At 39.9% G+C, this 69,470-nt stretch overlaps 1 pseudogene; it reads right to left on the reverse strand.

Annotated features, from left to right (window-relative positions):
* Positions 1–24,805: 24,805 nt before the first annotated feature.
* LOC103743569 lies at positions 24,806–52,727 on the reverse strand (annotated as a pseudogene).
* Positions 52,728–69,470: the final 16,743 nt, after the last annotated feature.

Raw genomic sequence — 69,470 nt, forward strand, 5'->3', positions numbered from 1 at the left:
GGAGGTATATAGGGAAAGCGCATATAAGGGAGAGTATCTAAATATGATTAAGACATAGTTTGAAATGCACAAAAATTTAATTAAAAACTAAAATAAATTTTTAAAAATTTTATTGAAAAATATAACAGATGCTGTCAAGAATATGGAGAAACAGGAAACCTTATACATTATTGATGACAACGTAAGTTAGTATAGCCATTATAGGAAACAATAGGGAGGTTCCTCAGAAAAATTAAAATAAAATTGCTAAATGATCCAACAATCCTGCTACCAGGTATATAGGAAAGAAAATAATATCACCAAGTCAAAGGGACATCTGTTTATTACAGTGCTTTTTACCACAGCCAAGACAGGGGATCATCCCAGGTGTAGATGAACAAATGAATGGATTAAATAATGCTATGTATGATGGAATATTAATCAATGTCATACTTAGATTTTTATCAACTGGGAAGAAGTGATCTCAATTATAAAGTTTTCTCCATAAGACTGATCTTTGAGCAAGTCTGCAGGGCATTTCCTTAAATGCTGATTGAGGTAGGCAGGCCCAGAACACTGTGGGCAGCACCATCCCTGGGTAGATGGGCCTGGGCTGTAAAAGAAACAGAGGAAGCCAGACAGTAAGCAGCATTCCCCATGGTCTCTGCTTCAGTTCCTGTTTCCAGGCTCCTGCCTAGACATACATTCCACCCCCAAGTTTCTTTTGGTCAATGTTTTATCACAGCAACAGAAAGGCAAACTAGAAGATTCAGTCATAAAGAAACTGAAATCCTATAGGCTGTATTAACATGTATGAATTCTATGTTAAATGAAACTATCTCAGCACAAAACGAGAAATATGTTATCTCACTTATGGAATCTAACAATGTTCCCACAGAAGTAAAGAGCAGAATAACATTTATGGGGAAGATGGTGGAGGATAGAGCAAGATGGGTAAAAAGGCACAGTCAGATAAAAAGACCATGTTCTAATGATCTACAGTACTATAAGTTCCCAGCAATGTATTGTACACTTCAAAATACATAGCTCTCTACAAGAGAGTGTGGCATCATGGAGCCATAGGCCAGCCTGAATGTCACAATGATACCCTGTCTCAAAACAAGCAACAAGAGGCCTTTTGAATGTCTTGAGCACAAAAAAGATAAATGTCTAAGAAGATGGATATGAAAATTATTACATCGCACAATGCATTAAATCATTACTTCTGTAGCACTTGGAGGCAGAGGCAAGAGAATCGCAAGTTCAAGGCCAGCCTGGGTGACATGGAAAAACTTTGTGTTGAGGCAGAGGCAAGAGAATCACAAGTTCAAGGCCAGCCTGGGTGACATGGAAAAACTTTGTGTTAAAAGAAAATCATACATGGTACTGGCACAAAAATAGACACATAGATCAATGGAACACAATAGAAGACCCAAACGTGAGTTCATATCATTTAAGCCACCTGAGGTTCAACAAACCTGCTAAGAACACACAATAGAGGAAAGATAGCATCTTCAACAAATGGTTCTGGCAAAACTGGATCTCCACCTGCAGAAAAATGAAACTTGACCTTTATCTTTCATCCTACACATACACAAAAATCAACTCAAATGGATCAAATAGCTCAATATAAAACCTGAAACTCAGGAACTTCTAGAAGAAAACATAGGCAGCACTCTACAAGATATAGTTGTAGGAAAGGACTTCATAAATCAGACACTAGCTGCTCAGGTGCTAAGGTCAACAATTTAATCAGTGGGACCTCATTAAATTACAAAGTTTCTGTGCTGAAAAAAAAAAAACAACTAAGGAAAAGAAGAGGAAACCCACTGAGTGGAAGAAAATCTTCACCAGCAACCAGGTATACATATCAGAATAAGAGGTAGAGAGAGGGCAATGTATCCCTCAACTCTCTCTGCCAAGGAGTGGTATCACTGGATCATACAGTAGGTTCATTTTTACTTTTTTGAGGCTTCCATGTACATCAGAGTACGATGCACACATAAGGCCACAACTGCCCAAGTTTTGGAGAATAAGAGACTGTAGAGTGTAGGATGGGACTCCTATATGGAACCTCACCCATGGCTCAGGGACCATTGCAGAAGAGGAGGTGGAAAGATTGTAAGAGCCAAGGCTGGTTCATGAACACAGGGAGGTGAAGGCTTCCATACCACTGGAGGCTTGCTCATGTGAGCATGCGGCCGTGGTGGCCTCCTGCTCGAGACCCATGTCAGCTTAATTAAACAAGGGCCCAAAGGGGAGGTGAGAAATAGGCGGCGGGCCAGCACTAGATTGAGAACAATTTAAGACTGATTGCTGCTGGATGAGGGAAAGTTATGACTTACATATGACCATTGGATGGGCTGACTAGACTCTAGTGGACGCATTTACACTGAAGGACATTTGGCTACAAACACCTAAATGAATAAGACTCAGCATATATGGCAGAGTGCATAGGGTTTGGTGGGGGTGGTGAATAGGGAAGGGCATGGATGGGGGAGGGGGTCTGGATTTGAGTGGGAAATGTATGAAATTTTAAAAAAAAGAAAATCATGTTGCACCCAAGAAATATGCACAGTTATTAATTTAAAAAGAGAAAGGAATATGTTATGTCCTTTGGGGATAATTTGCCTTTTTAATTGGGAGAAATTAAACAGATAGACTCTCAGTGATAGAATGCCATCAGTTTGGGAAATGTGTATGGTGCTGTTATTTTTTCTGAAAGCTCCAGTTATCTTGACATTCATGGTTATAATGGAAATGCTTCGGCCTGGAAATTGGCTCCATCTAGGTTTCCCTATTGGAATGCAAAAAATGTATTTGTTTCAATTGGCAATCTACCTCTTGAGGGGTTTCCCTGGGACAGCTGGGCTCTGAGCAAACCTAATCACCCATCTCCATCTTCAAGGCAGATGAAGGAGTTCCACAGGCTGAGAAAGACTGAGCACCAGCACTTCATGCATTTATTCTCCTTCCCACTCACATCTATTAATAGCTGGGCAGAAATGTGAGATGGAGAAGTTTTGACGTGCATAGGAAATAGACTGCAGCAAGCAAGCACTTTCAGTGTAATGTGGTACCAACTAAGTGGGCTGTGCTGAGAAAAGGAGAAAAATAAATCTTGTCTATTTTGCACAAATTAGTTTAACTGCTGCCTTGAATCAGCAAATAAGCTACTAAATAATGTAGAAATTAGGAGTTATGAGAGTTTTGCTCTAAGTTTAGCCTATGGACTTCTTTCTTCTCTCCAGAAAGTTAAGAGTTCTTTGGGGGAATGATAGATACCGTTTAAATGAAAGAATTTTAGTAGATTAAAACATCTCCAGAATTAGGAGAGTTATCCTAGTTATTGTCAGCAGTTGTTTTATGATTAAACAAACAAAAGTATGAGCCTATCAATCACATTTTGTTCTCTTTCTACAAAGGCTGTTTGGACGTGGTCACTTTACTTGCCCATCTCACATGAAGTATTCTTCCACTGGAGATGCTGAATCAGGAGACAGGGCAAGCAGAAAGCACAGAGGACATTTCACTCTCTAGAACTCTGAGCAGGGGGAAATTGCCCGCTTGGGAGTCTCTTGTATGGGAAGGCAGCAAGAGAATGAGACAGATGAGCTATTTGAAGATGGTGCTGGAAGAAATGTGAGAGGCTTCAAGGACTTCTGTATTCAAAAGAGAAAACAGATGGTTTTAAATATTTTGTCGCTTACGTTGCTGGGAGATGTCACCATTTATTTGAATTCCTTTGTGGTTGATATTTACATTTCAAGGTTTTCAAGGACTGGAGCAGATGGACAGTGGCTTTAGTAAAGTTAGAGTTGTAGATGGCCTTAACTGCTCACCCCTCCTCCCTCTCTCTCTTGTCTCTCTCCTCTCTCTTTTCTCTCCTCTCTCTCTCCTCTCTCCCTCTCTCCTCTCCTCCCCTCCTCCTCCTCCTTCTTCTTCTTCTTCTCTCTCTCTCTCTCTCTCTCTCTCTCTCTCTCTCTCTCTCCTCTCTCTCTCTCTCTCTCTCTCTCTCTCTCTCTCTCTCTCTCCTCTCTCTCTCTCTCATTCTCTCTCTGCTGGTATTGCTAAAGAGACATAATACTTGCTCAGGAGCACAAAGACCAGGAACTTCATTTTCTCAGCTAGGGGCAAGGGTTCCTTTCACTAAATGTGAGTCTTCCAGACTGCACAATAATCTATATCTGGTATCTGCATCTAGGTGTCCCATCAATGGGCTTGTTGTGATCTTGTCATGGAGATAAGTATCTATGCAGCCAGGTGGGACATTGATATTTGGATTCTCTTTCAACGTTTTTTTATTCTGAAGCAATAACTGTTCACAAGCCACTTGCTATGGATCAAACACATTTCTTGATTTTGATGAAAGAGAAGTTTAAAAAAGAAGAAACAGTCACATATATACACAGACTCCAGACTTTTCTATATACATTTATTTTTCTAAGGAAATTCTTCCCATTAAGTAGGCAAAAAAATGTAAATAGGAGGTTACAGACTTGATGTTTAAATTACTTGAAAATTAAAAGCATAACTCAGAATCCTGTTGGAATTACAGGGAATACAAATGTCTTCCTTTATCCATCCCAAATTGTCAAGCTCAGAAAGAATTGAGAGCATTTATCCTCATCTTAACAGAGGCTGGCATGAGGTCCAAAGTTACAGCTAGGGAGCTACAGGGCCAGTGACAGGCTTACAGGTCCATTAGGCCAGGGTTGGGTCCCAGTCACGTCCTTACAGTTAGTATCATCTATCCTTCACCCCCTTGTCATTAAAGCATGCACTGGAGGAACTCAGCCTCCTAAGGCTAAATTCTCTTTACAAAAGAAATGAGACAATATATAATGGATGGGGTAGATCCACTGACAAGCGACAAACCCAGCAAGTTCCATGATAGGAAAACGTGATAGCCAGGCAATAGGAGATGGAGAACCAGAGTAGAGGATCTGGTTTCTCCACGTGTGTGCATGTGTAGCTTGGTGTCCATCTCTGTCTCTGCATTTAGGTGTGAGTCTGCATATGTAGAAAACTATTTCCTGTTAACCACAGCTAGCTCTCTGACTACAAATGACTTCTTTAACAGTGGATACCCAAGAGACAGCAAGACTCCACCAGTGCTCCTCCCCGATTCCAGGAGCTGCTTCCAACTCTGAGAAACTCTCCTGATGGGACAGATTATGAACTAAGTGGAGCAGACAAACAACACAAAATACCAGTGTGCAGCCAAAGAGGGCTCTGCTTGGCAGGGCCTCAGCCAATGAAGAGATGCATGATAACTTCAGTCTTTCCAGTGCCTGGATCAGTACCTGAGCTTTCAAACCAAGTTCACTCTAGTTGTGTTTGGAGGTCATGAAATTTGCAGGTAAATGGATGGATTTAGAAACTGTTATACTAAGTGAAGTAACAGACTCAGAAAAACAAACGACATATGTTTTCCCTCATATGTGGCTCCTAGCACCAAATCCTTTCAAATTCCAGGTCCTTTTAATAAGATGATGCTGTACAGCAGTCCCTTCTGCATGAAATAACTACCATCATCATGACTTCGGCTGAGCCTGATCACTAAACATAATCACAATTGGGCTTGTCGACAAGTGTGCTTATTCATTAAAGGAGTGCCAAGCAGGGTCACCGGACCCTCACCTGAGTATCCAGCCACTCTTCCCAGCCAACTAGTCCAGCCTTGGAAGACAAAAGAAAAATGAGGAGGAACCCAATAGAGGGATGCTTTTGGAAGCCCTTGTCAAGAAACACCAATGGACTCATAAGAACATTTAAAACTTGCCTGTTCTGACTTTTTTCTAGTTCCCTGTCTAGAATTTGTAATGCTAATTACTCTTTCCTTCACTTCTCCTTCACACCTGCTATTCATGAGTCAAGGACTTTCTTTTCCCCTTAGAGACAAGAGTTATGCAATTTGGGAGTCTTTTGGATAGACCCACTGAAGGGGTACCCCAATTGCCTCACTCTGTGCCCATGTTTAGCATGGAAGAAGCCAGAGCAGCAGTGTGCATCCCTATTCCCTATTGGCAATTTGGGTAACCTCTTCAGAGGATGGTGTGATAAGAATAGGAGGTAGGAATTGGCTAGGCAGTTAAGATAAAAAGACCCCAAAGAAATGTAGCCGGTTTCTTGGCTAAAAGTCAAAATATCCTTGGGCCTGTTAACAAACACTCAGATCCAAAGGCCAAAAGATTTTAGGGTTACCTCTTCAGAAGGGAGAATGTTGGAGGGGAGGGAGTGGACATGGATTTGATCAAAATACCTTATATGCATGTATGAAATTCTCAATAAATTTTCATAAAAGTTAAAAAAAAAAGAGGGCCTTGGGTCCTCTGGAACTGGAGTTAAGGATGGTTGTTAGCCACCATGTGGGTGCTGAGAACTGAACTTGGGTCCTCAAGACCAGCCAGTGCTCTTAACAGCTGAGCATCTCTCCAGCTCCAGTATTCTAATATTTTAATGATATAAATTCCAGTTTCTTAAAAATATGTTATAGAACATAAAAGTAAAAAAAAATCCCAAATTCATTTGAAAACCTATTAGAACTATAAATATTTTGTTCTCTTAAAAAAAAAACTTTAATTAGCCTTCCAAACTTCTGCAATCAAATGAACATTATTAAAGACATACAGTTTTGTTTATGTCACTATTTTACAATCAACAAGAGAGTTACATTTTAGAGAACACTGTACTTGGTAGCAGTCCCAGAAGAAGTCATCTAATTCTTAAGTTTATCCCCAGGATTCTTAATTAGAATATGGACAGAGATTTGGTCTATCAGGAAAAAGTTTTTCCACATGAGCTGTAGACTGTTTAATGCTGACATTCTTTTTTCTTCTTCTTCTTTTTGTCATTTTTGAGACTGTCTTTCATGAGCATTGTCTTTGCATTTTTTCATCTCCTGAGTCCCCCACCAACTTCTCCCAGGTCCCTCCACTTCCTCTTAATATCTTGTTTTCTTCTTTATTATTGTTACATATGCATTCAACATATATATATAATATATACATGCATCATATATATAATATATACACGCATCATATATAGTATATACATGTATCATATATGTATATATGATAAATGTATAGAATTTAGTGGTTGTGTGTACCTGCATTTATGGATGCCCACTTGAGCACTTGAGATTAGATAACCTCTCAGGGATCTAGTCCCTGGAGAAAACTGATTTTCCTTCCTCCAGCATCTTGAAAATTGATTGCCTGCAACCGTTCATCTTGAGGTGGAACCCTGCGAAATTTTCCCCATCCATCTTGGAATGTCAACTAGTTTTGTCATTATGCAAATCTTGTTAAATTATCAGATTATAGTACTGTGGAGATTTCATTGGTGCCATTTCCCTATAATATCAGAGTCTGTGAGGTTTTGAGATAAGCATTATACATGTGCTGTACTCTGGACATTGCATTAGCACCTTCCCCTAGCTCTGCCTCAAGTTCATTCTTATGTCTTTTTAAAATTCTTTTCCATGGCAACAATATTTAAAGAGAATGCACAGCAGCATCTGTGATACACTTTGGAGTCAGATTTCCATCAGCTTCTATGTCTACAACTGACTGCTGACACATTTTTTTAAACCGTGTGTGCTTCAGTTTTCTTAGATTGAAAATGAGAATCACAGTGTGAACTGTCTCAAAAGGACAAAATGGCTGTAAGCAGGTTATCATATTTTAATCACTATCTGAAAATTGTCTAATATAATATCAACATATAATCAGTAACCAGTTAAATAAGAGGGAAAAGTGGACCTGGAGGTGGAGCATCAAAGAGGAAAGAAAAGGTGAAACCACTCATGCCACATCTCCCTTCCAGGTGACGAGCAGAGCACTGGAGTCACTTATTACAGACCCACCTGACCTCAGATCTGTGAAGCAAAGGATCATGGCATGCACATCTCTGTGGCATCCTGGCTGGCCCAAGGAGCTACTTAGGGAAAGTTGGAATAAATAAATCTGTGCTGAGGAAAGGAGCAAAGAGTTTTGAATTACAACTGGACTTTGAGTCTCTGTTGATTTACATGGTTATCTAAACAAGTACAAACTAATAACACATGAAGTATCTAGAAGGTATCTGTAAGTGTAGGAAGGGAACCTAGAACCAGACCTGTGTCCAGGTGATCCCCAGGGCACATTTCAAGACCATCATAAGAAACAAACAAACCTGGAATCCTGGAAGGCCTGGGCCATCTCTCCAGCTGCAAAGGACATCTGGTCAACTTCATAAAACACACACATACACACACACACACACACATACACACACTCTGAGAGACCACAGCACAAGTAACTCAGTCCCTGTGCTGCAGTAAGAATTCTTTGGATCATTTTTCTGGCAGCAGGGTATCCTCCTCAAAGGCAAGACTATTATAACTGTTACCCATGTGAGTTCTCAAGATCCATATCCTCCTGTGATTCACCCAGGGACTTCCTCCTGTGTGCAAAATGGTATCTTTGTGACTAGAGAGGTTTTTCCTCCCCTCCTCCTTCTTCAACATGAGTCATCTATTTCTTCTTGACAGTAAGAACTTTTCTTGTTCGTTCTCAAAACAGCTCTCTGTAAAGAAGGTAATGGTAGTGCAGGTACGAAAATAAATGCTGGAAGCAAAAATGAGACAAGTCGCCCTCTTGTAGTACCCTAGCAGCATGGCTGTATCTGGAGGACTGTGTACACAGAACTCCTCTGAAGTTGGATGACCTCAGTTCATACTCTTGCTCTGTATGAGACAGCTGTGATACCTTGAGCATGTCATTTCACCTCTCCCTGCTTTCATGATCTCCTCTGTGAAGTGGAGGTAAGACTAGTAACTAGTAAGAATTGAAAACATGAACACAGATAAAGCACTTTAAAATTTTATTAGAGAGAGAGAGAGAGAGAGAGAGAGCTGACATGGGTGCTGGGAACTGAACTCGGGCCCTCTGGAAGAATAGGAAGCCTCAGCCATCTCTCCAGCTGTACAACAAAGCACTTCGAACAGTGTCTGGTGCACAGTGAGAGTTCCATAGCAGCTGCGGAGGGCACTTACTTCTGAGCCCACTATCAGCTCTCAACATTAGATGTACACATGAAGGAATAAAGACTCAAGTTAAGGGACTCACAGACTTAAACCAAAAATGCATGGCAGCCACAGTTGCCTATCCCACTGTCTGAGTTCCCCCATTCTCCCCCACTTGTATCTTAATATATGTGGCCATTTTGAAAAGGGAACTTCTTCATTTGTTTCATTAAAAAAAAAAAAGCTGGGGCTGAAGAGATGGCTCAGCAGTTATGTGTTTTTGCAGAAGACCCCGGTTCGAATCCCAGCACCCACATGGCAGCTGACAACTGTCTGTAACTCCAGTTCCAGGGGATCCAACAGCCTCTTCTGTCCTCCACTGGCATTGCACGACACGGGTGCACTTACCTACATGCAGGCACATAAAAAAGTAAATAAATAAAAAGAAAAGCCATTCCTTAAAGCAACTCTGAAGTAAATTGAAATGCTTCATGGAAGCTGATTCTTTTAATCAGGATTAAGGGAGATAATAGAAAATGTGATAGTTTAATTCCAGTGTTAAGCTGTCCTTACAAAAAAACAATCTCTCCCTGGCTCTCTGGAGTTGATAGGCACAGAGTTATGTTCAGGGGAGTGTGGAGCAGCCAGTAGGTCGGGATGGTTTGGATCATCTTCATTTCTCCCTTTTAGCTGCAAATGAAGTAAATTTCTGGAAACCATTCACCATGTATTGACATTTATGTATAGAAGCAGGGGGGAAAAAGAATAATTATCACCCACACAGTACAATATACTGGTCTGAGGTTTTTCAAGAGGGAGAGAGTTACCTTCCTAACTTTGCCCATATCCTTCTGATTTTAGATTCTTCCCATTAAGAAGAGATCTGGCAAACGTGCTTCATAATTAATGATGACTTCAACAGCTTTTGACACCTAGTGATGCTCGTGTTTCTTCAGTCCAGAGTAGATGAGGTGACTAGTTGTGTTTTCCTGGTTTCCACTGCCCTGAACACCAAGAAACAAGAAAAGAGGAGCCTGTAGCTGAAGCCCTTAAAGGGCAGCTGTGGTGGGGAAAGGAGCAGAAGTTTTCTTGCCATTTTCCACTAAAATGACCTGATACGTTGACTTTACTTGGGCCACATGAAGATGCAGAGAAGAAAATGAATTGAGGCTTTTTCTAAGCAGGTCTGTTCTCTGCCAGATGAGTCTACCATCAAAGGATACAGTATGACTCTTTCCATCCTGAGCAGTTTGGCAGACACCTTCTGTAATCAGCAATGGTGCCAGCAGTTTGCAGCAGCCTCTGCCACAGCAAATCGGCTGTGATATTCAAAAGAAAAGAAGCCTGGCAAGGTAGAGATTATTCCATGCAACAGTATTCCCCAAAACAAGAGCCTTGATTTTGCTGCCCAATTAATAGTAACAGAGCTGATGAATCCTTTGTTACAAATGCCATCCTCTGCCGTTTGTTAAATTTTGGTTATTTTTTAAGCTCTCATACAAAAAGGCAGCAGAATGACTCCAACTAGCACAAGTAAAGTGAAGATTTGGCAGTTCTACAGTAAATTAACCTGTCCAAGCCAAGAAGAGAAGAAACTGGGTCATACCAGGTAAAGCAATCTATTGTCCTCCAAACTTTCTGGGTTGGTCCACCCTATGGGGGAATTGTTTGTTTTTCTCCTATAATAACCCATGAAGTCATCCAGATTATTTAATCTACATGGTTGGTTTGTCCCAGTGTTTTTTAGAATTAACATGGATTTTTGTTTCAGTCTGAATAATCTTCAAGACCTAGATGAGGGAGCCGGCTGCCAGCTCTTCACTGCTCACCCATGGGAGGAGCATCAGGAAGAGCAGAGACAAGGAAAGGGTTTGTGCAGCTATTGAGACTGTCAGAGGGCCAGCTGGAAAGAGGCTTTGGTTGGAGATCCTTCCTGTATCCCGTCCTTGGGACTCAGAACACTGCACAAGCCCAACAAGCATACATACAAATGCGTGTTCTTTCATCTTCAGTCGCTGCTTTCTCTACGTTGATGTACTCAGAGTTGTAGCTGCAGGGGCACAAACTCTCTACAAAGCTGAGGCATGGAATAATGGGAGTTCATCCAGTCCACGAAGTCAGTCCTCTCTGAGATGGATGGGCTCTGTTCTTTTCACTAGAGCTTTCTAAGTGAGAAAGCTAGGCAGAGCAGATGCCATGCTACTCTATCAAACAACCGAATAATTATGCATTCTTGGACACTAACTAGCTGTGTGGTTTTTATCAAGTTACTCCATTTCTCTGAGTGTCCATTGCCATGTCCATAAAACAAGCACAGGCATCTACCCAATGCTGTTGATATAAGAATTAAATAAGCTAACACATGAAAAGTGCCTAGTACAATGCTTGGCATAAAATTCACCCAATAAAAAATAATGGCATCTGGCATGTGTTAAGAGTTTGCTGTGCTTTATGCCAAACACTCTTGCAGCTTTACAATGTACTCTGGAGCTCTTAAGACAATCCTTTAAAGTATGTGTTGTTGAACCTACTGACCAATGCAAAGAGCCACAGATAGTTACTGAAAGTCAGATGCCTCTGGTATTGCTTCAACACAAATGCCTGTCAATTAATAGACACCTTTTTTGGTGTAATGATTTCTAAGTGTGGACTCTGGAGTCAAACAGCCTTAGATTTAATCTCAGTTCTGTTACATTTACTCAGGTGAAGACACTAAGTGTCAACTTTCTATGTGAGAAAGACAGGTGGATCAAGTGCCATGCTACTCCTTCACATAACTGAATAATTGTTCAGCCTTGGGCACTAACTAGCTATGTGATTTTTATCGGGTTACTTTACCTCATGAAGTATGAGAATTAAATAACTTAACTCAACCAAGGCTCTTCAGTCACTCTCACTGTGGGTTTAACTCTCTTCAATTTTAAACCCATTTTAGGCCCTATGTTGATTTATTCCCAAACTTTTAATATCCTTGTATACTTCTTGTCCTTAATTTTCATAGAGTTTCATTAAAAAAAGATATAAATGTGGAGATGGATTTTGCAAAGAAATTTCCACTAAATGCAAGCTAGCAAAGGCTATGAGTAATCTGGGCTCCTCAACATATCTCACTGGGGACTTAAAGCTGTGTGGTATGGACCTCCTGGGATATTTGTACTGAATGATCCTCATCACGAAGCATTCCAATGCTGTGCAAAACTGACCTGGAAGTCAATCTATTGCTCTCCCTTACCTCACCTCACTAGAAATCAGGGGTGTTTCTAGCTTAAGGCTAGCTCTCTCATTCTCTCTTATTTTATTAATTCTTTGGGAATTTCATACATGCATACTATATATTTTAATCATATTCATTCCCCACTTCTCCCCTTAACTTCTCAAGATCCTCTCCCACCTTCCCCTCCCCTCCCAACTTCACATCCTCTTATTTCTTTCTGTAACCCACCAAGTCCAATTTGCAATGCCCATATATTCATAGGTATGGGAACATCCACTGAAGCATGGCCTGCCTATCAGGGGCCACACCCTTAAGGATAACTGGCTTTCCTAAGAAGCCATCAACTCTCAGTAGCACTTTGGTTAGGGATGGGGGTTCATGAGCCCCGGCTGCTTCTATTGATTGACTTGATCTTGTACAGGTCTTAGTCAGTCAACTACAGCTATTGTGAGTGCATGGGTACAGCTTTTGGCTCTTACAATCTTTCTATCCCCTCTTTGGGGAAGTCCCTGAGCCTTGGAGGAAGAATGTGAACTAAATATCCTATTTGTGTCTGAGCACTCCATAGACCCTCTGCACTTTGATGGTTGAGAGTTTATGCATTAACTGGAGTTCACTGTACAAAGAAACTAAGCCATGCACTAATTTATGGGTTGAGAGATTCTAAGTTTGACACTGTCCACGTAGCAAAACAACAGTACTAGGTTCACTCCTAGTACAGGTGGGGCCTGTGAGCTCCCCAACCATGGGTTCTTGGCCATATTTACAGCACCAGGAATGTTTTGCTTCCTGTGGATCTGGCTTTAAATCCAATCTGAAATTGGTTGATTATCTCTATAACGCGCATGCCAATACTGCAGTTGTGATTGTAGTTCACAGGGCTCACAACTAGGTCAGGCTATTGATGACTGCCCTGCCCCCACCAAGAACCTGCACTGCATAGCACCTTCTGTGAAAGCTGGCCAGGACGACCAAAGTGTGTGCTGTCCTTAGTAATAGGCTCTTACTATGACATTCTAGTGGGTAACCAATAGCAAAGTTAATGCCTATTTAACAAAAATATGCTTTCACAGAGATAAAGAATGTTTCCCCAACCAAACCCAAATATTCTAGGATACACAATCTTTATCCCTTTAAAGAAGCAAACTCGTTCAAAAGAATGTTAGACACTATAGAAAGCTACAATAAGTAGAACTATAGAGCATGCTCTAGCCCTTCATTCCCACTTACCCTTCCATTTTAATTGGCATTAAAAAAAAAAAAAAGCTTCTGTGTTAAGCCTAGAACCCTTCAGCCATCACTGCAGCTGCCACAAATACATTTATTGGATAGAAATTAAGGTGACATTAAATCCCAAAGTCCAATTTCTTAGAGTCAAAAATCCCTTCCTTCACTACCCTAGACTTTTTAAGAGTTCAGATTAACCACTGAAGGAGCCAAGTTCACTTCCTTTGTGAATCCACAAAGGGAGGGTCCAACCTATAACTCCAAAGGTAGAAGCAACAAGATCCACAAATAGAATTGTTCCCATAAATACATCTTAGATATATGGTGTCCTGGGTAAATTTTATAGCTCTTTTCAGCTTGTAGAGATTTCTGGTATCCATTTTGTAGCCACAGATGGCCCTGGCAGACTCACACACTTGAATTTATCTTCCACTATGAACATTGTATTGATTAAGCAGAGCCTGCAATACCAGCTTTGTTGTGTGAAAATATCCTCTAATTGATCCCCTTGGAAAAAGGAGAGAGCTCCGAACTCTCAGGAAGCAAACAACCTTACAAGACCTGGGGAGCTGAAATTTACAAGATTCACAAGTCCCCTTCCTATAGTTATAGAAGCAGTAAACAAGTGTCTAGGGAGCAGACTTCCTGCCCAGTACAGCTGCCTGGAAAAGAAACTCTCCAGCCTGTCAACTGAATGTGTGAGCTCCAGGGTTCCAGCTTTTGTCAATCATCACCCTTGCTGGGCCGGGGTTCTTTTCATGATGCAGCTGCCTTTAAGGTACCCCTGCACCTGTAAGTAACCCCTCTCTCATACTCCTGTAAGCAGCCACAGTAACTCATTGGTTTATAGTTACTTCAGTCTGTTGTGAATAGATGCTTTTTCCATCTCCCCAGGAGAAGTCTCACACGATAGGATAAAACTGAGTTTTCTCAAAGTTTACCATCACAGTTCTCCATTCGGTAAGGTGGTCGCAGAACAGAGAAGCTGAACTGAAGGAATGGGCTCCAGAGAAACTCCACAGGACTTTTACTAGCTTGGGAATTGCCAACCAACTCCATCATGTGGTCAGACTGTCTAGACACCGGGTCATTCAGGCTGCCATTTTTCCTGGCTCATGGCAGGTGCAGAAGAGCTTTTTAAATGGCCTAAGAAGTGCTTGCCCACACCTTCCCCCAAAGGACAAAAACCCTTCAAAGGATTTCTATAAACAATGCTCTTTAATGAACATGGTGCTTCCTACAGTTCTCCACACCCTGCCTGAAAGCCTGAAAGCTATAATGTTGTCACTTGGTCACCGAATGTCCTGCATAAAGAAAGTAAAGTTCCAACATCTTATTCAAGGAAAATTCTGCAGCTGTGCAAATACCATGTGTATGAACATTAATCCATTTGTTAGGTAAAATTTCCTTCTTTAAATAGCAAAATTTTCAAGTGGGATGAATTAGTATCTCAACTATGAAATTCTTCCATGAATTTGGATTCTGGATTTTAATGGAAAACAAAATGACAGTCTGCTTTAAGCTGACTGGCTCCAGCATTTCAGCATCTTTTCATGCTGACCTTCGTTATGAAAGGTCTCAATGATTCTAGCCACTGCTCATTTACTCAAAAGTGCTAAGTTTTTCTGTGTGTGCCAACAGCAGTGCAGAGTGTTAGGGAAACAGAGATAAATGGAGAACCACAGCTGCCTCCAAGGAGCCTGGGGTCAAGGAGAAAAGCAGATTTTTAAAATAATATTTTTTGTATTATTATTTTTTATTTTATGTGCATGAGTGTATTGCCTGCGTGTGTGTGAGTGCACTCGTGTCATGCAATGCTGTGGAGGTCAGAAGAGGGCTTCGGATTCCCTTGGAACTGGAGTTAAGGACAGTTCATAGCAGCCATGTGGGTGCTGGAAATTGAACCCGGGTCCCCTTCAAGAGCAGTCAGTGGTCTTAACCACTGAGTAAGTTAGTGTATATAAACTGTACATGGAACTGGTGTAAAAAGACATTTTCATGTAAGTAAATAAGATACTTCAGTCATCCAGGCATAGTCCCCACCTTCCCATTTCTCACCCCTCCCATTCATCCTCTTTATTCCTGGACAGATTTGTTTCTGCTATCATGCCATATATTCATAAAAAATTATGTATCTGATACCTAAGATCCACAGCTAAGAGAAGATATGTGGTATTTGACTTTCTGAGACTGACTTCAATTGCTTAACATATTTATCTTCTACTGCATCCATTTTCCTACAGACAGCATAGCTTCATTCTTTCTGCCTGAAATTCCATTCTGTGCATATGCTACGCTCTCTTTATCCTTCCTCTGCTGATGAACATTAAGTTGCTCTCATAACTTGACTACTGTAAAATAATACTGCAATAAACACTGATGTGCAAGTATCTCTGTCATATGTCAACTTGGAGTCTTTCAGGTAGGAGTGGTATAGCTAGGTCATATGGTGGGTCTATATTTAGTTTTAGAGAAACTTTCTGTTGTTTTCCACAGTGTCTAGACTAGTTTACATTCCCACCAGGAGGGTATTGAGGGTTCCTCTTTGTCCATATCCTTGCTGACATTTATTTGCTTTCTTAATTTTTTTATTGAGCTTTTGTACATTTCATACAACAGTTCTTAATCAAATTTAGACACCCCTCCCCCATCTATATCCCCCCATGTCATTTATTCTGCGATACATGTTAAGCCCTATCCAGTCAACCATTTGTATACAGATGTCCTTCGGTGCAAGTTCATCCACTGGAGTCTAGTCAACCTGTCTAGAGATCGTAAGTAAGGTCTACTCTTCCTCACCCAGTAGTAAACAGTCTCCAAAAGTTCCCAGACTAGGACCAGCCCGTCACCCAATTCCCTTGCTCCACTCTGGGCCCTTGTCTGACTGAGTTGGCATGAGTCTTTTGACTGGAATAAGATGAAGTCCCCATGTAATATTAATTTGCATTTCTTTGATGGCTAGTGATGTTGATCATTTTTCATGATTTTTAGCCTTTTGTATTTCATCTTTTGAGAAATATCTGTTCATTTATTTGCACATTTATTGACTAATTTCCTGTCATTTACTTTATTTAGTTCTTTGTATATTCTAGAAGATATTAATCTTCTATCAGATATATAGCTGGCAAAGATTGTTCTCCTGTTCTGTAGGCTGCCTCTTCACTGTTTCCTTTCTGGTACAGAAACATTTGAATTTCATGAGACTCTATTTGTCAGTTGTAGGTGTTATTTCCTAAGCAACTGCAATCCTGTCCAGAAAGTGCTTGCCTATGCCTAGATCTTGAAGTGTCCTGCCTACTTTTTCCTATAACCGTTTTAGAGTTTCAGGTCTTATATTAAAATCATTGCTTCACTTGGAGTTTATTTTTATACAGGATGAGAATTAGGGATCTAGCCTCATTCTACATGTGGAAATCCAGTTTTCCCAGCACCATTTATTGAAGAGGTTGCTTTCCTCAGTGCCTATTTTAGCATTTTCACAAAAATCAGATAACTCCAGCTGTGTAGGTCTGCAGCTGGGTCCTTTATGCCATCTCTGCATTTCTGACTAAGGGTCAATATCATGCTGCTTTGGCTTTTATGGCTCTGTAATATAACCTGTAACCAGATAGGGTGATACCTCCAACGTTGTTCTTTTTGATTAGGATTCCTGTGGCTATCCCAGGTCTTTTGTGCTTCTATATGTATTGTAAGATTTTTTTCTCCATTTTTGTGAAGGATGGCATTGAAATTATGATGAGGATTGTTCTGTAGATTGCTTTTGGTAGCAAGCACATTTTCATAATAGTAAATCTTCAAATGATGAGCGTGAGTGGTCTTTCGACCTTCTAATGTCTTCTTCAATTTCTTCCTTAAGTGTGTTTAGGTTTTCATTGTAAGGCCTTTCACTTCTTTCATTGGGTATATTCAAAGGCACTTTTATGGTGCAATTGTGAATGAGAGTTACCTGAGTCAACATGTTTGTTATAGGTATACAGGAAGGCTACTGACTTTTATATGCTAATTTTGTATCCTGCAATTTTTGCTGAAAGTGATTATTAGTACTAAGAGTTTTCTTGTGAAGTCTTTAGACTTTCTTAAGTATATAATCATGTTATTTAGAAGCAGGCATTTTTAACGGTAGTACTTTATGATATATAATAGGGTGATATCCAAAAGCAGATACAGTCAATTTTTGATAGGGAGGCATGTTTCAATGACACTTCGCAGGAAAGGAACACCTAAGCCTATAACTGAGGAAGAAGTAGGAAGGAAAGGGGCCAGGATTCTAGACAGAGGAGTGATTATGTGCAGAGACTTCAAGATATAAAAGAAGATGGAAAAGAGAATAAGGTTGTCTATACAAGTAGCATGTGGAAAGCTGGATGAGCATCAGCTCATGTAAGGTCTGACAGCTCCTTCTGAGGTGTGGAGCATTGGAAGGCTTTCTATCAGAGGAGTGTCCTACACTGGTCTGTCTCTTTGAAAGTCATTTCTGACTTTAGCATAGAGGACAGAAAAAGGTACTGTACTTATTTTCTATGTCATATAAGAAGTGACTTGATAGCTTCCTTATTAGTCTATCCAAAGATGACAAAGGTAGACTGCAATGCCTCCACTTCCCCCGCTTTGAGAGGAGGTGCTAACCATGGTAAGAACCATGGTACTTACTTTCTTTGTAAGTATAGACACATATTGAAACTCTTCATTCAACCCTAATATTCAAGCATGTACCAGCACCTAGGAAAAGTTGACACTGAGTTGAAATGTTTCCACTACCCGTAGCCTGTGGCTTGTGGGACCACATCCCTCTGTGTGCTAGTCTGTTGCCTTCCCGATGAACTTGTCTTGTCCTGGGGTGGGAGGCAACTCACCCAGTGAGTTCTATTCATTTCTTTCATGATCTTTGCTACCTCTAGTCCTTAGCTTTCTCTGGCACGATGGGCTCAAGTTCATTGTTTCCTAAATCTAGGAGAAACATATCAAGCTTTTAAATTTTTTGACAATTTCATAATTTATATAATGTATTTTGATAATATAGACCCCCATTTTGCCTCTGCAAAAGGGGTTCACACCCACTGAACCCTTTCTTTCCAACAGGTTTCCCTCCTACTTTCACACTTTGAGAGAGAGAGAGAGAGAGAGAGAGAGAGAGAAGAAACCACTTAGTTTAATTAGGGTTTCTTGCATTAGCATGAGTGTGGGTTCATTTACTGGATTATGGGCAATTTATCAGTGGCTACACAACTAAAGAAAATAACTTTTCTCTTAATAGCCACTAACTGCCAATGGATCTGGAGGAAGGGGTGGGGCTTCCTAAGCCTCTCCCCAGTTCTTAATGGAATGTTGAAAGACCCAAGAGAATTTCTGTGGTTCTCCTAGAGTCTCCACTTGCTTGGCTAAGGTTAGAGGAGTACAAACCTTCAGGTCTAGGTCTCCTGGGGAGTTGACTTGGAGACAGGCTGTGTTAGGTAAGATGCTTCTGAAGGTGAGCCTGAGAGATCAACACCTGTGGGAGAGGAGCACTAGAAACGGGTAGAGAGTGGGAGAAGTAGAACAGCTATGATGCAGCAACAACTTTGACAAGCCTGCAGGGAGATTATAGCTCTAAGAGTCCATTAGAGTAGCTCAGACATGGCATGGCCAGCCTTTAAAGACCACCTGCAGGGGTCAGGCATTAGATGTGGCCTGCCACTGAGACAATTTCAAAGATATTTCCTCTCTGCCCAGCCTCTCCAACCCTGACTGCTTTTGGAGCCAGGAGGAAGTAGTGAGTAAGGTGGGTATGAGAACTTCTCCAGAGACCTCACAGAAAGGCTTTAATAATAACCTTTATTAATTTATAATGTTTGCTTTCAGATTTGAGACCTGAAACAAATAAAGCTCCGTTTTGCCATCCTGCTGCTTTGGGAAGTTGTTTCACTATTTAGATTGTGGCATCCAACTGGCAAAGGCAGTTTGCATTCCTACAACCCTCCATGTCATGGCAGTTATAAAATGATCCAGGTTTCAAAGGATCTTATCTTCAAGCACACCCTCGTTCTTGCGTTGGAAAATGTACTCATTGTTCTCGAAAGGCTTAGAGAAGAGGGCACATAAGTGGTACCCCAGAACCTCAGTGCTGACTCAGTGAGGGTTTGGCTTTGGTTTTTGCCTTTTAGGTTGTGGCTGCATTTGAATGAGGGTTGTTCCCCAGACCCGGGGCTTCATGAGGGGTGTGGGGGAAAACATTTTCACAGGGAACTTTCTGTGACCATCATCATTGTCCCAGTCTTTGGGGAAGCCCATTACCCTCCTTGTCTTCTTGGATAATTAAAACAAATCAATGTTTCCTCGTTTTTATCTGTTGACTTCCTCAAATGAATTCCTACACAGCACATAGCACTGCCATTGGGGTCACAAGAGGCATCTGTAAAGACTGAGGTTGAGTCTACTTTGTCATTCTGTTGTCACCAAGGCAAAAAAAGAAAAAAGACAGAAGAAATCAAAGAAACAGCTGGGAGCTGTGGATTACTGATCTTCACCGTGCTTTGGATATTAAGTCAGGAAACAACTACTCTGGATCTGTCTGGTTCTGGCTCTGAGGTGACCTTAAACATGTGTTGTCCTCATTCTCTGTGCTTTTCTTTAACTACCAAGAGAAATGAGAACATTAGCAATATTCTTACACAGTCTAAAAGTTCCCGTAATTCTCTATATGAAGCATAATAGCACTGAGCCCAGAAGTTGACAGGCAAGCTGACGAGTGAGAGCTAGTCACAAATATTGGGAAGGAAAGACTAGAAAGGTAGATAAGAAACTAGAGAAGTAGGTCATGGAAAGTGACAAAAATGGGGGTCCTAAAAAGGAGAAGTAAATGAGCAGTGTCCAGCATGCCCTAGAGCTCAAATCATGTACGGACCAGAGAGAAATGAAGCTCGGGTTAGTGCTCAGTGAGTACACGGAAGAATGGTCGGATGCGAGGATAGAGAGGAGGGCGCAAGGGAAAATCCCGATCTCTTATTGTTAGTTTTCCTGGAAGGAGATGGGGAAAGCAGAGGAGAAGGAAGGCCTCAGAGAATATTAACTTGCGCAGAACTGGGAAAATGGGCAGCAGGCCCCAACCTTAGCACAAGAACTACTAGCAGCTGATTACTGCTGGGTGAGAGAGTTTATCTTCCTTAGGGGAGAGACTAAGGAGGCTGACTAGACTCCAGTAGATGAACCTATACTGAGGGACATATAGATACCGCAACTTGACTCAGTAAGCCCTAACATATATGACAGAATGCATGAAATCTGGTGGGGGGAGTTATCAGGGGTGCATATGGGGGAGGGGTATAAAGATGACTATATTTTGTATAAAGTACAGAAAAATTCGATAAAAATATACATTTTTTAAAAACTTCATAGTATTTGACACTGTGTTACTTTTGCAATTTTTAAAAGTCCAAAATAAAAGAATGAGTGAAAGGTAGAGGCAGCAGTTATAAACTATGCTTCTAAGAGGGTGTCTGATAAATATAAATGTTTGTATAGATTTTTGTGGCTAAACAGAAGAAGCTAAGAAAAAACATCACACACACGAGCAGGTACTTCTTAACATTTGACTCAGACTTTGCCATTTTGCCCCTTCACTTGTTTCCAAAAGGCTCCTCACTGCCAACAGGGAAGGAACAGCAAGCAGAAGGAACTGGGTCTGATAAGTAATAAATTTGCCACTCAATTCACAAAAGGCATTCTGGGGCATTTACACTGCTTGCAGATTTCTACAGGCCAACTTGTCATTTCAGGTTTGCTTTTTGAAATCCTAAGCTAGGAAACTTACATTATTGCAGCAGCCTTGAAATAGACTGTACTGTCCTTAATGCTGTGTGCCACACAATAGACAGAGAGGCAAGTCAGAGGCCTCTCTTTTAAAGTACCTAGCTCTGTTTGAAGTGGGGCCTCTCAGCGTAATGTGAACTCCCAGCATAAATAATGGACTGCATCCATAAACCTGGTTGGGAAGGGAAGGCTTAAAGACAAGTAGAAAGAAGCTATCACAGTAAACCAGTGCTTCATAAGGCCTTTTATATGGTTGAAAACAATGGCATTTTATCAGTCTCCTAAGATAACTTGAAAAAAAATGTTTTGCTGTATGTGCATTTGTGGGGAGATCAAACAATAACCTTCTACACTCGGGAATGAGTGACCGTGTTATAAACTTGGCAACTGCTGGGTATTTTAAAAGAACGAAATAAAAAGATGGGTCAGGAAGGAAGGGAAGATAGAGCAATTACTTAACAGTAGAATTCTCCTTTCCTTGTTCTTTTAATGAAATATTTGAAAGTTTTTACCTTGAATCTTTTCTTCAGTGCAAATGTCCCCTGGTTGGAATAGTGCGAACGTCTAAGAACCAATGAGAAGATTTCCTCAATTCATTCACCAGGCCCCATAATTTGGCTGAAATTTCTAGTATTTGGAGAGGCACATGACGTTTGTGGACACACTGATGCTCATGCAAGCACTAACTGATACCAGTGGGGATAACAAGGAACAGTCTACAATAATAAGGTCATCCCTCTTAGATCACTAGCCTTACTGCATATTTCATAGAGAAAATTAGTTTTAAGGATGAATTACCTTATATTTGCTGAAGACTGCCTCTCAATTCATACCCACACTTGGACTTCCCGCCTTCCCTTCTATCCCATGGGAAGAGGGGTCATCCAACCTAAGACTACTTCAGTCCATTCTACACCAGCTTCTTAAAGGATTTTACTCACAGTGGGTCCATGCATTCTTTTGTTTCTTTACCCTTCTCTTTTTCCCTCTATTTGAGGTCATCAAACTCAAATTCTCTCCAACTCTTTTCTTCAGTCCAGCCATGGAGAGGCCATTCCTCCACGCCCACGCCATGCTTCCAAGGTTGAGCTCAAGGCTTTCTTCCTCTCCTTCCCTTCCCTTTTGCCAATCTGCCTTCTAGTTTCTCCGGTTTTCTTCTGCTTTCTCAGTAATCAGTGCATCTTATCTCTAATGAACATGGAACAAACTATTTTCTCAGGTCAGCAGTGATCTTAATATTGCCAGATGTGATAGCATTTGCAGCTCTTGCTGCTATCCCTGTCTGTCAGTCTCCAACCATAATTCTCTTAAGAGGCTTCTCTTGGGATTCTGAGCCATTGGGATCTCTGTTTTGTCTGGTATCCATCCTATAACTCTGAGCTCCTATTCAGATTTAGCCTTTCTATTAGGAGTCCAGCCCCTTCTCTCCTTTCTCTGTGCCTCCTCCCTCTGTGTGATGGCCTTATCCATTCCATGCCTGGGTATACTTAAGACTAGCTATCTCCATTCAAGTGTCTCATAGACTATCCAGACAATGTATACAGACTAAGCTCCATGATCTTCCCAGGTGGACATGCTTCCCCTCCAGAACTGCTTCTATATTCCTTTAAGTGGCATTCCATTTGGCTCCTATGTTGGCCTACCTGGAGATCTAGGATTCATCCTTGATATTTTCTCTCAACTCCCTTTCTCCTACTGCTTCTTTCTTAGTAGATGCTCATGTAACCCATGTGCTACTAGGTTGCCAGTTGAACCATTTACCTGCCCTTACTACCACTGTATCTCTCCTGGTCAACTACAGCATTCGCTCTGCTTTCAGTGTTGCTCCTCAGAAAGTCATTGCATGGCAAACCACACTACAGCCAGAAGTTCTCTCAAATATGTTCTCTGGAAAGTCAGCCTCAATTCAGACCACTCTTCTCCTCTATTCAATAATTACACAGTTTTGACTTTCTCTCTACCCTGTGGTTCTCCAAACTCTCTATAGTTTGATTTCTTTGGTTTTAAGTCTCTTTTCACCTCTTTCTAGTACCTAGCAAATCTCTCTTAAGGACACTTCCACTGGCCACTGTAGGAAGTCAGTCAGGACTATCTCTGGAGAAATGGTTAGGGTTAGGCTTTGGATTATATTTGAGTTATGGTTAGTGTTGGGTTAGAGTCAGGTTAGGGTTGAGATGGAGTTAGGGTCAGGGTTAGGTTATGGTTGGGTTAAGGTTGGATTAGGATTAGAGTTAGGGTTGGATTAGTTTGATTTAGGTTTCGGGTCAAAGTTAGGTTAGGGTTGGGTTAGAGTTCAATTAGGGTTAGAGTTAGAATTAGATTAGGGTTAGGGTTGTGTTAGGATTAGGGTTGGGTTAGGCTTAAGTTAGAGTTGCGGTCAAGTTTAGGGTAGCTTTTATTCCTATTTCCAATATGAACACTCCAAAACATTGATGTAATTACCACTAAAGAATCTCACTGTTTCAGGAGCTGGAGAGATGGCTCAGCAGTTAAGAACACTGCTTGTTCTTGCAGAAGACCCAGGTTCGAATCCCAGCGCCCACATGGCAGCTCACAACTGTCTGTAACTCCAGTTCCAGCCTCTTCTGTCCTCCGTGAGCATTGCATGACAGGTGTGCAGTTACCTACATGCAGGCAATACATGCATACACATAAAATAAAAATAATAAAATTAAAATAAATAAATGAAAATAAATAAGTAAGTAAATAAATAAATGAATCTCACTGTTTCAACAACTTTATATCTGTCCATGTAAGAATTTGGGTATAGGTTAAAATATTTTCACCTCTCCCATTAAAATTTCAACTTAGCATTTTTTCCAGCAGCCATCTTTAGTAGAAAGATTAGTTCTGCTTTAGTAAAGGCAGCAAACAATTTGTCTTCTGGTTTGTGAAATCATCTGTGAATTGTGCATGATTTGAGGGGTGGGAACAGTAGCAGTGACTATAATCTTGAGACCTTTTTTGAGAATGTACCCAACCTGAATTACATTTCAGTTCACTAAATGCAGTACTGATCATGTGGTTATTCTATTTGATTATATAGATTTGGGGGTTTGTTTTTAATTATTTAAAAGTATTGTTTACAATGTGCTTCCTTGAATGTTAAGATATATTACATGAGGAAAAGGTGGTTCACAGTGGATTTAAGAAACGTTAAACACATTTGAATAGGTTTACTTATACCAGGATTTCCAAAGAACTATTATAGCAAAAGAGTATGAAACTCCAAAGATAGGGGCTATAATAAGCCACCTTTCCAAATATATTTGGCTGAGAAACCTCTTTAAAGTGCAGTTGAAGATCTGTGTTCTGCCGATGTACTCTAGAAAACATTGATCATATGTTCCCTTCACAATTGCTCCTACACAATCTCCCCTAATTCCTACAGATCTGGCATACCTGCCCTAAGGCATCTTTCTCAATTCTTATAGGATGGAACTAACACAAATGATATTTTAAAAGTTTAATTTGCTAAAAGATAGCAATTAATTCTAAGTGATGGACAGTGACAGAGGTGCTAAGGCATTATTATTATTATTTGTAACTCATCATACTGTTTAATTTCACCTCCAGCATTATGCTGTTTATCATATCTCCAGCATGTCACTTAGAAGGGCCTGTTGGAAGAGCACATACACTCCAGAATGTCTCCTAGAGGCTATTTCGCTCTGTTTGGTAGCTAGCCTCTTGTCTCTCTCATCAGCAATGGTGAGGCAGATTCTTTTTCCTCAGGGAAGAGAAATCTGTGGTTTGCTACCTTTGCCAATGATAAAAATATTGGAAAGTCAACTGGCAAAGCTGGTACCATTGGCATCTTTCCTGTGAACCACATCAAAAGAGCATGGCTATCTCTCTTTGCTGGTGATCACATCAATTCTTCTCAAGTTAGCACCTCCAGTCACCATACCGGTTACCTGTGTCAAACTTGAAGAAATCAGTTATTTTTCCCATCTTCAAATCAATCTGAATGGTGTCATTCACCTTGATGAGGGGATCAGGGTAGCAAATGGTATGAACACTGTGGGTCACCAGATGAGGGATACCTTTTGTGCCCACTAAGATCTTTCTCACTTTGCATGACTTGGACTCAGCCTCCAATGAACAGCAAAGCAACACTTGGTATCATAGACCAGACAGAAATTCTCTCTAGTCTTGTCAAAGCAGATGACATCCATAAACCCAAGCATGGAGGTTATATCAATTCTGACTTTGTCATCAATCTTAATGAAGCATTACGTGCAAACTTTTTTTACTTCATGACCAGTCAGAGTGTACTTAAGTCTGTTCCTTGGGAAAATGATGAGGGTCAGACATTCTCTCAGCTTGTGGGGATGAGTGGACGGACGAGGAGCAAACAGGCCAGTCAATTTATCTAGCATCTAATGTTTTAAAGCTGGTAAGAACTTCAGATATTTCTTGGGACCACAAAGAGAAATGGCTGTGCTGGGAACAGAAAGAGCATTTTAAAAAATATTTTATTTATTATTTTTATGTTATGTGTATGAGTGTGTTGCCTGCATGTGTGTAAGTGCACCCACATCCTGCAGTGTCTGTGAAGGTCAGAAAAGAGTGTCAGGTCCCCTGGAACTACAGTTATGAAAGGTTGCTAGCTGCCGTGTGGTGCTGGGAATAGACCCCCCAGTTCTCTGCCAGAGCAGTGTTCTTAACTGCTGAGCCATCTCTCTGGCACCAGAAAAAGCATTATTGCTGTAATTTAAAATCTAGCTGGACCTAGGAGGATTGAGAAAAGCCCCAGGTTTGGGATTAAATTCCGATTTTGAGTAGGGTGGTTTGTGGTTGCGGCTGTTGTTCACTTGTTCAGACTGCTCACCTCTTTTTAATTTTGGAGTTTTGTTTTGTTTTTGCCTTGAAATTCTTTTTTATAATTATTTTATTTTTATTTTGTGTGTATGAGTGTGTATATTCCTGCATGTATGTAAGTGCACTCATGTCATGCAATGCCCATGGAAGCCAGAAGAGAGCATAAGATCCCCTAGAACTGGAGTTACCGATGGTTGTTAGCCACTTGTGAGTGCTGGGAACTGAACCAGGGTCCTCTGCAAGAACAGTCAGTACTCTTAACCACTGAGCCAGCTCTTCAGCCCCTGACTTGAAAGTTTACATTGATTGTAATTATCTTTCTTTCTCCCTTCCCCAACTTCAGAACTAATTTATAATCTCCAAATTTCCTGCATTGGTTTTCAAATGTTACTATGTTATGCAATAGAATCTCTTATCTAAAAATGTATAGGAGATATATTCTAAGACACCCCAATGGAGTCAGGAAATGAAGCCATGAGTAGTTCTGACCCTGTGATTGATACATTTTCCTTCTTAATGCTCACTCATCTTGTAGTGTGGTCCTAAATTTGCAGTTTGGTACTCAATAGCAAAACTAACTCAAATTTATTTTTTCTTCCTTATAATTTCATAGATTTGTTCTTTGTAACTTTGGCATGGTGTCTTTTTCTTTGATTCTTAAGTTGAGACCTTTCACCATTTCCCTTTAGGAAACACCTGAAGTTTTATTTCTGGCATATCTGCACGTCTAGCATCATCACTCTTGTGCTCTGGGGGTCATTAGTTAGTGAAATGGGGGTTCTTGAACACAAGCCTTGCAGTGCTGTTCCAACCTGACAATCCAGTCAGGTATAAGGGACAGGCAGGAAGTATATACAGCATGGATATGCTGGACAAGGACCCATCCACTTCCCTGTAACACTGGCCCACCTAGTGCTGGAGTGTATTGCAGTGCTGAAAACAATATGCAATTGAAAATTTGTGAATTATGTGTTTCTGAAATTTCCCATTTAATATTCCCACTTAATATTTAATACTGATCACAGTTGACCACAGCTAACTAAAATAATAGAATGTAAAACCACAGTCCAGGGAAGACTACTGTCTGTAAGAATTATGGGCAAGGGTGTCATGGGGAGGGAAGTTGAAGAGAATGGTTAGGGAAGGTCAATGAAAATGGTGTTTTAAAATTTCTAATGTCTCCTCTACACCCAGACTGCTTACATCAGAGCCAGGAAGGGGTAACAATTCTCAATTCAGTCCCTACAAAGTTAGGTCCTTGTGTCAAAATTTCTATACTAGAAGTACCAAGTTATTGGCCAAACACTAGTCTAGATGAGACTGGGGAATGGTATTTTTAGATATGATTAAGTTTGAATCAATATACTTTTAATAAACAGATCATTTTCCACAGTGTGAGTATGGCCTTATCCCAATCAATGAGGGTGTTGTGTGTATGTGTTTGTGATTATATGTGCACATATGTGGGAGTGCTTGCGTCTGCGTGCATACAGAGGCTGCAGGAGGACACTGACTCTTGCTCTCTCACCCTCACGTGTCTTGTTCTAGCACTCTCTGCCTTATTCCTTTGGCACAGGTGTAGGAATGAGCTTTGTAAAATGGACAGAATCTGAACTAATGTGTGTTTGTTAATTATTTACTTAATAACCACATATTTAGAAGAAGCATTTTATTACATCAGCATTGACATATTCAATAACAATTTTCTGAGCTAGGCTGCATCGCTTACAAAATTGGCTGTACATTTTAGGTTTACAGTTGAATTATTACAGTTATACAATATTGTACTCAGTATAAACCCTATAAGACATAAAATTAAATGAGGATTTAACCTTTAAAAAAGATCTCCATTTCATTATTAAAATACAGAGTTTCATGCAGAAAACTTCAGTTTTAATGCCATTGACATTAAGATGTTTGCACATGCGTTTCTAATCTCTATATATCAGATTATTACTAGTCACAGTTGGTTACTTTCTGAGCTCTGGGGCACCTGAGCATGGATATAAAGTCATCAGGTAGATTTCAGTGATAATGTTTTCCACATCTACTAATTATTAAGGAGTGTTTTAATTAACTTTGGAAAACTATTGTTACTGGGGCATCTGACCTTGATTCTTTGAAACCTCAATTTGCTCCTCTGCCCCAAGATAGTGAATGAATGAGGGTATGCTTGATAATTAACATATCAAAGCACTGAAAAACAATGGCCATCTTCATTGAAAACAATGAAGACTGAGAATAATTGCTTGACCTTGTGTGTATGAGACCTTTTAGGCCTAGGGACTGAAAGGAAAGATTGTTTGATAAGATAGGGGTGAAGCTACATTTGTAGTTACTCAAAATTGATGATGGAGAAATAATTTTGAATAAAAATATGTGTGAAGCCTGACTCTACAGCACAGCTCCAAGAGACATCTGGGGGATCTGGTGTCTTCTAAGTTCAGGTCCACTCTTAAAAACTAGTTAAGTTAGAATCAGGCTGTTTTATTTAGGTATTAACTGTAATGTGGGATGATAATGCCATACACAGGGCTTCTCACTGAACTTGGAGCTAGACTGGCAGTCAGAAAGGTCCAGTTGTCCTGTCTCTGCTTCCCCCACAGAACTGGAGCATAGGCCGTGCCTAGATATTTAAGTAGATGCTGGAGATTTGAACTCAGGTTCTGATACTTGTGCAGAAAGTGCTTTTATCTGCTGAGTCATCTTCCTATCCACATTACAGATGCACAATATCATGCCTAGCTTTTTAGATGTGTGTTGGGAATTGAAACTCAGGTCTTCAAGTTTGCATGACACTAATTTGTCAGTGCAAAAGCACAATTCTCACCTCAACAGGCATAAGAAATAGCTTATTCTGGAACCAAATATAAGTGCCCATGACCCAGCAACATAGATTCAGGTTACCCCAAATTTCATGTTCACAAAAGTAACAGAACAAAAGCCATACATCAAGACATTTCTCAAATACATTGGTGGAAACATTAAGCAAGTGGTTACAGCAAGACAAATCTCAGCTACAGACCTCAGATACTGTCTAATGACACCCAACTTTTTGGTTGGTGGAGCTGGAGGGTCTGCTAAGTTAGTACATTCCAAAAGGTTTTTTAACATGTTAGTCAGTCACAGGATGTTAAGTCAGAAACAGAGGTGGGCAAGGAGTGGCTATTTAGGGGGATAAAGATAGACCAAGATAAGCGGTAATTAGGCTCTGGGCCTGCAACATTCCAAACTCTCTACAACCACTAAAGTTGTTATTAGCTGGTCAGTCTTTGCAGAAGGTTCAGTTAAAGTTTAGTGTAGTTTTTCTGGGAACATCTATTCACACACTTTACCAACTGAGCCATCTCCCCAACACAGATGACAATCTTACGAGAAAAGACTGTAGTCCCCAGAGAAAGAAGCAACTCTGTCTTTAAACTGCCTTAGACCTGGAGTTGTCACATTAGCTCTTCTCTGGATCCCCAGCCTGCTAGATTGCCCTGAATATGTGAGCTATGCCAGCCTCCACCCTCATGTAAGCCAATTTCTTAAATAAACATCTCAGTAGAGAAATAGCTAAGTATGTAGACAGACAGATGATAGACATGCACATATATATATCACACACACACACACAGACACACACAGACACACAGACACACACACACACACACACAAAATCCTATTGCTTCTGCTTCCTTAGCAAACCCTGAATAGCAGTCTTATACACTCAATCTTCCTTACTTTTATCAGGACCATGGCCTTTCTAACCTAGTATATCCAGAATCTTCATTATAATTCAAAACTATAACTGTTTTTACAAAATAACATATTGGATTCAAGCAGTAGAACCTTTATATTTGGATAGGACAATAATATATCTTTACTTGACCAAATTAGTTTCTTAATTGCCCTTGCTCTTGTAGTTAAATGTATCATGTTGATCTTGAACATTTTTAATAAGGAGATTTATATTAGAGACCAAGTTTTAAAATTGTTTTAACTTGAAAGGTTCAGTTTGCAATAAAATGAAATAGATTCTGGTGGATGTTTCTGAACTACCAATAAGGATTAATTGAAACTCAAATGCTGTTTATTTTTGTAATTATATAATTGCTATTCATCCAGCCTTCTTGATTTTTTATGTTAAATAATCATACTTGTATTTCACCCCAGCTTCTCTGTTTAGTTAACCAATTCATTAAGAATGGGGATATTCTGCATTTATTAGCATTCTAATGGACAGACTAATTCCCTGTGGCCCTAACATCTACATGTGCTCAGTGTTTGAGCTCAGCTTTCTCTTGTAAGTGATTATCATTCTTAATTGCAAATGCTAGAAGTTGAAAACTATGCCCTGAAACATCCAGTCCAATCCACCTAAACCGCCCTTGAAAGCAGGGTTCAGTACTGGTACAAGCACCACAAAGAAATCACACAGGCTGAAGACTACGAATCATCAGGAACCAGGGATTCCTGGGCTCTGGGCAGCTTCTGTCCTTCTAGCACTAAAGATCAGTGACTTTGTAGGAGGTGAGGGTGGCTAAGGGTCATGAAATGCTTGTCTCTTCTCTTCCAAAAGGCTGGTAAACCAAGGCCATCATCAACATTCACAAAATTGAATTGTATCAAATATAAACAAAAACAACAAAAGCCACTGGAGACTGACTCTGCCAAAAGATAAAATTACAAAACTAATAATTTTGAATCTTACTGAATTTTATTTGCAATTCATAAATCATCTTATGTAAAGATTTTTAAGACAGTTGGAGCACAGGGCATAACAGAATAGTTAGTTTGGTAAGTGATAAAAACCAAGCAAAGTAACAAATACTGTGATTTGCTTCAGGAGTCCTTCCTTTTAAGTCTTGATTAAGGCAGAGGGACTTTTTTCATTCCATCTTATTTAAACTTTCTTCCAGGTATATATTTTATATTGAGTACATCTCCCTCCCCCACTGTCTTCCCACTGACCTCCCACCCCATGTTGTGACCCCACCCCACCCCCCTATTAATCCCAGGCTTCTTATTATGCCAGTTTATGTTGACTGAGCACTCTATCCTATTGCTGTGAAATTTTGGTTTTCTGGAGAAACTGATGTATTTATGATTCCTTAAAGCTTCAGTTTGGTTAAGTGTCATTAAGATGAATATTTCTATTTTGGTCTGTTGTGGCCAAATACAGCCCCAAAATAACAGTTTCCTATAAGCTTTGTCTGATACCTCTGAGCCATAAACATTTCATCTATTCTTTAAAGCACCTTTGAACATGGACTACAAACTCTTGTATTACATTTAATTAACCACAGTAAGTCAAATACTGGGAGGAAAAAAGAATTCTCTAGCTCTCGTGGGGAGGGAGGGGGCATTTTAATCAATACTGTAGGTAAGCAAAAGAATACTGAATTGCTAGTTATACAGTAGAGCCTGCATTTTATTGGGATGAGAGTAAGGCCCTCTGTGCTGGATTGCTTTAGTGTCAACTTGACACACCTGGGTTGAGGGAGCCTCAACTGGGGAATTGCCTCCATTGGACTGGCCTATGGCCATGTCTGTGGGGCATTTTCTTGATTGTTGAGTGATGTGGGAGGGCCCAGCCCACTGTGGGTAGTGCCAACCCTGGGCGGGTGGGCCTGTGTTAGATAAGAGAGCAGATTGAGCAGGGGCCAGGGGAACAAGCCAGTAAGCAGCGTTCCTCCATGGCCTGTGCTCCAGCTCCTGCCTCCAGGTTCCTGCCCTGAGTTCCTACCTTGGGCTCCCTGATGAACTGTGACCCAAGAGATGTAAGCTGAATAAACCCTTTCCTCCCCAAGTTGGTAGTGGTCAGAGGGTTTTGTCACAGCAGTGGAGAAACAAACTAGGACACCCTCTGAGAAAATTGTATGCAAATGAACTGGCAGACATGCATTGCACTTATCCCTTCTGTTCACAAGAATTCTCCATTATCTCATCAGTCTTCACATAGAAACCTCTAGCTCAGTGATTGCATTTCAAGAGAGTAAAAGCAACATAAAACCAGTGTGGATCTTTGTGAGCACTTCTGACTTCAATCCCATGATGCCGTTCCAGGGAGAAGGTGAAACTCCCTACCCTTTCAGGTTGAGAGAAACCACTGTGTTGAACCAACCAAGCCTTTTTTCATTTCCAGTTGTGTGAGCTTTAACACATTTAAAACTACTTGCTTTTCTTCTGGAAAAAAAAAAAAAAAAGTGTGTTCTAATTTGGTTTCTGCTGTTGTGAAAAATACCATGAACCCAATGCAACTTGGGGGCCAGGCCTGGTGCTGGGGAGGCAGTAGCAGGCTGATCTCTGTGAATTCCAACCCAGTCTACATAGGGAGTTACAGGCCAAGCCAGCTGTAGCTATGGAGATGCTACCTCAAAAAGACCAAAAAAAGAAAAACAAAGCAACTTGGGGAAGAAAGGGTTTATTTGGCTTACAAGTCCTGATCAGACTCAAACATTGAGAGAAGTCAAGGCAAGAACTAAAGGCAGGAACTTGGAGCAGAAACTGAAGCAGAGACCATGGAGGAACTCTGCTTACTGGTTTGTTCCTTCCTGGCTTGCTTACTTTTCTAATACAGCCAAGGCTCAACTGCCTAGGACAGTACTACTCACAGTGGGCTGGGCCCTCCTACATCTATGAACAATTAAGAAAATGCCAGGGCTGCAGAGATGGCTCAGTGGTTAATAGCACTGGTTGCTCTTGCAGAGGACCTGGGTTCAATTCTCAGCACACCCAAATAGTGGCTAACAACAGTCTATAACTCCAGGTCCAGGGATTCTGGAGCCCTCTTCTGACCTCTGTGGGCATTGCATGACAAGGGTGCGCTTACATATATATGCAGGCAATACACTCATACACATAAAATAAAAAAATGAATAAACAAATCAATAAAAGCAACAAATAAAATGCCTCACAGACATGCCTATATGTCAATCTGATAGAGAAAATTCCTCAGTAGAGGTTTCTTCTTCCCAGGTGACTCTAGTTTGTGACAAGCTGACAAAAACTAACCAGCACATAATGAAAATAACTGAGATACAACCAATGTCAGGATTTGACTATGAGATGCCCTGGTAGGCTCAGGACTTGGTTTCCAGCTGGTAGCACTTTTGGGAATGTTGTGAAACCTTTAGGAGGTAGAGCCTTGCTGGAGGAAGTATATCACTTGGGACAGGCTTTAGGTTTAATAGCCTGGCCTTACTTCCTGTTCTCTATCTCTGCTTACTGTGTACAGATGAAATGTGATTAGCTGGCCTCAAGCTTCCGTTGCCATACCTTGTCTGCCATGATGCACTGTATGTCCTCTGGACAATTAAGCCAAAATAAACTTTTTTTTTATTGCCTCACTTGCTTTTAGTCAGGGCATTTTATTACAGTAACAGAAAAGTAACTACGACAAAAAAAAATGGTACCAGGAATAGGGCGTTGCTATGATAAACCTGACCATGCTGCTTTTTGAAGGAATGTAGAGGACTAGGAACTTTGGGCTAGAAAAGCTCTTGGGTTCTGTGGGCAGAACTTAATGGGCCATTTTTGTGGAAGCTTGGAAGACAAAAGTGCTGAGTGATGCAGACAGTGAGGTTTGATTCCTGAGGTTTCAGAGGGGAACAGGGTCTATTAGCAACTGGGCTAGAGGCCTTTCATGTGATATTTTGGCAAAGAATTTGTGTGAGGTTGTATTAAAAAGTAATGTACTAATGTCTTTGGTGGAAGAAATTTCAAGACAGCAGAACATTGAATCTGTGGAATGGTTATTACTGATTACTCTTATGCAGGTCTGCAATGAAAAAGAGCAACAAATGTAACAGAAAGAAAATTTAAAATGTACAGTTTGGACAGGAAAAGAGCCTACCAGTGCATTTCATATTCAAATCATGACATTGTTCGTATCTCAGTTGTTTTCTCAATCATCTAATGAGATGTGGGCGTGCACTGTTATCCTTTATACTTAGGATATTCTCTCAAAAGACCTCAGGCTCATCATTCTAAAAGATGCAACACATGTAATATTGTTTTTTAGTCTTTTCCCTAACTGCATCCTCACCAAGCATCATTCGTGCCAGGCACTTTCTAGGCTCTGGGGATATAAGTTATATAAGGTATTTATTCTGACAGACTGCATTTTTTTTAGTGTTGAGTTTTAAATTGAGACCTAAAGGATAAGAAAAAGTCAGGGACCTGGAGCAGAACATTGAAGACAGAATATTATACACTGAGGGTTCAAAGAGGTAATTCTGTGAGTTCCTATTTTTATATTTTTATATATAACTTTTCACCTGAAACTTCAATGATGTCATCAGGCCTGGAAAGACCTTCGAAGTCTTAGAAGACAGTGTTGAGGGGGTTTATGGCTTTTCCACCACTTATATACTCCCGTTATGTCATATCTCCAGTGAGGTATACTAGACTACAGATTAAATTATAAAAAAGAAAATACAATAATTAATATTAAAAAGTTAAGAGAGAAAAAACTTTTCGTGTTTGTATCAGTTTTTAAGAAAATGTGATTAGGAAGTTTTGAGAATATCTTCAGTGATTCCCTGTTCACTTCCTACATTTGTATGTCAGGCAATCAGCATACCTGGTGTACACACATGTGCCAAATGATAAGGGTGTGGTCCCATGAAAGTGCAGCCTAGAAACGGTTCATTTATCTTTCCCATTCAGCCCATCTCAAGCTCACACTTTTTCCACGTGTCTCTTTTTTGTATTATATAAATTAGGATCCTGGAATTCAAATATGATGAGACTGGACAGGTGAGAGTATGCAGAGTTGTCACTGGGAACATGCATCAGGAAAAATTAGAGTATACAGAGACTTCTTGGAGAGAGCTGGCAAGATGCCATGCTCTTTTTCAGATAAAGTGCGTATCTACAGGAGATGAGAGCTAGAAAACAAAGAAAGGGCGTATTTATTCCTAGCTCCTTCCCTGGAGAGAGGAACATCTCTTGTAAGGATGCTGTCTTCCCCTGAGTTTCTGTAACTGCCCCTCCCTTGCTCCCTTTAGCTGAGAGGGAGAGGAACACCCTGCTGGGCCTAGCCTGGGGCTTTATGCCTTCTTGGTTTCTCTTACACTCTCTCATGCTTTTGTAAATAGCTCCATCTGTTCTTCATTAGAATGCTGACTGATATTCTGCTATTAAATCCTTTGTTCCTGGTCCATCATAGGCATATAGTTCTCTTAGGACAGAGGAGACCCTCTGTAAAGTAGAAAGAATTTAACTTACAGATTTACTGAATCTTTGGATGAACCAAGAGAGGGGCAGGGAAAATTCTACCTTTCCAAAAATTTGGAAGCTGCAGAAATTTCACAAACAGAAGCCAAATCAAATAGTAGACTCTAAGCAGAAGAATCATGTTTGAATTCCCCAGAGCTGGGGTGCAAAACTCCAGTGAGCCAACTCCCTGCAATGTGCTTACTGTCTCTGGTAGGGCTAAAGTTTCCCCCTCACCAATGTGGAAGGCTTACGGGTACTTCTCTTTGTTGGGCCCTCATCTAGAGCCCCACTTTCAGAGGACAGGAGAATTTGCTAATTTCCAGCCTTTCTCCTTGTGATGCAGGAAGTAAAAAGCAAGAAGGAATGATTCTGAGCTGGTAATGAAGAATCTAGCCAAGGCACACTCAGTAAACACTGGATTTGTCTCTGAAAACTCCCCTAAGAGCTTGGAACCTGTTCCCCCTTGCTTAAAGCAAGGGACAATAATAGCAGATGCTACTTCACCACAGGAGATAAAGTGTATGATGGGTAATATTTCTAAAATATTTTTGAATGAGGCAACAGTCCTTCAACAGCTCTTCATTCTATTCCTTTTTCTTCTATTTCTTTTGCTTGCTTGGTTGGTTTGTTGTTTTAATGCCATGAATTCCTTTAGTTCTCCTGTAAGTCCTGTCAATCTCTTTTTAAGTAAAATATATGTGTGTATGTATGCTGAAATTAAAGGTCATGGATAAGACTCAAAGGGAGTGAGTCATTATATTTAAACCCAGTATCAAAATATTTTCATTGTGCCATCGTGGCACACAAACACAAAATAAGATCTATGCATATAACATCTAGTGGAGGTCTGATGGTTATCATAATTTCAGAGTGGTGCTCTGCATAAATGATATTCCAAGCTGTGTACCATATTTTGAGGAATGTCTAAAAATGTGATATTCCTTTGGTGGCAAATCATAGATAGTGGAGTGCAATGCTGTGGCTTGTTATCTATTTCTATAATTGAGCAGAATTCTAAATTCAAGGTAAGCAAGTGTCATAGTTAATATTGATGGTCAATTTAATAGGATCAACATTCATCTAGGAGACAAGCCTCTGGACATGCCCATGAAGGATTATCTAGATTAAGTTGAGGTGGGAAGAGCCCATGGACTGACATCCTGAACTGAATCAAAAGGAGAAAACAAGCTAAGCTAGCATTCATCACTCTCCACTTCCTGAGTGTGAATGTAATGTGACCAGCTGCTTCAGTCACCCACTACCATGACTTTACTGTTATGATGGACTGTACCCTAGAACTGTGAGCCAAAATAAACTCTTTCTTACACTGATTTTGACACAGCAACAACAAAGTAACTAATATAGTATAGGAAAAGGATAATATTTTTCTACCTGTGTTTATAGTTTAAAACTGAAGAATTAGAAAAACCATTGCTCTTAAATGGAATTTTGGGACCTCTTTACAAGGTTGGTTCCTGCTTGTGAAAGAGAGAATAGTATGGTACTTCCATTGAGGTCACCCTCCCCATCAGGCATAGGAGCCTAAATGTCTTCCGAAGGTCATGGAGAGGAAATCAGCCATTCTTTTCCTCCTTCTATGAATTTCCTTACTGTTAGCAAGAAGTTTCCCATGGGTTCAGGAGAATCACCAGGAAACTCTAAATTGCCCAGTTACTGGTGGGAAAGCCCTTACTGCATCACTGTAATGCCACAACATCTGGAGACAAATGAGATCAATAGGGAAACATACTAGGCCAAAGACCAAACTGTCCAAAGCAGAAGTGGATCTGAAAATGTCTGTACATCTGCAACAGTAGGATCTGATGAGGAGCAGAGGCTTGTGTGTCAGACACATTCAGATTGCACAGTTGACTCTGTTATAATTATGTTTCAGAGCAGATGACTTCACGTCTCAAGCCTCAGGTTCCCCACCTGTGAAAGGGAGAAAAAGAGATTGACAAAGGTGCAAACCACCGAGGGTATGAAAGGGGTTTGGCACACTGAATGACATAAAGTAAGTGTTCCATTATTGTCGGCTTTCAGAAGTAGAACACTGTGAAATCCTCCCCTCCTCCTCCCGCACCCCTCACACGTGTATGTTTCAAGTTGTATGTGTGAATGACCAGATGTAGCATATCACCTGCACAAACATGCTGCTAAATTGGATCCTTGACTATACTAAAAGGACTCAAACAACAATCCCATGCTTCTCTTGTGCCATGATGTGAAAGGAGAGCCAGTGGGGTGTTTCGTCCACGAAAGCAATGTCTAACAAAAGTAATGGTCCATTGCAAGACTTATGTCCTTGAGCCGAGCAAACTACATTTTTGTTCAGCTTAGACCTGTAAAATCCTGTCATAACTGTCTGCTTCTCAAATAGAGTTCAGTCCACTGCCAAACTCCAAAATAAGATGCTCAGTTACTTCACCCAGCTGTTCACTTCAGTTAGTGCATGTCAATACAAGTGAGGTCTATTATGGTTCAGTGATTTTCCACAACTTGTCAGTCAGCACACCCTTTTCCTGGTTCCCGCTCCCTCCCTTGTGGCGCCCGGACTTCTTACAGAATTTCTTACCACTTTGTTCAGCTTCTGTTTCCCTGGTGCCTTCTTTCTCACTTTCTTTTTGAATGTTTTATGAAAAACCAACAACACATCTGAACACTTGCCAGAAGATGAAAGACACGCAAACTTAGAAACAGAAAAATGCACATGATCCCTCCCTGCCAAACACAGAGCCTGGAGCCTGAAACTTTAATCTCGAAGGAACTACTGTTTACCTTCCAGCAATAAGCTAATATATCTACCAACTCTCAGCTAACAACATGTAAATGAAAACCTGTTCAAGAGCAAATTCCAAAGGCAAATCATTTGAAAAATAATGCCCAGAATTCACTGTGTGGATTGTATGGAGCAGCTTCTGTGGTCTCTGACTTCCTCGTGTGGTAGCTTAGATCCCTTTTCAAAATGACTGTCCCTGCCAGGGAACCAAAGAGCCACAGGGCATCACCCCCAAAGATGCTAGATGGGAAAATCAAGAAAATTAAGGGCACACAGAAAATGCACACATGGTCTGGAGGACTTAATTAACCTAGATGCTTATACAGCTCAATTGAACCACTATCAAAGAGCATCCGTGTACAGCACACTGCTTTTTTTTTGTGCAACTAGAAAGTACTGGAACTTATTGTCACACAGCCACTCCTGAGCAGAGTCAGAGTTGACACAGTGAATTTATCCTTGGAATACCTCTAAGGGGGCCCTCCAGGAAGCCACATAAATGTAAAACCATTTATTGTTTCTATCCAGTGCTTTTATTTTTTTCTATCATGTATTATTAATATATCTGAATGTAAAGTGAAAAAATAATCTTTTACAAGTTGACCAGTTCATCCGTAATTCCAGCACTTAGGAAGCTGATGCAAGAGAGCTTGTCTCAAAAGGAAACAAAAAGAGGTGGGGGTGATTATTTCAAGATCTGCATAAATTTGTCACCATTTTAAAAGTAGCAATGGCGCTTACAGACACAAATAGCTGGCTAAGAACATACCCTTCCCTCAGTCCTGTATTAGTGATTGTCCTGGTTACAGAACCTTAACTAGAAACTAGATGGCCCTTTTTCTCTTTCTCTACCTAGGACATAATAGTAAGATGCACTGCAGGTGATGCAAGAAAACCTACTACTTAAGGAATGCCTGCTATGTGCTAGGTACTCTTCTGGGAACTGAAACACAGAGGTGAACAAGATGGGATCTACAGTCTCCTAGAGCCTGTATTTCAGAGATGCAGCACTGATACTAATCAGATAAAAGTAAGTACTCAATTAAAATTTAGGCTGAAATAACAGGATTAAAGTTCTATGTTGTTTTTACTTATAATCTATTTATTCAAAGCTCAATAAACTCATGAATAAAGTAAAAAAAATAAGTATTCAAGATAACTTCAATTATTTAAATGTGCTTTAAAAGAAAATAGGGTGACTATGATAGAGTACACTTTGAAGATGTCTCAAGGATAATATGCTTAGACAACAGTGATAAAAAATCATTACATGTACATAATGGAACAAACTATTTTAAGCAAAAGGGACAACAGGTAAAGGCTCTTGGCAAGTATGGCTTATGTGAAGTCAAGGGAGAAGGCCACAGTGGCCAGAGGAGACATAAGGAGACTGGTACAAGGTAAGCCAAAGAAGCGGGCAGGGCCAGCTTAGTTAGTGGTAAAGAGCTTACATTCCCAATATTCCCTTGGTAGCCATGGAAGTCTGTTTCCAGGACAGATACCAAAATCCATGGATGCACAAGTCTCTTACATGAAATAGCATCATATTTGCATGGAACCTGTGTAATCCTCTCTTACTTTAAATCATCTCTAGATTACTCTAATATCTAACCCAATGTAAGTGCTACACAAACAGCTATACTCTGTTGTACATGAATGTAGAACTATGGAATACGGAGGGGTAATTACATGTTTAATTTATTTTAAAGCTATTGGAGAATTTCAAGTAGAAGACAGATCTAGAATGATTTCATAGCTAGAAAATCAGTGAGGAGAAGGCCTAGTGGCTGCTCTCAAGGAGCTGGTGACACAAGACGACCACTACTATGAGGCAGGAATCAAAGGATCAAGTGCAGTGCTGAGTGAAGATTGCACATTTTCTCCTCCAGCCACAGCAGCCAGCTGGTAGCTGAGGTTCGTATGTGCCACACATATATGTACTCTATTTCAGGAGTTCAACCCTGAAGCATAAAATTAGTGCCTCTGAACTCAAGAAGAAATATTCACCACTTTTATTTTTCTTTTTTGAAGTGCAGCACAAACTTTTAGAGAATACAATGAAATCTTTTCAGTTTTTACAGAAAAGGTTTGTGTGGTAAAAGTCCTGACATCCAATCTTTCATCTGTTTGATTTGTGGAAAAGGAGAAGTATAATCCCCTGAGCATTTCATATTCAAAGCAATCACTCTTCTTTTGTGTTTTCTGATGGAGACTTTTGAAAAGGAATATTTAAAATTCTGACCCTAATTGATAAAAAGTGAAGTCATTCTTGATGTAATGCCTTTCATCCAGGAGCTGGTCTTGCCCACAGGAGAATAGTTCCTGGGATGAGAATTTCTGGGTTCTTAAAATTGCTCAGTAACCTAGAACAAACATTTTCACCTTAGGGACTGGCCTTGGCTTCTCATAGCTAAAACAAAAGACCTAATTTTTAAGCTGTACCTAAGTTCTTCCATGTCAGCTTCTAGTGATCCACTAATCCTTCTATACTTGGGTTGATTTTGAAGACCACCATTCTGGTCTTGATCCTGTACACTGAGAAAAGAATAGGGCAGTGGATTTAGGGCACTCTATATATCCTGGGCTGTAGAGGAGGAACTATGTAACGTCTTCAGTAGAGCAATCCTTATAAAGAGGAGATAAACAATATCTGTGCCAACTATTTGTGACTTCCAAGAAGGCTGACATTAACTTACTTTCAAATATTTGAATACTTAATGGTTTATGAAAGTATATAAGACCTGCATCAAAGAACTCATGATCCATCTTAGTAGGTAAGAAATAAATAGATGAGAATTTAAATATCATGATGCATGTCAAGTAATGTGATATACGACAAAGTGTTACATAATTGTATTAAATGAAAAGACATAGAAAAATGTAAATTTAGGAAAAATTGAGCTCATAACTTCTGAGAGATGAACTCACTCATTTACTTAATATATCCAATTGTCTAACAAGTGCTTTGGGGCATGCTCAATTTGCCAAGAGTTTTGCTAGCTCTGGAAAAGAAGTGGTAAGCCAAGATGGTCATACTGTTGGATGCATGGATCAATAATTGGAATCTTCAGGAGAGGTTCATTCCTGATGATATGTGGAAATTTTCCTCTCATGCTTGCCAACAGAAAGATGTGCATAGATCAAACTATAAACTTAGGCTATCAGAATCTCCTGTGACTTATCCCAAGACATGCAGAATTACAGAATCATCCAATAATTTACCTTTTACCTTTTTTTCCGCCTGTGTCCTCTCCAAGGAGCACATTGCTTCAACTTAAATGTCTCTGGAAAGAAAAATGTCCATTTCTAATAAATTTGAAAAGGTATTTTAACGATGATAATTGAGCTAATTCTTTACCTTTTAACATAAATGATGGCACGCTGATAGGATAATGGTAGACCATCCCAAGATTCCTTTAACTCATTTGCTCTTTTAGCAGAGGCTGCTACTGTATTCTTCATGTAACACCAGGATATGCTTTATAATAATAGTACTAGTAATAATAATAAACAATATTAACAAGAAACATTATTATTATTACTACTATCACTATTGAGTTGGGGTTTCATTGTAGTTCTGAGTGGCCTGGAACTTGCTAAGTAGACAAGACTAGCTGAACCCACAGAGATTCTTCTACCTCTGCCTCCCAAGTGCTTGGATTAGAGGCATGAGCTACCATGCTCAGCCAGGGTACACTTTAAGAAAGAGAACATACTCAAGCCAATTTCCCAAGTTTAAAAGCTCTTCCTGGAAGTTTATCTCAGTTTCTTCTTTCAGCGTCTCAATTAGGATGACTTTGTAATCATCAAATGTGGCTCTTTGCATGTACTGGTTTTTCAATGAGCCAGGTTTCCTAGATGTTAATAACTCTGGCACTCAGAAATATATCTATACACAGAGAAAGTGAGTCACATGATTTCAGAAATCTATCACTTTACTCCACTTAGACTTACATCTTACAGTGACTTCCATTGACAACCTACTCTTTTATTCATTAAATTAGTGTCTACTACACATTAGACAATCTGCTGCTCTGCACCAATGATCCAATGGTGAGCAATCCCTGTTTACCCTCATGGTTGCAAGGGAGAGGCACCCGCACCCATACCGTTTGGGTCATGAATGTCATTGGTTCTTAGACATTTGACATACTGCTATAAATAGACTGTAGACACAGTGGCTTACTGTCAGGGAGTCACACCACGTTTCCAGGATTGGACCCACAGTAACACACAGTTGACAATCTTCTGGGTTTGGTTTGACTTTAGCAAGATTTCTCTTCGTGGAGGCTAAGTGACCACCATCAACTGTGAACTTACCTCTTTCAGCATTGCCAGAGAAAAGAACCCTAATCCCCCACAGTCCATGAAGGTCCTATGATCAAATTTCATTGACTTGAATTGGGTCACATACCCATTTCTGGTCCAGTCAGGTCTAGAAGGCTAAAAATACAGTGATTGATCAGGGCTGAACCACATCCTGGATCAGGGTAGCGGGTAAAGTAAGGACAGTTCTCTGAACCTAGTAGTCAATAGGACAGAGAGCAAGAAAGAGCTGGGAGGAAACCTGGGGAGTAGATTCTTGGCAGGCAAAAACAACAGATGTCCTCTACAGGAAGAAACCTTTTCTAAAGCAGGTTTACATCTTTTCACGAAAGAAGACAAACTCTCATGTGGGGATAAAAATAAACAGTGAACATTTTTCTTAGTGGCAGGCCCAGGGACAGAGCTCGGTCTTCGGACTCATAGTTCAACTGATCCTTTATAAGTGTCTTCCTTCTAAAAGTTAGTCATGGGACTGGAGAGATGGCTCTCCAGGCTGGAGAGCGGTTAAGAACACTGACTGCTCTTGCAGAGGGCCCAGGTTCAATTCCCAGCACCCACATGGCAGTTACTAACAGTCCTAACTCCAGTTCCAGGGTAATCCGAAGCCTTCTTCTGACCTCCACGGCATTGCATGACACGGGTGCACTCACATACATGCAGGCAATACACTCATACACATAAAATAAAAATAATAAAAACAATATATTTTAAAGTCAGTAACACAATTTGTGAGATCCAGCACAAAATGAAAATGTGGACTCCTTGTTTAAAAAAATATTTAGAATTGTAAGATGACCACAGCAGAACACCAACCAAGTAGATAGATCAAACTCATATGAAGCCCACTGTCCTCAGCCAACATGAATCTTCTGTATACATTGCACAGTATTTGTCAGAGTATAGAATTACCAGGAATTATAATAAATGGCATTACCTTCAAAGACCATCTGCCCAGCTTTCAGTCTATGGCAGAGATGGAAGAGTTACAACAGACAGCCAGAAAGAGAAGTGACTTTGGAGAGACATATGACATTGGGATCTGTCATGCCAACACACCTTCTACAAGAGTGAGTGCTTTCTTGGGATGAAAAAATAGGGTGTGGAAAGAGGAGAATAATCCCATCTCCAAGTTGGGTAAGCAGACTGAATGGTATTAGATAAGGTTCTGGGTGCCATTTTTCTTGAAAACATTCTTCAAGGCTTAAAGAACATAAACCAAGCCTATAGCACCATATATCTTTCAGACAAGACAAAATATTCTGTTGTTTAAGCTACCCAGCCTATAGCATTTTGTTATGGCAAGCCTGGGAGGCATATACAGTACTTAATAAATATCTTCCCAGTACATTAGAGAGTACTTTAAGGGCTAGGCTAATTAGAAAAGAGAGGATATAGAGTAAGCACTAGAATTGTCAGTAACAAAATGGAAGACCCAAAACTAATATTTGGAAGTCACAGAAAAGTAGACATTAGAAAATATAAGGAAAACCTTCAACCAACAACAATCAGACTTTGTGATAATTCGTCAGGGAAGAAAACTGCAAACCTCTAGCGTCTAAGAGCAGTTCAGGAGCCCAGTCACAGAGGAAAGCCAGCAGGCAGTCTGGTCTGATGAAGGCCCAAATGCAAGCGCTCTTGGGAAGCAAGATGGAGGCAATTCCTGCCTCACCAGAATAGTTACTCTAAGACATACACATACAGAGAAAAGGTCATGTGAGGACTGAGAGAAAACAGCTAACAAAAACCAAGGAGAAAGGCTTCTAGGAGGAGAGACAGCCTTTCTGAGACTTAGAAGAAATGTGAAGATTATAAATCCCTTAAAAAATTCTTAATGGAATAGTGTACATCAATTTGCAAAGGAAATTTTCAGAGTTAAGACACGGCTATGTAGAATCACAGCTTAAAATAAAATACTTATAAGGCAAGTTTTAAATATATATATATAAAAGCATAACTTGGGGCTGGAAAGATGACTCAGCAGTTAAAAGCACTTATATCTCTTCCAGAAGACCCAGGTCTGGTTCCCACTACCCGCATGGCAGCTAAAACCTGTCCTTAACTCCAGTTCCAGGAGAACTGACTTCCCTTCTGCAACATGTGGTGCAGTTATATGCAGGCATACACATAAACTAAAAGGAAATAATTTTTTAAAAAATTAAAGCATACTTCAGGCATTTGACACAATTTTAGTCTTCTCTCTCTTTGGTACAGTTTTATTAAGTTAGTAAGAAGAGTCACTATATTGTATTGACGTGAATAAATTTTCACAATACAAACATACTGTTAGACTATCTCTCTGAGGGTATCTAGCTATAAATCCTAAATCTCAAGTCCAAATTACCTGTCTCCATTTTTCTTCCTGTTGCTGTGAAAACATACCCTGACAAAAGTAACTTAAGGGAGAATGGGTTTATTTAGCTCACAGTCCCAGGTTCTTGTTCATTACAGCAGAGAATTCACAATGGCAGGAGCTAAATATAATGTGGCATTACATCCACAGTCAAGAACAGAGAGCCATGAATGAAGCTTTGCTAGTGCTCAGCTTCCTCTCCCTTTCTATTACAGCCCAGGTCCTGCCCACAATTAACATGTCTCTTCCCACATCAGTTAACATAATCAAGACAGTCACTCGGAGGCATACCCAAAGGTCCCCCATCTCAGGTGACTCTAGGTCGTTTCAAGTTGACAATTAAAATTAATCATCACTCTGCCAAATCAGGAGAAGTGCTGTAGATTCCTCAGGGGAGGGAAAGAAAATAGAGGGTATAGTCTTAGGGGTGGTAAATTCATCCTTTCACTCTTTAATGAGATTCAGAACTGATGAGCAAAGGAAAAAACAAGTGCAAGAGACCAAAGTATAGAAATCAGCTCAGGCAAGGCCACATCTTACCTGCAAGTCATTTGTGCTCATGACCTCACCTATCACTTAGACCAAAGGGTACAACTAACTAACCCTCCTTTTATTTATTTATTTTTTGACAGTCTATAAATCCTGCAAGGCAGCCCTGTACAATAAATACAATGTGAGCCACACCAATAGTTTTAATTTTTAGCAGCCAAGTTAAAAAGGAAAAGGAAACAGGCAAAATTAGTTTTGACACTGCATTTCATTTAACTCTCTATATCTAAAATATATCAATATGGGATCAAATATGAGTTCTCTAATGAGATATTTCACATTCCTTTTTGGAATCTGGAAAGTCTGTGGAATATTCTGCACGGGTGTCGCATTGCTTTTTTGACTAGCCTCATTTTGAGTTCTTTAACCAGACGCCACTGATGGTTACACTGGACAGGGCGGAGCAAGTGTGATGGGAAACCTGCCAGGGATTTCTCTGTGACTCAGGGCTGTGAGGAAGAAATAAGCATGCATTTGCAGCACAACATGTTTGTATTTGCTCCTTTCAAAATTGTGCACATGCAGTGTGTTGAAAATAAACATATTCTATATGCACAAAACCAATTCAAGATGAGATACAAACAAAATAAACACATTCCTATAACCTTTATTTATTGATTACTTTGGATGAGACACAAATACATTCCTTTAACCTTTATTTATTGATTACTTTGAAATGTTTCTCACTATTATTAGTAAATATTCAATAAAGAAGCATTGTTCTATTTGAAAATTTTTATTTAACACATATAATTAAGCAAATTGAAGCTCTGTACTGTTTCCTTTGTTTTTATTCTTTGTTTTAATGGCTGTCAAACATGAAAAATAAGATGTCTCTCAAAAATAAATCAACCTAAAATTAATGAGCGTATTACTGGCTGCACTTAAAATCATATTTATTTTTCCTTCTCATCCTCCACTTATAAAAAAAATGTCTTGGTAACAATTCTGTAAGTAAATTTCTGCTTCCCTGATGTCAGTCGGTAGCTTTCAGTTTCATTCCTGTATTTCTAACACACATATTCAAAGCCTGAACTCTTTATTATGAAGATTTGCAAAATGACTGGAAAATTTTGTAAGGTGACCCTGCACAGTCCTGTTCTAAATTTTCTATCCTTATATTTACAAGACAAGCATACCTCTCACCACTCATCAAAGAAGCTTCTTTCTGCAAAAGATGGAGACAGTTACAAAGTTCCACAACTGGTCAGACTTGGAGAATATGTGACTGTGAGATGCATAGTCCCAAGTGACACCCCTACACCTAAGGTTCAAAGAACATGGTAGACAAGGGGGCAGAAAGAATGTAAGAGCCATAAGGACAAGACCCCTGCTGCTAGTTAATGCATTCCAGACATGAAAGGGAAGCTGCACAGTGAAATCTCCATGGTACGGTAGTCTAACAAGATCTGCATAATGACAAAACCAGTTGACATGCCAATTTCATCGGTTCCTTTCTCAAGATGAAGAACTGTAGGCAATCAATGGATGCTGAAAGGGGAAGAATCAGTTTTCTCTAGGGACTAACAACCTGAGATGTTCTCTAATCCTAAGTGGGCGGTCCTAAACACAGGTACACAAGAGTACCACTAAATGGACTCAGTGTATCACACACACACACACACACACACACACAAACACACATACACACATACACACACGTATGTGTATGATGTATGTATGTGTTGCAATAATAACTCTTGAATTTGGTGATATGTCAGACAAATGTAGTTTTTTATGTTTATTATCATAACTTAGTCTGTCAAACATCACAAATGAAGACATGCTAAAATGTTCCTATTTTCATCTGTCAAATAAAATTCCTATATTTTATCATGTCTTAAAAGTTGTTTTTTTCTTATCCTCATTGTTTTTCCGTGTATATCCCAGAAATATTTTGATGTAAAGAAATATTTCCTAGCTTGTCACTTTATTGTTGATTTGTATTATTTCAACCACAATTTATCACTTTAGGTAAAATAAGCTTTTACCAATGCTATGTGACTTTTTGTTTTTAATTGACTACACCATATAGCCTTAAGATTGTCATCAAGTCACAGTAGCTGAAGTTAAAGGGAAGCTTATTTCCTTTTTGGGTAAAAGGAATCCATAAATGAATGAGCACACCACAATGACAGAGCTCTCCGTTGTCTCCCATCTTTGTAGCTTTGCCATTTTCAGCATACCTTCTAAATGCCAGCTGGATTCCTCAAGGTCCTGCCTATGAATCCGTATTCCAGTTGGGATAAGCAGCCTCTTACTTGCCAATGCTCCCTGCCTCTTGATATTCAGCCCTTTCTGCATTCCCCCTATTGCCTGCCAGACCTAGACATCTGCTCTAGTAAATGGAGTCCAGCAAAAATTATGGAATGTCACATCCATGACTGGTCACAAAAGCTTGAGATTTCTATCTTGCACGCTTTCCCTTGTTGGCACTGCCTCTTGTGTTCTAGCCTGCTTACTTTGATGAAGAAAGGTGCCATGTTGACAGCTGCCCTATGGAAACCCTATGTGGCAAAGAATTGAGGGATCCAATGAGGACCAAAGGCTTTCAGCCCAACATAGCAGTGAATCCTGCTAATGACAATGTCAGTGAATTTGGGTTTCATAACCTTCCCTAATGGAGCCTTGGAGTGCCTATGGCCTAGGAAAAATCATGATTACAGCCTTCTCAGAGTCTCTGAGCAAGAGGATTCACCTAAGCCATGCCCCAATCCCTGAACTATAGAAACCAGCTGTGATACAGTAAATGTTGCTATTTTAAGTCACTAAATTGTCAAGGTAATTTGTTATGTATCAATAGGTAACTATTATATAAGCCAAAAGAGAGAGAAAGGAGAAGAAAACAGGTATGTCTTCTTCCCTTTGAGGGTACTTTACAGAAGTTCATTAACTTCTACAGAAGAGCATAAGCATTCATACATTATTGGACAGAACTCATAAGAAAGTATAGCTGCAAGGGAGGCCAGGAAATACATTTTTATCCAAATAGTTATATTCTCTGTTGTTTATTGGAGTTCTTTTTTTTGAAAAAAGAAAGGAATAGAAAAATAAATATTGATATAAAGTCTCTGCTAAAGTTATTAACTAAGTAACCAGCCTCAATTTTAAAAAAGATCGTAAAATTTCATAAATTCTCAGCTCAAGAATAATGTGGCTATAAACATTGGTTAAAATGATAGTTTTTCTTTATGTTCTGGATATAATTTTAACAATAATCTCATGCTATCTAAAGCTAACTACTCATGTATTATTCAGATACCTTAGGACTAAGATCATAATACAAATCATACTTCAAGCTTTTTCTCAAAAATTTTGAGAAGAGGGGAAATTTTATGTTAGAACTGGCTAAATCATTCTGTTCATTTTCTTGTGTTTCCATAACTAAATATCATAAACTGGATGTTTTTAGCAACAGAAATATAATTTCACACCATTTTGGAGGTTAGAAGTCTCAGATCAGTGGCAGCATGGACAGGTCCTACTAAGGATTCTTTTCTGGATTCTAGACAATTGACTTCTCATTCTGTTCTTTTGTGGCAAAAAGAAAAGCAGATGCTTCTACAGGGCTCCAATCCTTTCTAAATATAGGTCCATTATTATAACTTCATTTCACCATGATTGCCCTCTTAAAAGCCTATCTCCAAAAAAGGTCACACCGTGGGGCAGAGTTGTAGCACATGAAGTCAGGGAGTATACTTTTTGGACCAGATCAATGATCACAGTTTTAAACTCAGAATGTTGATAAAGATCTTACACTAGGAGGAAAAGAAGCAAGAGACATTTTCTTATTCACTTGTGTTTGCACTAAGTATTGCCTTACTATTTCTCAGAGGAATCTATTAAAACCATTCATCTTTCCTGAAGTTGAATAAAATATGTAAGTCCTGCTCTAAATCTAAATTTTTCTCATTTTATGTTATAAATCATCTTCCATGCTTCTCTCATGGTGTCTGCAGGTTCACTCATGATATGGAACCACATTAATCTGTTTAGTACATATTGTAAATCTTAACACATTTTTGTTTACATACAAATAAATGGACATTCTAGTATCTTCTAGAAACATTTCCAAATATTTAGGAGCATTGTACCTTTGAGAACACTATGGATACCATTGTGCTTCTTCAACAGAGTCTGTAGGTTTTAAGGAAGTCCATAACCTACATGAAGTTTTATGCAAAGAGATATTTTTGCATATACACTTAAGGTAGTGATGAATAATACCTGCCTTGTGGTGTTATTTGAAGTTTTAAATGAGAAAATCTATTTTAAATGCATAGTCCAGTTTCTACCACAAAGTAAGCTCTCTACAACTGCTATCTCAGTATACGTAAGCACGGTACTCAGTATCACTGCCACTGGCACTGAGGCAAGCTGGCAGTGCAGCACTTCAGCTGGGGAAATGGTAAAGCCCACATGTCTTGTGATTGTGGTGTCCTGGGTGTGAAAAACCACAAGAAATTTCCATTCTTACTCATGATTTTATGAAGGTTCTGTTCCTAAATAGTTTCCTCCTTTGTTTAAAAAATATACTATTAATCAAAATCAGTTGTTTTATTCTTGGCTTTGGCTAAATGCTGGCAAACAATGGTGCAGAAGAAATTGTGGTCCTTCTTACCATGGGGTGTTCTTTACCTCATTTAGTCTCACCAAAGACACAAGCTGGAAGGGGCTAAACTGGAGAAGGGTATGGATCTCTTCTAAGGGAGAGTGGCCTCGAAAGGCTTCTCTGAGGAGGCAGCATTTAAATTGAAACCTAAAAGGAAAGAAATGACTAAGTGACGCAAAAGTTTAGGGAACAGCGTAGGCAAAACCATATGGTTGTAAAGAGCTTGACATTTTCAAATCCTTCCACCAACATGGCTATGGTATAGTAGGTGAGGAGGAAAATTTTGTAAGATAAGATTGGAAAAATGAAAATGGGACAGATGATCTGTGGTTTCTGTTATATGTAGCTGGAACCACTGGGTGACTTTATTTTAAGGTCCCTTTTGATGCTACATGGAGAGTGACTATAGAGGGGCACAAATGGATGAAGTCATCCAAGTGATTATTTACTTCATCTTAGACTGAATGATGCCAACTGAGATAGCAATGGCAGACAGATGGGAGTGCTTGTTAGGGATGAAACTGAGAAGACTTCCAATGGGATTGGTATAGAATGGGAAAGAAAGATGCTCATCAGGATTCTTGCTTAAATAACAGGGTGGATGGTGATGCAATTTGTTGATATGTTAATGACCAAGTGAAGATGGAAAGTCATTTGGAATACAAAAATGAAGAGTTCCATCTTGTTATTATTAAGTTTAAGATGGCTCTGAGGAACACAATGGGCACAAATGGTAAAGTCATTTGAATATGTAAATAAAGCTTAGAAAAAAAAGGACTAGAGATATAATTTTGTGTGCAATTGGCATAAATGTGGTATTTAAATTCATGGGAACTGATAAAGCACTTGTTCCAGAGAGAGAGAGAGAGGGAGAGAATAAGCCCTAAAGGCCATGAAATACACACACTAAACACACAGAGAAGCCAGCTGCAGTGAATGCAGAGAAAGAGCAGCTTATGGAGAAGGTAAATCAGGAGAAGATAGCATCATGAAAGTCAAGTGGGGAAAATATGTCCAAAAAGAGAGGATGTTGTGCCGAAAGTTCCTGATGTATCAACTGTAATGAAGACATTGCTTTGGTCAAATGCAAGTCATCAAAGATTTTTATGAGCAATTTAAATGGCTGCTTTCCATGAGGGAATTTAATAATTTAATAAGAGGGAACTGAAGGTTAGAAAGTGAATATGTAGGTAACTCTTTTGAGAAGTTTCACATAAAAGAATAGAGAGATGGGATCATAAATAGAGTAATGCAAGGGTCAAAGAAATGTTTTGGTTTTGTTGATTTTATGATGGGAGATAGTGGAACATGTTTCATTGTTGAGAGAAATGAATCAGCAGAGAGGAAAGACAGACTATTTACTGGAAGGGAAGGGCATGAAACCTGCACCACTTGAGGGAGAGTGGGGGCTTCAGAAGAGGCACACAGTCCCCATTGTGACCAGAGGGAAGTAGGAAGGGATTCCAGATTGCAAGTAAGGGTTATTTTGGTCCTTCGGATGTTGGTGGCTTCTGATTTCTCAATACAGCATGAGGGGAGCTCAGTTGGAATGCAGGGAAGAATGGTGAGGCATGAGGAGACAGGAGGGGGCGCAACATAGTATTCTGAGCATATGGGAAGTCAAACCTGCTAAGGAAGCAGGAGTGTTGGAGGGCACCAGGGGCCTAGCAGGAAAAACAAGTACACCCATCACAGTGAAAGCATCCTCTCTTGCGAGCTTATCTGTTAACATCAGCTCAGTTCTAAGCCTGAAGAAGACAGGTAAGGTTCACCCAGGTTGGTGGTTTTCTAGGAGATGGTGGAGAAAAGAATGACAGTGGATCTATCATAATACAAAAGAATCCAGTCGGGAGTATCTAGACAAAAGAAAGACAAGCTCAATTATAGTCTATTAAGTTTTGAAATGGGCAGACATCATCCTTAATCAAATGACAAGCCAAAAACTCTAAGATGAGACAATAAGTTTTCCTGTTAATGCTGTGCATCTAGTTTGGGGTTTCCTTTACAGCCATTGGTCTGAGCATTTGCTTATAGTCTCACATAATCATAGCAACAATTGTTTAACCATAGTTTAACGACTGAGCATTGGCTTCCTGTCATTTCATATTCTCTGCTGATAAGTGAGCAATGCCTCCGACTTGACTATTTTTGCTTATAGAGAGAGAGCACTGAATTCAAAATCATCTCAAAGCCGTTCATTTCCATCTTTTCTACTTAATTCCAACAGGTGGGGGAATTCCTATGAGCCACTTTACTTACGCAGATATTTGGAGTATGTTACTTCATTCGTTCATTGCAGTCTCTGTCAGCAAATAGTCTTTAAGGAATTCCAATGAAAACATATACCTGTGACTTCATCTAAATTAAACTCTCCAGTGAATGCCATCTGGCTGCTAGTCAGCATGGATTTTTGCCACCCACACATACTCTTAAAGGTCAAAACTTCAGACTGTCTCTCCTACAGGAAACAGTTGAAAACAAGTATAGCTTAGTAATCAATTATTTCTCAAAAGTTTTGTTTACACAGCCTCTAATTCCTGAACTTGAACCTCAAGTAAGTTGGTTCAGTTTGTGCCATATTGTATCACATTAAAGTCATTCCCAATGATTCACACTGAGCAGGTCTTCATCCTGACCTGTCCCAGGCTATACTTGGCTCCTTTCTTCTCTCTTTTACATGACAGCACTACTTTCCTGGCTTCATGTTTTTGCTTTCCTCCTGAGCCATATTCAGTCTCATTTTGGTCATCTCAAGTTTTTGGGCATTCTGAGTAACAAGCATATCCCTTCTGGTCTGTGGTGATCACTGGAGCCTTAGATGTTGGCACAGGCCTTCAGAACCATTACAAACCCTTTGTCTGCCATGACCGCAAGTATGGACAGCATGTACTCTGAAATAACAAGAGTCTTGGGTAACTTCTAAGATCTTCTGAGCACAGGCAGTAGGTCTAGAGCAGTGCCTGTCATATAGAAAGCACTCAATAAATACTTGAATATGCAATAATTAAAACCATATTGAAACTGTTTGCTATGTAATAATCATACTAGGGACTGGCATTGTATAATTTATTGATTAGCCTGTGGACCAACCCCTAGAGGGATGTACTATTATACCTCCAATTATTATGTTAGCACAGAATAGAGTAAGATTTTAACACAGCTTCCCCTGCGTCCCACTACTGGTCAGTCAGGAAATCAAGATTTTAAAGATCTCCAAGTCTAATACATAATCATAGCATCTGCTGATTGATCCATTCTAGCTTCCTGCAATGTAGCAAACACTAGCCTTGAGGTCAGATCAGGTATCAGGAATCTAAGACCCAGTGTAGATAGCTCACGTGCACTGAGCCCTTCCTATATCCATGACTATTGTTCAGGCACTACATGCTTCTCATTAACCCTGCCTTCTCTTCTGAGTACTCTTCTTCCAGTTTTTTAAAATGAGTCAAGTTAAGTTTCACAAGGTCTATGACTCACTTAAGTTTACTTAGTAAGTGGTAAGCTAGACTCACTCCTTGGGTCAAAGTGGCTCTGAAGTCCTTGTCCTTAACCGTTCTGCTTTACTAAAGACATGTAGAAGAGGTCAGTTGCTTAAACATCTACCTAGGAAGTCACTTTTTCTACTTTCTATTTGGGTCAAAGTTGAGGGTTGATTTAGAAATAGTCTCACCAGTCAAGAACTAAATTGCTGTCATTATAAAAATAAATAAATAAATAATAAATAGAAGGAATTGAAGTTGTTCTAGTTTGCTGCCTGTTGCTGTGATAAAATGCTGACCAAATGCTAACTTGAGAAGTAAAGGGTTTATTTTATCTTACAGCTCCCAGGTCACAATCTAACACCGAGGGAAATCAGGGCAGGAACTCAAGGTAGGAACCTGGAGGCAGGAACTGAAGCAACGCTGCTTACTGGCTTGCTCCCTGGATTGCTCAGTTAACTTTCTTTTTCTTTTAAACTTTACTTTTGAGAATTTTATACTTGAGTGTTGTATTTGCATTATTTCCATCCTTCCCAGTCCCTCTCCAACACCTCCATGTACTCCTCACTCCCTCTCCATTTTTCCTCTTCTTTAATAGATGTACTTAGAGATGCCTATTTGTGATCAGATAACCACTCAGGGAGCTAGACCCTAGAGAAAACCAATTCTCTCTCTCTCAGCATCCATTGTTTGGTAGCCTGTAGCTCTTCATCTTGAACTGGAACCCTGTGACATTTCCCACATCCACCTTGCCATGTCAACTAGCTTTGCCATTATGTAGATCTTGTTAGACTACCATACAATGGAGAGATGCCTATTTGTGATCAGATAACCACTCAGGGAGCTAGACCCTAGAGAAAACCAATTCTCTCTCTCTCAGCATCCATTGTTTGGTAGCCTGTAGCTCTTCATCTTGAACTGGAACCCTGTGACATTTCCCACATCCACCTTGCCATGTCAACTAGCTTTGCCATTATGTAGATCTTGTTAGACTACCATACAATGGAGATTTCATTGATGTAGCTTCCCTATTCTGTATAGAATGCACTAACTAACACTAGCAGGTTTTTTGTCCCTCTGGTTCATACGTTCTTTCTGCCCCCTTTTCTGTAATGTTCTTCGAGTCTTAAGTGGTAGAGGTTGCGTTATAGATGTATCACTTACAGCTGGGCATCTCACTGTCACTTATTTACATATGATGAATTGTTGAACTTTGCAATAATTTCCATCTGTTGCAAAAAGAAGCTTCTTTGCTGTCTGCAAATATAAAAATATGTATTTACAATATAGTAAGAAATTACTTTGGTCTAGGGAAGTGACAGAAGTATGTTCTTCTCTGAGGTCTATGGATTCACTAGCCTTATGTACTTGGCTATGTTTATAGTACCACACCTGAGTTCCCTCCCATTGAGAGGAACTTAAGTCTAAGTAGACAGCTGTTGATTACTCTCAAGGTAAAAGCATCACTACTTCACCAATAAAAACATTTTGCTGGGCTGGTCATTGTTGTGGTTCATAGCTTTTACAGCTGGGTAGGACTATTGACTAGTTTTCTCCCTTGACAACTTGCATAGTATCCTCTGACACAATGAGAGCTAGTCTTCAAGGAGGAGGCTTCCAGATCAGTTCCAGCTGAATTGCTCCAGATCCTGTGTTGGAAGTGTGTCTTTAGCAATAGGGTCTTACCTTCAAGTTCCGGGAGATAATCAAGGGCTATGGCAATAGCCTATATTATTTTGGGAGTCTCTTGGGCTACCCTGATCAACAGTTGGAAGGGGTTTTCCTATGCCTGGAACTGTATATATGCACTCACATTTATATGTGTATTTTTCAGTAGGCCTACTTAGTTATCTTTCTTATACAGCCCAGGCCCGCCTACCCAGGGATGGTACCATGCACAGTGGGATGTACCTTCTTAGATCAATTAGCAATTAAGAAAATGTCTCATAGATATAGCCATAGGCCAGTCTGATGGAGAAAATTCCTCAGCTGAGTGTCTCTCTTCCCATATGACTCTAGTTTGCGTCAAGTCAACAAAACCTAACCAGCACAGAGGTTCTCTTATTCAAGGAAGTCCTTCTATGACATAGAAATTGGGCTACTGTTTGACCCTCGTTAATTTGGATGAATTCTTCCTTTCACTCTGAAAAGGAGTTGTGTTTTGGGACCTGGATGACTGAAGCAAACTCTAAGACCTCTTCAGCCTCTTTGGAAAAGAAAAGAAGTGAAATCAGTTGAGATCCTAAGCTTTGAGTAGACGGACTTCCTCTGGTGGCAGTGGACTGCCTGACTTCCTGTCTCAATAGGTATCCCTCCTCTACCTGGACTTCATAACCAAGCAGATTTCACTTGCCAATCTGTCTACTTCCAGCCCTCACACTCCTTCACCACTGAACAGATCAATTTCTGCTTCTCTACTTCCACCTTTTGGGGCCTTTTTAGACCTATCCCACCCACTTCTTCAAATTTGCCTGCAATCTATGAACCCACCTTCCCAGTGACTAATGACACAAACTATGAAGTTGACAAAACCTAGGTCAAATCTCAAAGACTGTATACTATGTGCCTTCTAGGTAAAGCGGTAACTTCCCTGAACAATTTCCTCATCTGTAACACTGTAAATCATTAGACTGCCACAGTAGTTGTTATAATTCTTTAATGAAATGGTGTTTGCAAAATACTTGGCTTGGGATCTTAAAATTAGCACCTGATTATTATGACTATTTACCTCTCTACTAGGAGTCCTTTATAGTAAGATGTCCTCTAAAAGAAAGTGAGTAACTCATACTATTTGTGTATTCGTGACTGAGACTGGGGTTGCTTTAGGAGACAGTCTATGGTAGCTTATTTCCAAGAGAGCCACCATGAGTCCTATCTTTCCTGTATTCACATGCCATTGCACCACTTAAGGATGAAGTCCATTCTGTCCCCACCACTCCTGATCTGGAGTTGGCATTTAGTGACCTGACTGACCAACAAAATGTAGAAAAAGTGGCATTCTGGTACCAATAAAGACAGGTCCTAGGAAGTCTCATAGCTTCTTCCCAGGTTTCTTGGAACACTCACTTTTAGAACTATCACTATGGGAGAAGTTGCCTACTATGTGCATAGTTGCCTACCATGTGCATAATCTATGTATCCTAAGACAACTGTTATGAGGCCCAAACCATATAGAGATCCCTGGATGATAAGTACAATGAGATGTAAAGAGAGGCAGGCCCAAAGGAGGATAGAAACTTCAGTCAAGTGAATGAAGATGTAATCTTTAAGGTGACTCTTGAAGCTCCAGTGAGCCAGGAGACACTGTAATACAGAGGCAAACCACTCAACTACACTCATCCTAAATACCTGACCATAAAACCAAATTTTAAACGGCTGTTTTAAGCCCCTATGTTTGGGGGTAGTCTGTCAAACAATAACAGACAGTTTAGCAGGCTTAGACTTTCAAGGTCAAGATAATAGAGAAAGACTGGAGATACAGTTCAGTGGTAGAGCATTTGTCTAACATGCTAGGAGGCAGAGTTGCAGTTGATACCTTCCTGTGTGTCTGGTGTAGGAAACTGAACAAGATTGGGTACCACCACTTCCCTCTTTACCTGGGACTATCCTGGCCTAATTTTTCATTGCCTGAATCAACTGGCCTGAGGATATTCTTTTTCTGTTCTATAAAATTACTTAAATATTAACTGGGGGCAGTGTAAAATGTGAAGTTCTAAAATATAGGTTTAAAACTTGGATTTGACTCTTATTGGCTTTGTGACTCTATTAGTCAAGGATTTATAGAAGAACAAAACTGATAGAACATATATATATATATATATACATATATATATATATACATATATATATATGAGGATTTTTATTAGATTAGTCTATAGAGTGAGAGGACTGAATTGCCTCACAGTGATTTTCCGCAGATTGGAAAGCCACAAAACCAACAGGTGCTCAATCTAAGAAGCTGAAAACTTTAGAAAAAAAAGAGGCACTGATCTTGTAGGTCCAGTATAAGAAAAAAGGCCTATAAGCCCTCTAGAGAGTAACTAGGTGATGACAACAACCAGAAAGCACACCTTCATGGGTGCACGAACACAGGAAAAGCTCTTCATTTTCCTACATGTTGTTGCTCCATCCATGCCCCGGTTTATGGGAATGTGCTACCACTTCTCAAGGCAGGTCTCCCCAACTCCATTTCCTAAGCATATGCCAAGAATCTCTGAAATGCCCACACACACACCCAGAAATGTGTTTTATTAATTCTCTAGGACTTTCTCAATCTAGTCAAGTTGACAAGATTAGTGATTATGGTGAACTTGAATAAAATATCTAACATTTCTGAGTTTCTTCACTAATATTTGTTAAATAGAATAATAATACATATGTCTCAGGGTCTTATAAAACTTAAATATGATAGTGAATATAAAACAGACAACCTATCATAGTGCTGGAGACTGTTTTATAGGCAGCTAGGGGTAAAAATATCAGCAATGGTCTTTCCCAACTTCAGACCCTGGATACTACAATACCAACTTGTCAGGCAAGTTATAACCACTGGTACAATAGTTGCATAACTGTTATGGAGTTAGCCAGCTGCTTTCTGCTTGGAGCTGAAGCCTCTTCTACAGGAGGGAGTTCATACCTGGTATTGTAGACTTGGTCAAAGACCCAAGTCAGGGGAGGTCATAGATGCTAAGAGCGAACCTACTACTTTGTGGCTGGATTTTTTTTTTGACAAAGTATACATGTTGTCAAACTGTCTCCTAAATATTTATGCTTATGCCTATGGACTACTACTGCCCTCAGCTTTGATCAGAGAAGCTTCTCTTTGTAGCAAACAGTGGTTAAAGCAGAGATTCATAACTGGTTAAGATGCTGAGAACCAATGACTTTTGAGTACTCTTCTTTAAATAGGATACCTATATCACCCCCCACACACAAGGTTCAGGGAACATAGTAGAAGAGGAGGCAGAAGGAATGTAAGACCTGGATGATGGGAAGAGAGAACAGTCTCTTGTGGGTATGATCTGGCCGTGGGATTCATGAACTCAGAGCAGCTGCCTTTGCCTACATAGGGCCTGAATAAGACTGAACATATAACCATTCAGTCATTGATGAGGGAGGGGCCTATGGAGCCCTGCCCAACCCTGGAGTGCTATTGGCAGTAGAGGGTTACTGAGCAAGAGGAAGCTATTGTCTTCAGTGATGTACTGAGTTATTCATGCTCTAGTGTTTAACTCCACACCCATACCCAAGCAGGTTAAGCTCAATGGGTCACAGAACAAAAACAAAAACAAAGCAAGAAAGCATCAAAGTGAGATTGGGACTTGGTAAAAGAAAGGGGGTGTTGTGGGAGGGTGCTTGGGGAGGAATGTGAGCAGATACATTATACATGTATGAAGTTGTCAAAGAATAATTTTAAAGAACAGCATGGCACAGAATAAACCAATAAATAGTGACTTTAACTATTAGTGTACCTATATTCACCCTGATAACTCACGATACTCTAGCATTCCACCACAGAAAATCTTGAACACAATACCAAACCTTTAGAAAAGCTGATGTAAGTTCTATCAATTACTGGGTACCAAAGCATCTAGCGGCATATCCTTATCCAGACTGTATCTGTTCTTATGGACAATGACCTTTCTAATCAGAATAAGGGGGTTGTGTCATTTTGGCATATTCCGCTGCCCACACATTGAAGTTGGGGTGTTCATTTTAACGGGGAGCCTGAGTACCATTTTAAGAAGAATGCTGAATTTAAAAATTCCTCTTGTTTTTCACACTTCATGCCAGATTTGAACTGCCTTGAGTTTTACACCAAAATGATAGATTCTTGTAATTCTCTCATCAAGGTGTTAGCCAGTGATCACAGCCATGAAAGGGATTGAAGATGCTTCATGATGCTTATGGCCCCTCAGTGAACCAACCCTCCAAGTTCCCTAGTGTTAAATGACCAATATTCTTCCTGTTGTCTTGCAGGTTTTTACAAGATTATAAAGGAAGAAACTTGCTTATCAAAGTTCCATTTGCTGGTAGTAAACAGCCTGTACCTCCACATCATTATTTTACCAAGAGAGAAAGAGCTGAATTTGTCAATTGTCTAAAAATGAAGGTTAATGTAACTTGGTTTAAAAGAGGGGAAGAAAGGACTGCTGTAAAATTCTGTGCTCTGGGCGTCACATGGCTATTGCACACACGAACTCAAAGAAGCTATGGTTACCTGCACAAGATCAAGCCAGTTAAAAATTCAAGCACAGATGGGAGGGGGCTCCCAAGGCTCCATCCCCAGCTGAGGAACTATTGGAAGTTGATGGTTGCTGGGGGAGTCACTCTCCTTTGGGTGTGTGGCCACTGAAAGATTCCCTATACCCCATCGATGACCCCACACTCATATGCATATGGATAACACTAATTGGACTCAGATCTAAATAAATAAGTTTGTCAAAGAAATACATGAAGTTGGGGGGAGATGTGATGATTTAGGGGGTGGGACTTGGGTGGGGTGGAGTAACTGATGAGTGGATACGATCAAGATACACTGTATACATGTATTAAATTATCAAAGAATAAAAAAAGATATTATGAAACTGTTCCAAAGAACTAAAGTGATTTAATATTTGTGGATTAGACTGTCTTAGAGATGCTAATACAGAGAAGTTCCAGCTAAGGGTCATGGAGACACATGTATCTTTTTTTCAGATTTGTATTTTACAAGAAAGAATGATCTTATCACAGCTGACAGTAGCTTTTCCAAATGTCTAGAGTATCATTACTCTAACCACTCTTTAGTTCAGCCACCATGACCATGATGTAGACTCTCAGAATAGGGTTTATTGAGTGTTTATTATGTGGCAACTCTCTGCTAAACCCTTTCCACGTTAACTCCCAATTTTCCCACTTGAGAAAAACTCAAAAGCTCAAAGAAATCCAGGACCTGAGATAGTAAAGAGAAAGGGGTAGAAGGGACATTTGAACCAAAGTCTAACTGATTCCAACATCTTTGCTTTTTGCAGTATTGCAGTGGGGTGTAGAGAGGGAAGGGGCCTTCTTTTAAAAAGGCTTGCTAAGCAAAAAACCTTAGGCATGCATGGATTTGCACAGTGTTCAGTGTTCATGAGTACCCCAGAGACAGGAAATCAGATGATTAATACCAGATGGGCTCATAAGAGAGAGTTTTACGTGCAGCCCTACAGGGGGTAGAGGAGCCAGCTCCACAGACAGCAAAGCTCTGGCCTGGATACACAACCTTGCTCTTTATGGCTCTACTCCATACTGTCTGTGGATATCATTTTCACAAAACACTTTGAAATAGGAATGAAGTTGGTATGTTGTTGATATGTTCAAACAGAACCAGGAAACAGTGGCTCCTTAGTGATCTCATGAACACACTATGAAAACCAAGTGGGTCTGTTTTACAGATATTTAGTCTTAAGAAAAATAGATAAGCAGTTGTATCTTTTACTTAATGCCTGGGACCTGAGAAACAGATCATTATGAAATTTCATTATTACATGAGCTTCATGGATAGAGTATGTTCAAACCTACCTGAAATCAGCCAGTCTTTGGATATGGCTTCTTTACCAGTCAAGACACATGGAAATTTAGATGTAGAAAGCCACTGTTAGTGTAATAAGTTGTTTACAGTAAAATTGTTTCTATAAATACAAATAATTTTATTAAAACGATATTATTATTAAAAGTATAGTAAATACGCAGACCATTCACATAGCTGCTTATAACTATCATTGGATATTTGTGCTGAGCATAATTGTATGCACTATGCTTTTATTCTACTGGATGTGCAGTAGGCTTGTTTACCAGCACCTTTACAATCACCTGAGCGATCCTTTGAGCTATATCATAACAGCTGTGCAGTCATGCGAGTGACAGATCTTTCAGTTCTGTTATAATTTTATAAGGTCATTGAGATATTTGTGATCTATTGTTCCTTGTAATGTCATTAATAATGTGGTACATGACTGTGCTGAAGAATACCACCAGGGTGTGAGAACTTTATGATAGCATTTAAAGGCCTTTCACTTCAGTAACCTAAACAAAGCAGTAACTTTGAAATAATAGGTAATAATTAAAGTAATAATGATGGCTGGCATTGGCAGAATGTTTTCCTTGATGTCACAACAGCTTTCTTTCACTCAGGAAATCTGCAAAACAATCCCAGAGATGAACATTTGGTAACCCCACTTTATAGATGACTATACTGAAGTTTGAGGATGTTCTATGGCTGTTGGCTTAGGGTCATATATACCTCAGTAGAAAAGCTTGGACTCTAAGCCTAAAAATTTTAATACTTAGATCCACAGTCTTAGGCATGAACTGCATTATGGTGCCTATTTCCCGACTATTGAGAGATGAGAAAATACCTTTCCCAATAATATCTCAAGACAGGGTGGCCTCTTTGGAAATAGAAGTATGGGCCCACAGTGGGCTACTTATTGCCAAATTGCACTAGTGTCCTTTCCGAGTATCATCCCAAATACACAGAGAAATCGCTAAACACTTGCTTTGTGATTCATGAAGATGGTACTTGAAGAAATTGTTTAATGCGGCTGGGAAACTTATAAGTATTAAAATATGCCCCTGTCTTTGGTTTTATATGTCTATAATGTTAAGGGCTCAAAGTGATGCTGAAGCATCAGCTCTATCCTGTAATCATCTCTTCTAGAAAAGAATGAATGCCAAAATTTGGAAAACTTCTCTATCCTGGCTCCAACCCCTACAAGCTACATGTCTCTCCACTGGCATTCCTGTCATTCATTTGCAAGGTGTTTATGAAAGTAGTGTTGCTCAAATTCCATGTTAGCCAGTTACTGAAGAGCTATTTCTGTGCCTGATACAGGGTGATGGGCTTTGAATACACAAAAAGATGCTTAACAAATTGCATGCATAACATTTTCCAGTACATAAAATATAATTCAACCACACAACAACTTTTGAAGGTAGTTACTATATTTAAGTTCTTTTCCAGAAGAGGAATCTGAGGCCTAACAAAATAAATTAGTGACTTCAAAGTAGCAGCATCATAAGCACCAGATCTGAGAGTAGAACCTGGGCCTGTGTGCCTTTAGCATCTGCACCCCTATCAGCTAGGCTCTGTGGATCATGGTGCGCACTTCACAAACCTAAAGGTATTTAGACACCAATACTCTACAACAGTGTGATGATAGATAAGGAAAGCATATTCAGAGATGCAAATGAGTGATTGGATCCCTGGCCACAAGGGTCTGACGCCAAAGGTGTACTCACTCTATATGTCCCTGTAGATATTTGTGTCTTCAAGTTCTTTTCAATGGAAGAGTGTGCCCTTCACTCTTCCTAATAAAATGAAGACCCACTTTATCCAGGAAATGTGGAGGACATTCAGTCTACAAGGCAATTACACACACACACACACACACACACACACACACACAAAGCTTAGACAGTAAATGCTTTTCTTCACCTTTAAAAAAATTTATTGATTTATTTGGATAATGTAATAGTCTTTTTCGTACATGTATGTAACTGTACCCATGCATGCAATACCCACAGAGGCCAAAAGAGGGTATCAGATCCCCTGGAACTGGAGTTACAGATGGTTGTTAGCTGCCATGTGGGTGTAAGGAACTAAGCCCAGGTCCTCTGCTAAAGCCCCAACTGCTCTTAAACACTGAGCCCTCACTCTAGGCCCAACAGTGTTTTTCTTAAGCCTAATGTTAAAGTTTCAGTTCATCTCTACATGTAAGGATAAAAGGGTTCATTTGTTCCTCCTGATAGCCAGAAAGTACCAAGCTGTACTGCAACAACTTCCTCTCATTTTTATCATGGCAAAAATATCAACCATATTCCGCAATGATAAGTCAACAAACATATTTGCTTAAGTTTTTGCAACACAGAATCAAGAAAAGCACTTGGGAAACTCCAGGGTACACAGTACATCATCAATCTTAGCCTCTTTGAGGCAGAACTCATAACATTTCATTAGACGCTCTCACACAGGAAGCATGTTGCCTTTGCTTCATTTAAAAGTTCTAGCATAGTGCTTGTGAGCAGACACTATTTATTTATCATCACTTCTGTGTGTTTCTACTGTCATCAGAGCCACTGTGGTTGTTCTGAAGGGCTAGTCCTCAAACATCCCAGAGCTGACTCCAGGGGGAATTGGCAAACACTGATCCTAGAAGATCCTCGTCACAGATCTCAGTGAAAACAATTTCTGACATTAAATAAAAGGACAAAAAGTCCCTCCCTAGTTCTGACAATAAATCAAAAAATGTGCCAAAGAAGATACTGCGGAAGACGAGGGCAAAGAGTTGCACTCAGTGCCATCTACAACTTCGCTCAACTCCTAGAAACTTGGCTGCTTTTACCCTTCGCCTACAATTTGTCTCCAATTCAGGTTTCTTTACACTCACCATACTTTGTTTTGTTTTGTTTGGTTTGGTTTGGTTTGGTTTGGTTTGGTTTGGTTTGGTTTTGATTTTTTTAATTTTTACAAAAACTTTATTGAGAATTCCCTACACGCATATAAGGTGTTTTGATCAAATCCATGCCCACTCCATCCCCTCCAACATTCTCCCCTCTGAAGAGGTAACCCTAAAATCTTTTAAAGATTAGATAGAAGCTCCCAAATACTTTTGATGTTTTTGGCCTTTGAAACAGAATATGTTGCTAACAGGTCCAAGGACATTTTGACTTTTAGCCAAGAAACTGGCTACATTTCTTTGGGGTCTTTTTACCCTAACGGCCTAGCAAATTCTTACCTCCTATTCTTATCACGCCATCCTCTGAAGGGGTTACCCAAATTGCCAATAGGGAATAGGGACGCCGACAGCTCTGGCTTCTTCCATGCTGAACAGGGACGCAGGGTGAGGCAATTGGAGTACCCCTTAAGTGGGTCTATTTTTCTAAAAGACTCCAGAATTGCATAACTCTTGTCTCTAAGGGAAGAAGAAAGTCTTTGAATCAGGGATAGGAGATGTGAAGGAGAAGGAAAGTCAAGAGTAATTAGCATTACCAGTTCTAGACGGGGAACTAGAAAAAAGTCAGAACGGGACAATTTTCAAATGTTCACATGAGAGTCCAATGGAGTTTCTTGACAAGGACTTCCAAAAGCATCCCTCTACTGGGTTCCTCCTCATTTTTCTTTTGTCTTCCAAGGCTGGACTTCCAAGGCTGGGAAGAGTGGCTGGATTAAAATGCTTGCATTACCTTTCTGCTACTATCACAAATATCTAAGGTAAGTACAGTGGTTAATTTTAAATGTCAACTTGTTGTCCTTGAGAATTACCATGGAAATAAAACTCTATGAGGGAGTTTAGATTAGTTACTTGAGGTAGGGAGATCCATCCTAAATAAGGGTGGCACTATTCCCTGGGCCAGAATCCAGATTAAGTAAAAAGAAGAAAGGTAGCAGTGCACCCGCATTCAATGCTCCCTGTTTCTTGACTGTGGACTCAATGTGACCAGCTGCCTCTGGTTCCTGATGTCGTGCCTTACCCACAAGCCATGAGCCAAAGAAAATCCTTTTGTTTCCTATTTTTGTTTTTGTCAGGAGTTTTGTCAGAGCAAAAAGTAACAAACAGTAATCAATTTATAAAGAGAAGAGGTTTGTTTTGCCTCACAGTTTTGGAGTATTCAGCCCATGATCAGTCAGACAGACACATTGTTTTTAGGCTTCTGGTGGTAGATTCAGGGATGGGGGCAACACATCATAGCAGAGGCACCCAATGTAATAAAACTATTTCCCTAGTGGTCAAGAGGTAAAACAGAGTAAGAGGCTTGGATCAAACCCAGTATCCTCTTTGGGGGTCATGCCTCTTGAGACCAGAAGTCCTCCCAATAGGCCCCAGGTCTTAAAAGTTCCATCACCTCCCAACAGAGCACAGGCTGAGGACTATGCCTTTAACTCAAGGGCCTTTGGTGGGTATTCTAGATCTAACCCATAGTTTGTCTTATAATTAACCACATTCAAGATACCTACTTCAGAAAGTAGACTTTAAAGCAGCAGTGGTCTATAGCAAACAGTATAATAAAAACAGAATTAATGGACAATTATGAGTTTGTCTAACAGTGCATCAGCCCAACAACAGGGCCCTCTAGCTTTCAGAAAAGATGCTATTTGAAAAGCATCGACTCCCCAAGTCCAGTAAAAGCTTTTACACTATCTTATGAAGATCCCAGTGGCCTTTCATTAATATTCCCTAAATATCCCTTCTTAAGCAATGTGAAATTTTCATCCTATTTTCTAGCTGCTCCGAGTTCCCATTTTACTGTAAGTTGAGCATTGTAGGCCAATGAGAAATATTTAAAAGGCAAAATAAAAGGAAATACTACCCATTTGAAATAATCAGGGTTCTTGGGTGAGCCATTTGTTTATAAGGCACAGTGGCAGTATGTGCCTCTTGTACCATTTCATAATAAGTGCCCAGAGAGCAGGCATTCATTCTGTGTCATCGCGCTCAGCCCATATTTACTGTATTAACTATCCCACATTGCACATTCATGGGCAATTACCCAGATTCTTACAATGTCCACCTATTCTGTAGGGAAAAAGAAAGTGCCAAACCCAGCACTAGGCACAGAGTAATCATCCAGCAAACACTGCCAATTGGTTGCTTAATTGACTGGAAACTGATTTCCTTCTTTCTGAAAATGAAGGGGCTCATTAGCACACAGGGGCAATGATTCGCTAGACTTCAGAAAAGCTGAAATTCACTTTGCACAGGGTTTCATGAGACTTAACTGCCTGCTAGAAGCTAGCCTAGAAAAAACACTATGTGGCTTAGCTAGTATTAAATTGCAAATCTGAAAGGAGTGCTGACCAGCAGGTTGTCTGTTGTTAGCTGTAGGGTAATTGAATGACTGCAGAATAAATGAGGGATTTTATCACAAGACAGAGTCATTTTTTCACTTGACTTCAGCTTCAACTATTCCATAGCATACCGGCACCTGGCTCAGTGTCTGGCATATAATGCTTAATAGGTAATTGTTGAATGAGTCACTTAGTGAATGAACCAACCAACAAATCATGTGTTCAGCATAGTTTGCCCTTTAATGGTGTCCTGAACTGGCACATGGTGACTCTTCACTGCCACTCACGTAATTTTGGCCTCGTGACTGTGCCTTGACAAATGTGAAATTCTCCACATGCAAACAGGTATCACTTATCTATATGGTGGCTATTTGCCTTTACTATATCTACAAATGAAAAGCAAGCTATGATCAATGTATTTTGCAGACAAAGTGAGAGGAGTATGAATTTGTCATTTATGTGTAAGTAATTTTTAACATTAAAGCTAGGCTTTCCTCAGGGGTAAAATAAAGAAGACACATTTCTACAAAATTGGTGCATGACTCTGTAGACTTTTGGTAAATATTAGCATGGTGCCCCTTATATTTCCTTGTTTGTCTGGAAATACCTCAAAAAGCAAAAGTCCATTTTGAGGTACAAAATCCATAGCAATGTTGAACCTTCCTGGATGTGTGATCCTGGAGCTGATGAGAAAGGCTTGGTGATTTTTGAACTGGCTCACAGGAATGATGCAGATCAGCCAGCTTGTCATGGGTATTATGAGGCTACAAGTATCAGAGGGCTGTTCTACCGGGAAGGTTTTATCAATGTAAACAGAATGAGGTGCATCTCAGAGGAGGAAATATTCAGAAGAAGCAGTTTGCATTATTAGTCTTTGCGGGAAATTGGTTTCAAAGACCATGGCTGCCCATGTGCAATGAATTGGCTTTGTTGGGAAACTTTATTTTCAACAGTCAACACAGCTTCTTAATTGTTTTGCTGTTAATTACCTAAGGATGCAGTATAAATGAGATCAAAGAATTCAACATGAAAGGCAGATTTTAAAGAGGAAAATGTATAATTAGCTTCCTCTAGACATAATTCCAGTTCTTCCTAGTCAATAGGGAGAGAGCAAGGCAGAAATCAGATGCAATCACGTGTTATCTAGGCCACAGAAAGACGGAGCATGCATCCTGTTTAGATTTTTAAATGACAACTACAGAGTCTGAAGAATGGCTGCATGGAAGGGATGGCATGGATGGGGAAGTCTGACACAGAATGAGAAAGGACTTTTGAACTTAAGCTACCTAAGGAAGAACTTGCAAATAGTTTCCTCTGAATGGTAAGGGTTTCACTGAATGTTTTTTTGTCTGTCTTAGTTGACAGTTGAAGTCAGTGATAAAAGTCAGTCATTAATCACACTAAAGAAATATAGTTAGTAGGTGGGAATATACGTGTGCATCTATGTCTGTGTGTTTTGGTTAGTTTTTGTTGTCTTGAAATAAACTGTAGTCATCTGGAAACAGAAAACCTCAACTGAAGAATTTCTCCATCAGACTTGCCTATGAGCATGTCTGTGGGGTATGTTTCATAATTGCTAGTTGATGTGGGAAGGCCCAGTCCACCGTAAGTGGTGCCATCCCTAGGCATGTAAGCCTAGGTTATATAAGAAAGGTAGATAAGCAAGCTAGTAAGCAATGTTCCTCCGTGGTTCTTGCCTCTGTTTCTGCTGAGTTCCTGTCCTGACTTCCCTCAGTGATGGACTGTGATTGGGAAACATAAGCCAAATAAACCCCTTTGCTCCCCAAGCTGCTTTTGGCCTGTGTTTTATCAGAGCAAGAGAAAGAAAACTAGAACAGTGTACTTTTTATCCTTATGCATATTATATTGGAGTAGGAAAAAAACTTGCAACTAGATCCTGGATCTAGATGAGTCCTGCAGGCTACCCATGCCCATGTCCCTTTGTTTGCTTCAACAGGCCTTACAGAATTACCCTTTTGTTTATATCCCACATACGGTCAAAGGATATTATTAAAGAAACTAAATTAGCATAGATCTACATTGTCAGAATCCAGACAACTTTCTGTATTTGCTTGTTTGTAAAGGAGAGAGTTTTGCTTCCAGATCAAACACATACTCAGTGAACCGAGGTCTTTGCGGACATTAAGTTTGGACATGTGGAGTCAATGGGTTGTACTTCTCACTCAACGATTTACTCTTAGAGGGAGTACTGCATCTGCCCTACTCTCTGGTGTGTTTCAGGTACTAGAAAAATTGGGTGGCATATAAGACAAAGTCTATAAATGTAGGTTTTATGAATAGATGAATGAATAAATAAAATAATATCATGAAGATCAATTAAAAATTTAACATTCAATTTTTAAACATTAAAAACGGTACTTAATTTTTTTAAATTTATTTATTTATTTTTACAGCCACTTCCCAGGTAGCACCCTTCCATAGCCTCTCTCCCCACACTAGAGCCCTTATACCCTGATATGCCTGCTACTGTCTGCTGTGTTGTCGGCACTGCCAGCCATTCCCCACTACTTGTCCATCTGGTGAATCTAGTCAGCCTATCTAGAGGTCTTTGTTTTAGGAGGGTCAGCTGTTCCTCATCTAGTGGTAATCAGTTGTCAATATTACCCTGGTTAAGATTGGGGTCTGCTGTTCATTTTCCCAGTTCTATGCTGGGTTACTATCTGGGAATCCCTTTGGCCACCCTGGCCAACAACTCAAAAGAAGGTATCACCTCTCTGGCAGTATTGCTTGTTATGTAGCCTTTAGCTATACATATGGATTCTTATGAAATTATATTGGCCCCTTTAATCTTTGGTTATACTTTCCTTTTGAGTGTTTAAGGCCATACAGTTAGTCCAGATAAACCGATTTATTTTTACTCTTAAGGTCGTTTGAGGATCTGTTCCTCAGGGGTCACGTGGGCTTGGAAGGAGCCCCTGGCTTCTTTCTTTTACCAGTTCCGCCTATGTAAAAATAAGTCAAAGGTCCTGCTCGATCATGGTTGGCTTCACTTGGAAGCATGGAGGAAATGATTCCTCTGTGTTGACCCTCCTCTTTATAGACTGGACCCTGGATCAAGTCCATCTGGTGGGGTCTCCTCGGCCTTCTTGATCAAGAGGAAAGGTGACCCACCACCATTATAAGACATTTTGAGAGATGCTAATAGTTGCCTGGAACTATTCGAACTAGGAGGGCTAGGAGCAGAAAGTGTCCTTTATGTCCCTCTGACCAAATTATTATAGGCCTCAAAGTATGTCTGTTAAACACCCAAGAAGGTTAGTTCCACCAGTCTGGTATTTTTAATTACTGTGTGTCATG

The sequence above is a fragment of the Nannospalax galili genome, unplaced genomic scaffold (assembly GCF_000622305.1).
Source record: "Nannospalax galili isolate Female #2095 unplaced genomic scaffold, S.galili_v1.0 scaffold222, whole genome shotgun sequence".
NCBI classification, from domain to species: Eukaryota; Metazoa; Chordata; class Mammalia; order Rodentia; family Spalacidae; genus Nannospalax; species Nannospalax galili.